Here is a 63,138-nt window from a genome sequence, read left to right on the forward strand (position 1 = left end):
TGAAATGTCCCCAAATCCACAAAAAGATATATGATAATCAATGTGGTGGTCTTTAATATGCCACAAAATGTTGTTTGCCAAAGGCTTGAGGTTTTTTTTTTTAATGACTAACAGCCTTTTTATAACAGAGGGACATTCAGAATGGAAATACTGATAAGCTGGTGTCTCTTGTAATGTTGCTTTTTTTTTCTGACAGTCCACTGCCAAACCTCTGACCCTAAAACTCTTAATCATCCTTGCTTGTCAGTGGTATAATTACAATTCTTATCCCTTCTCCCAACTCTTCAGTTTATTAACAATAGCAGCTCTTAAATGCCACATGTAAGTGAAGGAGCCAGATTAATTTTTCAGCCTTCATTTGGGTGGATGGAGCTCTCATATTCCTCTCCTTTGTCTGTGAACAAGACCGATGAAGGCTTTTAGGAACATAAACAGAGACTGACATCATTTTGTGTTATCGATTTGAAAGATTCAGTTTCAGATGTAGCTTGTGAATGAGTACTGGGGAGATTTCTTCAGAAGAAGGAAAGATGAAGGAAAGAATAGTTGAAACTTTACAGAGATCAGTGTGGAACACATGGATTAGGTGATACCAGAATGAATCCTAAGGATAACAGTCCACATTTGGGGGGGGGGGGGAGGAGCTATTTTTCCCTGTCTTTTCCTCAGCAAGGTTGAAATAGAAATTCAAGTAGAGAAGGATTCTTTAAGAGAAGGATCAAGCTTTTGCCCTTACTCTGAAGTACCATGCAGCTGGTTAAAAGTGTATTAAATGCTTTTATTAATTGTCAATAAAAAGCAAATCATCTCATTGAAATCAAAATGAATTTCAGTTTATATGTTCTCAGTCATTATGGAATCTCAGTGTTGCAGTATTGAGGAAGGCATTATTTTAACCTAAGGTTTTACATTATTTGCTTTTGAGAGACGTGTCAAATGTCAGATGGAGAGTGATTGTGTTACTGGTTTAAGAGAACATTTTATGACCAGCTCTTGTTGTGTGTCTTGATGCAGTAATTTGATTTGCATAGAAAGCTAAAGTCACATTATTTTGCAGGCTTCTTAACCAGATAGCCTTTTAGAAGCCATCACTGACTGAACCTTGGCTTCCCTATTTGCAATGTGAGCATTAAAGGAATGCTTGTTTTTCATATATTTGGATGTATTCTTGAAGGTTTTTTTACATGAAAAACAGAAATGAAAACAGACATAATATCTACAATTTTTTACACTGCAAAGATCTAAGACAAGAGTACATCAGTTAACATAAATTGGAAGGGGAATGAATTTTTTTTCCTCTCATTTTGGCATGTTTTCATTTCTAACTTGCATGTGGACATAGTTCAAATATCAATGGTTACTAACTTGGTTGTATGATAGTTATACAGATCTGTTTCTAGAAAGGGATATGACCTTTATTATCTCTAACACTTCATATGAAGCTGCCTCTGAAGATAACTGGTGTAGAATGTAGCAGCCAGATTGCTTGGAAGCCAAACCCAATTTTGTTGGATTACATTGATTTCAAAGCATTTGTTGCCAGTAGGCTCCTAGACCCAGTTCAGAATGCCTGGTTGCTACCCTTGTTTTTATATGATGTACCTATACATTTAATTACTTTTCCTAAGGACTTTTCATTTGTTTCAACTAAATTTCATTATTTTATTTTCAGCCTATTTCTTAATTATTAAGATAATTTTGAATGGTTTTTCTACCTCCTATTGTTTGTGTCATCTTTAAATTTGAGCACATATTCCATCCATCTTGTCACCCAAGCAATTAACCTACTGAAGTGTAGAAGGCTCAGGATTGAATCTTGGAGTGTCACTTTTGCTTTCTCCACTTTGACAGAGTATTTGAGCATTTTAGTTGTGACTTTTGAGCCATCCAGCCCATTCCGGAATGTCATGAAGCACTTTGCCAAACATTTGGTTGAAATGAAAATATATTATGACTATAATATTCCTGTAGTTTATTAAGAAAGTTACTGAATCAGAAAACTAGATTATCTTAGATTGGTAAGGTTTGTTCTTGAAAAATATGATTTTAGGGATTTGAACTCCACAGGGATTCAAACAGGTTATTCCCCTGATGAAATTCAATGCAATTGCTTCATTTTGTTATATAACTTTATGGTAGAACACAAATCTTACTAGAAAAGACTGATTGAAAATAGGAATTGAATGCTCTTTATTCGTGTCTTAGTACTTTGCTGTCTTTATTGTGCAATTGGTACACTGATCTTTTTCTCTTCCTTTTAAAGAAATGACTTAAAAAAAAACTTTGTTCTTCTTAACATCCTTTACCCAACTTAGATGATTTTAAACTTTAGTCTTTCTGATACCATATTTGCAATTCTAAGCTAACAATATGTGTTCCTCACTGGTGACTTGTTCAGTGGTAAGAGAGCCGTTTTATTTCATTGTCAAAACATCACAAACGTTTGTGCAATATCACTAGCTTTTTTGCTAACTGTTTTCTCTCTTGCTGGAATAACAATTTTAGTGCCTCTTATTTTGGGAAGCATCTCACTTCCCATCTTTGGTTCATTTTCTTATTTCTTTTGCTATAGGAAATTATGTAACATTAAACATCTGATTTTACATATTAAAATCCACTTTTATGAATTCCCAAATGTGCCTGCACTTTGCTGGTGTGTGTGTGTGTGTGTGTGTGTGTGTAAAGAACTCCTGAATTATGTAGTCACTTTCCTCCAAGGTTTTTGATACGCCCTCTTTCCTGATTAAGTCTTCCCTATTATTTAAGTCCAGTCCAGAATAGCTAATTCTTTTGTACCTTTCTTCAACTTCTGAATGTGAATATTGCCTCCCTGAATAAGAAATTTGTGAGCAGGATATGTCAGGAATGTCCTGAAGTGAATACAGAGCCCACAGTTGGAATTATTCAGGTATTCCATTTTTAAGTTTTGATACCTGTTTGCATTTTGGAAACATCACTTGCAATTTCTATTAGTTGGGTGATCAGTAATAGAACCTATCACAATATTGTTTATTTTAATGAAAATGATTTAAACAATATTACAACATTCGTTCTTAGGTTTCTGAACAGGTATGTGTATTTTTAAACACATTGTAGAACTCCTCCCTTCTTATTGCTTATTTTCCTTTAAAACAAACAGTATTGTTCAGTTGCTGTATTGTAATCATGGGAGGCTTATTCTACCTAATTTCAGTTTTCTTACTCTTTTATTAAATGTATATGCTGCCTTTCTTTAGTGGCCCAAAGCAGCTTAAAGCAGCCCATTGCTTCATTCTCAATTTTTTTGTTTTTATGATAGTAATCCTATGAGATAAGTTAGGCTGAGACACACTGAATTATATTTGTGAAGTCGTATTTCCCTTCCTATATTAAGAGTTCAAACTCACTTTATTTTCTGTATGAAGAACATATAATGCATTAGACTTCTGATCTAAAATTGCATTTTGGATTTTCTGATATGGATATGCTGAAGTATTCATTTCTGCTGAGTTATCATCAGGACCTGATTCAATGTGTCAGCTGATGATCAAAGCAAAGAAATTACTAGTGAAAATTAATTCTGAAAGATGGGCGTCTGACACACATAATTAACATAATTTATATGCACATGGAAAAGCCAAGCTGCAGTTAATGTATGCCTTTTACTCACTGCATGATAATATTAACATACAATATTCAGACGCCTTATTATTTCTAATAGGAAGTATCTTGTACTAGTTCTCTAAAACAGTAACTGGATGTTGCAAGTTAGTGAGAGGATTTAGGGAAAATAGGGATGATATTTATTTTGCTGGCTGGCCTAAAGTCACTTTTAAAAAATTCTTGCATGTTTACGTTTCTTTACTACTGTAACCAGAATTAAAATTAGAAATAATAAAAATTCTCCAACAGCTTTATATAATGGCCATCTCTTGTTTAACCAACACAAGTAATCACATTTTCAATGAAAGAGGATGTTTCTTTGATTCAGGATAGTAATTGTAGGAAGCTGGCAAGTTAATATTCTCCAAATATATGGGCAAATCTGTTGCCTTATTTGTATGGATGTCTCTTATTAAGCATACCATTTTCTTAGTGTAGAGCAATGTATTTTATGGATGGTTCTTCTGCAACATGCAAGAATTCTCCATCTTCTATATTTATGTGTGGAAACACAAGATTCCAGTTTCTGTACCTTTGCCTCTCATACCAAATTACATGAACCAATTAAATGACAAATCATCCTGTCCTCTAACTGTAGCTAACATATAAAAACTGGAGTTGCCAATTCAGAGGCACATCCTATCCTAATTACCAACTCCGAATATGGGGGCACAAGGATGCAGCTGAGCATGAATCAGTTGGACAGCTGGAATTTTGGAAACGTGTGTGGAGGAGATTGCTAGCAGCAGAGCTTTTTTTCTCATAGAACGCCCAGAATGGAGTTCCGGAACCTTTTTTGGATGGAACCTTGTAGGGTAGGCAAGGCGGGTTGTATGATGTGTGTGAGTTCCGGCACTTTTTTTTTTTAAAGAAAAAAAGCACTGGCTAGCAGTCATACTAATGTTTTCATTGAGAATGGTAAATTGGGTAGTTGCATAGCTCTATGCATGGAATAGCCTAAATAAATAAGACAGAAGCCAAATAATTTAACAATTGTTTTACAGTTATCTTGCTGAAATGTTTTAATCACATTGCAGCACTTTCTCTATAAGGTTAGAAATGAAGAAAGCATAAAAAAAACTGTAGCAACTTTGCTCAAATTTGATAATCTCCAGATCCATTGATCAAAGTGGGAATTCTAGTCCAACTTATTCTGTGGAATGCCAATTTAGAAAGAAGTGGGTTGTGTTAAAAATGTAAAGTGGCAAGTTGCTGCAGCCTTCCCTTTCTTTGTTAAAGTAATCATGAGGAGTTTAAGCAGAGTACGTGGGTGAAAACAAAGAGGAACCGAGATTGTCAACCATTTTAATTTCCAGTGCAAAATAAAAAGAGAGGAATGCATTGTAGGCGTAATTTATTTTTCTTTGAGCATTGTAGTGACCACTGGAGTAACATGGAAGTATCAGAATTTGCCAGTTAAGATGAATGATGTTAAATATCAATGGTGAAATAATTCAATATGATACAATTTTTTTTTCAAATACCTGTCAGAGTCACCAGCTATGCTTGTTAGAACACCAACCTCAAAGTGTTCCCACATTTTACACTAGAAGCCAATGTGATATTATTTAGGAAGCTATTTGAAGGAGGCAAGTTTCAGTTCACAATGTATCTCTGCACTTTTTCCTCCCAGACGAGCCCATCTCCGCCTGTGTCTAGAACGCTTAAAAGTTCTGATACCATTAGGACCTGACTGCACCAGACACACAACCCTTGGATTGCTTAACAAAGCCAAAGCACACATTAAGGTAAGAGGAGCATCAGTTTCCATTTATAATAATATTTCAGTTACCCCACTAGCCATAATTGCAGGTAAGATTATCATCTTCCTCAGAGAGTTCACATCGTGACGTTGGTATAATACCTTTAAAAGCATGTCCCAGCATTTTTGTGGCACTATTTTTCTCAGTAAATTTGCAGAATTTGTTTGCTCCCTAAGGACGTCTGGTATAGAAATTATAGAAATCTGAAGTCTGGTGTAGAAATCATTGACCTAACGTTCAGCATATAATTGCTTAAATACCATCTTTTAAAAACGTCACAAATCATTTAAAACTCCTGAATACCACAGTTCTACAAAATACAATTAAGAAATGTTAAGAGAAATTTATATTGTATCATTGGTACTATCAATTGTCATTGGGCTTCATCTAACAAAGTGTTTTCTGTGAAGTTCAATATTGCTTGTTGAGATAGTATAGATAGACTCTTGGGTGTACCTGTGTTTGAATACCCAAATAGTATGGCACATCTATCAAGATAATTTCCAAGTTAAATGAAGTTTTATTTCTCTGTTTCCATCCTAAACTGTATTCAGGCATCTGACAAATACATACTAGGATATGAAGTGTTATGTTTATCATTGATGTTATTCATGACTTTATAATCATAGATTATTTTTTATATTTTTAAATACAAAAGATATGATGGCAATAGCATTATTCAGAAACTATTAATCCCAGATATGTTATATATACCAGTACCATTGTGAAACAATAATAAAAGCAAAATGCTAAGTATGTGGCTGAAATCATATAAAACATACTATGCAAGAGTTATATCGTGCCTTAAACGATTTCCTGAAAATATTATTGACTACCAACCATGTTTAACCATCTTTCTTCAACCTACTAATGTTACTGTCCACAGTCTAATTAGAGGGCATGAACTTAGGAAAGGCCATGCTGAAGAAAGAGTGTTCCAGATTTTAGGTTATACTTACTAGTGAAGCATCAAGTGAGATAATCTAAACCACATGGAGCAGCAACCAGAGTCAGTTATTGAGAACAGACCATTTTCTGCACAGCTCTATGTGCCACTGAGCAGACCACATACATCAGGAAGAAAATATTAATGACCTAGAGCAATCAGCAAGTGTTAATTATTCAAATCTACATGTTCTCTTTGCATTCTATTTACAATATATGGGAACTGCATTTGGAAAATAAATACAGGACTTAATAACAAAAAAAAAAGAAATTTATTTAAAAAGAGCACTGCAGGTGCCCTGGTTACAGTCTTTCTGACCCTTCCCTGATGTGTGGTGTTGTTTTTTTTTAAGAGTAGTGCCAGGCTCACAGGGATCAGGATGTGCTTAAACACTGGAACAGCTCAAGCTTAGCAGGGAGGGAAACCCTGCTTACTTAAATGAATGGCATTAGCCTGAGATGACTTGGAGTTATGCAACTTGCTGGCCATCAAGAAACCCTGTGTATTGGCCTGGTAAGATTTCCCAGCTGTGATGAAAGGAGTCTGCAGTAGATTACATAAATGACTGGTCAAATGAGGAACTGCTTCAAAGAAATAGCTGATAAATTAAGTAGTGAAGGTATATACGCTTCTTTACTTGTGATGCTTTTTCCTATTAAATTATCTGAATGGAGACTGGGCAGTGATGGAAAGAACTACCCATGCTCTACCTGATCCTCTTCTTTTCATTACTGTAAGATTGGACTGAGAAGCAAACTGATTATTTTTGTAGGGTTGACACTACTTTTCCTTACTTGCAAGGATGTCATTTAAGGGCACATATCTGACACATAATTACACAGCAGCACATATGTGATATATCATTCATACTCTTCATCGCTGATCCTCCACCTTTGCCAAAAACATATTTCCAATTTTCTCTGAAGTCATAAACACCACCAAATTACCTTCTGACAAAGCTCTCAAAATAAGATCTGAAGAGAATATTAGTAAATAAAATGGGGAAAGTGCAGGGGAAATCCAGACAATGAAAAACAATCTTTTATCATGGCAGAAACTTGAAGAAGCCGACAGGAGAAGCCAGCATCAGCTTGAGAATCTGGAAAGAGAGCAAAGGTTCCTAAAGCGACGATTGGAGCAGTTGCAAAGCCCTCAGGACATCGAGCGAATACGAATGGACAGCACTGGATCAACCATGTCCTCAGATCGCTCTGATTCAGAGCGAGGTCAGTATTTGATCCCTCCATATGTTGGTTAAAGACACAAAATGTTCACTTCTCTTTGCTCCGTACAATTTCTTTGCCTCAACCGATGGGTAATCATAATTTAATTCAGATTGCAAGATGAATGAGGCACGACTTGAGTGAGTCTTGTTTGGAAGCCAATGTCATTTAGGAGTCCTTAATATCCCTATTAAATTTAGCAGATCTTAAAAATTGTTTAATTTTGGTCTCTATCTAAAATATATTTGATGTTTTTTGCCCATTTGGGTTGAATTCATGCAAGTATCAGCAACTTCCAGGTCTACAAGATACCTACTTAAAATAATTTAGTCTTATGTACAGTACTTCATAAGTACAAAGACTCTTTCTGTTATCTGTTTAAAAATGTATATGGTAAATCTGCAACTATCTGACCAAGTAGTTACACTCTGGAACATTATTACTTGGTTAATTGTCATTTGTACTCATTCCCTCTGTTTAATCCTCCAAATTTGCAAAGATATAAATTCAACTTTCTTGAGAGTTAAAAACAGCACTAATGATATTCTAGCAGAGCTTTCAAATTAATATGTAGTAGAAACATATTTGGATACTGTTTATTTTCTCGTGATACTATCATGATTTTTTGACAGGAAAGGCATCAATGCTAAGACAAGATTATTTGCACATCATCCAGAAACAGCTTTCACTAGAATGATGAGACTGATATAAATACAATTATCTTTAGCTCTACTTAGGCATTCGAATGAAAAAGTGCTAATGATAAACATTGCATCCATCAGAAGTTATTCAAATCAATGGCATATCCTCAAGATGTTCATGCAAATAGGCAAATGTCTATAGGAAAAAAACCTTTATATGTGGCTACTGAATTCTGCACTGGCTAAAAAAATGGTAGTACAGGACTCTGGTCTACATGAAACAAACTAGTCATAATTCTATAGGCAAAGATTTTCCCCTACTATGAATATGCCGAGAGGATTAACTTTAGGGTGAAGAGAACTTATTTTGAAGTTTTACATGTGTAGAGGGTTTTTCCTTTCTTTTTCTGAATAGGGCTAGAGACTTCTCTTAGCTTAACAATTATACATTGGGATTCTTGCTTTATGAAATTAAGATAATAAAGTACCTTGTTCTAATTACTTTGAGCAGCTGATAAACTGATACTTGGGCCTTTAGCCATTCTTCTCTCTTGGCCTAAAATACATAGATCCAGAATATTTTTGAGAGACCGAGACAACACTGCAACAACAGAGGCTAAAGCTTTACTAGAATAGAAAACTCAGTTAATCAAGAGAATTTAGGCAACACTACCCTTCTTGTTTCACAAACAATCCCAATGATCCATGCTACCCTTCTATGATCTTCTGTTATTTTGCATTACTTCTTCAAATTCTTAATGTGAAACTTTAAAACTTCAAATATGCAAAGAAGTTTTATTCTATGAACAGCACATCTATCTTGGTGTACAATACTGCTCCTTAATGTAGACTGAGAAATCTGTTTGGGGTGAGTGGATAAGAGAAAAGTCTATTCATGTATAGAATATTGAATTAGTACCTATCAGTTTAATCCAAGGCACTGTAACCAGATATAAATATTAAATTAGCAATCAAACGATAGTTGGCTAGTAATACAAATTTGTAAAAAATGAGTGCTGTCCAATTTCTTGTAATTCTTTCAAAATTCTTATCAATATCACAGAGCACTTTTCTCTCTTTTGCTCATCGTTTTTGCAAAGATCTCATCATACAACTTTACAATAACTCCTGAGGATGTGGCTGGAATGAACCTAGATTCTTCAGGCAGGGATGGTCTTAAATAAACTTACTTTGATACTAACTTGAGATTCTTTTTTTCCCCCCAGAAGAAATTGAAGTGGATGTGGAAAGCACAGAGTTCTCCCATGGAGACGTGGATGATATCAGCACAACCAGTACAAGTGACATTGATGATCACAGCAGCTTGCAGAGCATTGGGAGCGATGAGGGTTACTCCAGCGCTAGTGTCAAGCTCTCCTTCACTTCCTAGAGCCTGGTGCTAGAGCAGAGCAACTGGTTTCTTTGGGGCAACTGAGTTTCATATGGCAGAGCTCTTAAGATACAGTATTTTTCTTACCCAACCCACCCTTCAACAGCTAAGCTTGGACAGACACAACTTTAGAATAGCTCCATGGGTCCATGGAAGAGTGGGAACCTAGCAGGGGAACCAATTAATCTTTATTTGACCATAATCCAAAATTTTTGACAGTGCTAAACTTCAGTTAATTTCAAATCCAGGACACCATTCCAGTTACATATAGCTGGATTGAGATTTTCCCATCAGCAATGGATACCTATATTGAAAGATGGATTGGATGGGAAACTTGGCTGTTCAGGTGCTTGCATTTTAATTTGTCACACTTGTGGTTTTTTTCCTTCCCATGTTCAAAATTAACAAACTTGTTATAAGACCCTTGTGGTGCTAATAATAAATAATATAAAGTATGTCCAATATCTATGATAATCTAACATATCTGGGATGGCTGTATGTTGGTCCCAAATGATGGGATAAAGTAGCCACGGTGATATAGTTCATTGGATGAACCATTTCCAATGCATTTGCACAATACTTTGAAGTTATTTTTTTAAGCTCCTTTTTAAAATTCTTTAAATTCCATCAATGAATTTAATTTTTTATTTTTTTTCTTTAATATAACTAAGCAGTTAAATAGATTTCCTGTAGCCTCACCAGCAAAAGTTAGTCCAGTCAAGCATCTTTTATTAACTGGATATCTCCAGCCATCTTTGATCATTATTATCTGAGAAATGTAATAATAGCAAGATGCTCTGCTTATACCTTATGAGAGGTGCTGCAAATCTGAAAGCACTTCCCATTCAGCTCAATGTTTCAGCTGGACATGGTTTCAAGGCAAGAAACTTGGGCTGTATGATTTTTACCACTAGATTATTGAGTTGTAGCAGGCCACCACAGGTGCAACCGTGCTCTGGATTCAATGGCTGAGCTAGAATGATTCTTCTGATACAGAAGGTGAGAGAGAGACCAGCCTGTAAAACAAGTGATGATGTGCAGAAAAGACACAAGTCTCCATTCTGAGTCACAGTTACCTATTTTTTTCTTTTGCAAATTATTTTGATAAACATTTGTAAATGTTTGGATGAGATAACCTATACGTGACAATGTATTTCTAGATCTAGGCATGATCCTGCAAATCTCTTTTATAATTAACACCAATTGAAAGGGACTTGTTTTTCTGCTGCCATGAGCAAGATGAACAGGGACTCTTCTTGGTTTTATGGCTCTACCTTTTGGATTCCCTTTGCAGACTTTGGCACCTGGATTTCTAATATAATCTTGGGTCCATAGCTAAGAAGCATCTCGACTTAACAATCTGCTAGGTTGATTCCAATTTCTCCTGAGCAGAAACTGTTGTTGTTTTGCAGTTAAAGAATAAGATTGTATCCAATGTTTTTATCATTGTTTTTATTTTGAACTTTCTAACCTGCACTTTGAGGTCTCTTCTTCTCTTTAAGCTTTTTAACCACAGAGATACTTATTACTGTTCCTTTATCAAGTTTAAACTTTATTCTTTATTTTGAGACTTCATTTATGACACTTATTTGAGGATTTTGTTTGGGGGGTGGTGGTAGTAATTTGCCTGTTCCCCCAATTACTAAGGGAAAAACATGAAAAGTAAAAAAATGCTTTATAAACTCATAACTTATTGCTGATTATAATTACTGGTTGTTAATTTCAGTCCTGTAGATCTTTTAATTTTATTGTTTAGATAGGACTGGGTGACAAAAATAAAACAAAATAACCTCATTTAGCAGTACAGTGGAATTGTGTTTAAATGTTAGCATATGTTTCTGCTTAATAGTAGCACTTTAATACCATTAAACATTTCTGTATCTGAAATACATTTGTTCTGCCATGTTGGTCACTCATGAGACTCATGTTGTTTGTGCCTGGAAAAAACAACCCTCCATTGGCCATGTGATTAGATACCCCCAATGACTTCTCCTGTAGATCTTGTCTCAGTACTGTTATGTTGTGTGATTTAACCCCAATGTGTTAGGCATTTGCCCCAGAGCTATTATTATATTGTATAACCTACCACTTTAGGACCTGTGTCATGTATTAGAGACATCATGCTGCCAGGTTTTATAGTGTGTTCATAGCTGGGGTTTTAATTCTTATGTTCATTAAAATCTGGTTGCAGTTACACATCTCTCTCTCCTATGGAATTAAAACTAAGTAACACCAGTTTATATGGTAACCTCTCCCTCTAGTGGCTGAAATAGGAATGGTTAGTTTTAGTCAATGAGAGTAAAAATTTCAGTAAGAACTTTTTATAATTCTGAGGCCTATTAATATGGCTAGTGTCTTAGTGCAATTTGGTGGGATTGCAAGCATGAACACTGAAAACTCAAATGAGCTGTCGATCCTAATCTATTATTTCTTATCCCAGCAAAATAAACTTGTTTCTGTGAATTCAGATGCAGAAACTTACTTAAAAGAGTGTATTTTCTCTAAGCAAAAAGGCCTGACTTCAAATTTTAATGCTGTCTTCACCAGCCCACTGGCTCTTAGTGTGTTAGAACTAGAAAGGTAAGGCTAGTTCTAATACACTATCAATACAGGAGACAGGCAAGAACCTGATTGGAGAAACCTGATATAGTGGCTTGCATGAGAAAATAATTTCAAGAAGAAAGGCTGAAGAAACAGCCTTGACTTAAGTCTGGAAAGTTTGCCTCAAAAGAATGCACAGCTTCTAGCTTAAATTAGGATCATGTAAAAATGATTCTGCACCAATTCCCAATAAAGTATGTTTAGTCCTAATTCAAAACCATGTAATCATTCACCTTATGTCATAATCTTCTTTGGTGTATTTGACTTGGTAAATAAGAAACTATAATCAGGATAGACATCTCTGGAGATAATACTCTTTCTGTTTTACCAAGTGGAAAAAAAGCGTTACATCATTTATTGAGTAGGGTGTACTGCAGCCAGCCTGTCATAATCTATTGAGAGGACATACTATATAATTTTCATAAATGTGAAACCATGTCCTTCATTACCCTTTTGCATTTTGGGATGTTATACTTGTTCCTTATCTTCAATTCACAACCTCATATTTTTTTTCCACCATACAAAAATTGGATTCTGGTTTGGAATATAAGCCTATGCAAGTTTACTTAGAGGTAAATCCCGCTATGTTCCATGGGACTTACTCCCATTTGTATCTGCATCAAATTAAGCCTTAGATTCAGACATGAGGTTGTATACACTTTTGCATTTAAAATGCAGGGTAATTTTTTTATATAATGGGAGTGGTTGTATCGGCATCCAAGCAGGGCAGTCTGAGGCAAAACCTATTTTTCTGCTTTGGAAAATCTCTTCTGAAGGTGGCATTAGCTTTGGAGAAAAAAAAATGCCACCAGTTCAAGATCATCTATGCATCTTGATGTTAGCCACCTCAAAAGGCTAAATAGAAATGCTATTCTCTTACATGTTATTCGCTTTTATAATAAGCAGTTCAGACAGCCATCCTAGTATGATCTGAAAAAGTCACATTCACTGATACATCATTCCAGATCTGTGCCCTTATCTTCTACTTGGCAATACTGTGTGTATGAGAAGAATGATTCTGTATTTTAATGAAAAAAAAGATGCATGAGGGCATTTATACTTGTTACATTAAAAAAAAACAGGATTCCTATAAAGTTATTAAATTTTCACTTATGGCAAGTAAAATTGTTGTCCTTATGGCTTATACTGCTTCAGGCTGAGATGTTTTGTATTTCCTAGCTCTACTAAGTGAAAATTTCCAAGACTGAAACAGAATTTATATACATTTTACTTAAATATGTATATTGGATGTTTTTATGGATTATTTAGAGAGGTGTCCGCTGTATCTAAATTTACATCATTTGTGTCTATTTATGTGAATGGTATAATTTGCAGTAAAACTTCAATTATATTAGATAAATTATAGATTCCAAATGAAAAAAATTGTCTGTTACTTCAAAAATGAGTCAAAGGAAGGGCTTACTATGTAATGAAGGCTATTGGCTACTTTTTCCTCCGTGGTATCTTGGATCAAACTAGCGGCTAAATTTAACTTTTAAAAAAGTTTTGAATGCTAAATTCTAGCATATTGTAACTTGTTTTACCAACTAGTTTAATTATTTAAAAGTCCTGATTTTTAGAAGCCTGAAACCTGTCCTGGTTACTTTATTTTTTTCTCTTTAGTCTCCTTGTACAGAAGAGCTGGAATTCAGTTAGATCCATATACCAATTTGGTTGGGCATATACCAAAAAAGAAGAAATAGGGCTGTATACTTATGTGAAATAAAAGCCGACAAGTAAGGAAGTAAAAGCTTCAGAAAGCAGAAACATTTGGTATATGTTAATCAGGTCAAGACATTTTACCGGGTTTCCCAGAAAAGATAAGACCCGATCTTATTTATTTATTTATTTGCCTCCAAAAGAGACACCAGGTCTTATTTTCAGGGGGTGTCTTTTCCACTCACTGACAGCCCCGCCCAGCCGGTCCACTTCTGCGGCCGAAGGAGCAGCTTCATTCCTGCAGCTCAGAATGGAGCTCGGGACTGCATTTTGTAGTCAGGCCTTTCTGGGAAGCCTGTGATTCAATCCATAGCTCGGTTCTCGGTTGCAGAGGCCTGACTGCAAAATGGCTGCAGAAGATGCTGAAGAAGTGGAGGAGAGCCCTGGCTGCCAGGTTAGTGGGTGTGGTGCATGTGAGGCAGCTCCACACCCCCACCCCAGCTTGATTTTTAGGTGTGTGCCTCACCCTAAAACTAGGGCTTATTTTGGGGGTAGAGCTTACATTAGGCCCACCCCCCAAAACCAAGCTAGGGCTTATTTTCAGGGTAGATCTTACTTTCGGGGAAGCACAGTAGGAATGTATTAAACAGACAACTGGAAGCAATAATTAAGTCACTTTCATTCAGACATATCCATTCTGTTTGTCTATCTCACTCTGTACAGGTAGTTTTTACATTATGACTTTTTAATGACCAAGCAAAGTTATGCTGGCATTGAAAAAAGTGACATACACCTGGTCCTCACTTACCACTGCAGTGTTCATGTGATCAAAATTTGGGCACTTGGCAACCAGCACGGATGTACAACAGCTACACCATCCTTTCCAGGGGGTTCCAGCAAGCAAAATAAAAAAGGAAGACATATTTGCTTAATAACCAGTTCTGTTCCCAATTGGGATCTTAAGTGAGGACTACCTATTCTACATCAGTTGGTAAATGTAATATCCCTGGTATCCAAATTATGAAAAAATAATTTGGAAGTTTATTTCCTTGTGTACACTAGTTGACATTTCCTTACCAAAAAAAAAGGAATACTGAAAAATTTATCAGCATTACCGGCTTTTTTTTCTTTGCAGATGTTTTACTATGAATCTTGAATTATTTGTACTATTTAGCTGGTCAAATCAGAAAACATATAATGTTTGGCATGTGCTAAAAGTTTTTTTTAAGGGGTTCTAAAGATCCCTTAAAAGTTGGGAACATCTTTTCAAAAATAGCAAAGACACAAATACAGTATACTGAAGTAGTCCTAGATAATACCAGTTGGAAGTACCTCACTTTATTATGTAAATGCTTCCTTGTGCCTCAGATATTGGTATCATCTTTGGTATTCTTCCCTATCCTGCAGTAACATGTAGTACAAATACAGTGTTTTGTTTTGAAATGTACTTCTAGGAATGTAACACTGCAAACAGTAACTCTTGTCTGCAAAAGAAGCAGGAGTTTGTATCTCAGGGCCAGTTCTCATTAGCACTGGACAAAGTAACTAAAAATACACTGATCAATTTTTCAAGATATGAGCCAATGGTTCTGCTTTTAGAAGCTTTCAAAAATAATAATTACCATTCTGTGCTATGCCAAAGGTTGAATTTATTAACAACTGAAGAAATAATCTAGCAGGATTTTAATGGTTATTGCTATGAGTCTATATGGCATTCACTGATCAGCTCACTCAATCTGTACTTTATTTAGGGTATCTATAAATGTTGAAACAATAAGGCAAATAAAGACCAACAGGGAAGACCCTATGACTACAAATAACTTGGAACATCCTTAGCTCTAACCATTGTATTTATACTTTATTTCTAGCAGCAAAAGAAACTTAAAAGACCAAATACAATGATCCCTAAAAAATGTAATCATAGAACAAAATTATTAAACCCCCTTGAAGGAGCTTCAATTAGGCTACTTCCTAATAGAATTTAAGTACACATAGCAAACAAGTCAGGAAGATGAAAGCCAATTCACTAATCCAATACTACCAATTTCAGCTAATTTATTAAGGGAGAGTATACAAAGCTGCAATTGGTCATAATGAGGGGGATATGTGCAGACATTTTTTCTTCATAGTAACTTGCTGGCTGTTTTAAATTGCTTATTAAGCTCCATTTGGAGTACATTTCAAGTGAATGCAAGCTAGCATCTTGTATAAAATGTTTACCTATTACAGTAAATATGTAATTCAAATAAATAGCAAGATAGTTATTTTTACAGACAAAACTACTCTGGCAGTGCTGACAGTGCTTTTATTGAAATTAGTTGGTGCAGAATACTGCACTTACTGGGTGACATGTTACTTGCATTAAATTGCTTTTTAAAATCACAATTGCTAGAAATTACTTTCCATGTATTCTTTTCCTCAACCACACCATGTAGATCTTGGATTTGTAAAGATTATTCTTACTAAACTGAAGTATGTAAACGCTGCTTGTGATGTTCAAATCTACTCATAGCAAAGGATATAATTCTAGTTTGATATCTTAGTTGAAAAACCCCAACATATTTTCTTGATTCCTAGCCAAAAAAAAAAAAAAGCTTTTACTGTTTTGCTACTTAAAAGAAACAAGCTAATGAAATTGCAATGTAATCTTACTAGCATTTAAGTGTGCGGCTCTGAATGACGGAAAGTAAATACAATTCAGGATCTTAAATCTAATGCACTCATTTTATCTTCTATCATGTTAGCCAGTATCTAATGCAAAAATTAGGGTTGTGCCACTATAATGTTACTCAGATATTTATCGGGAGAGAAAAAAAATCAGGATTTTTTTTTCCCATTTTTAATAAATTATGGAATTCTTTTGCAATCTTTAAAAGGGGAAATCACATGGTGCTATGATTCTACATAGTACTATGATATTGCACTAGTCTAAGAATGCAATTCCAATCCTAAACAAATGTATCCTGAATGAATACTGTACATTTTGACTACATATGAACTTCAGTGCAAGCTCACTTTTAAGGTGTCTTCTGTCACCTTTTCAATTCCTTTGAATTCGCCTGAACTATGGCAGTTATATTTTGATTCTGTAGCCAACTGGTACTTTTTGAGGATTTGAAAGCTACAAAACATCCCAATAAATCTCTAATACGCAGATTGACCAGTATAAAACAATACCGAAATGCTGATTGCATCTCTCTTATCTGTAATGGTGCAGGGATGGTGCTGACAACATTGTTGCATTTTCATCATTGTAAACATAATTCTTTTGTTTGTGGCCATCTATTTTAACTTGTTTAAATATATAAATAAATTTTATGACATTTTATTTCAAGTAAGTTTGTTATTTTTCTACTTTCTGGTATCACTTATATTAACAGAAGTTCCCAAAACACAATCAACATCTTAACCCCAAACACTCACATGCTTTGAGAATTACAACCCAGCATTTCACATGGGTGCAGCAGCATCTATGCTGGACACTCCTGGCCATGTTGGGCTGCATGCTCAACCCCTATAAAATAGATTAATTACAAGTTTTTTTTCCAGTATTCTCATGATGAATCACAAGTTGTTTTTTAAATGGTTTACAAGATGTAACAATTTTATACAGTGAGGAGAAAAATTATTTGATCCCCTGATTTTGTATGTTTGCCCACTGACAAAGAAATGATCAGTCTATGATGTTAATGGTAGGTTTAACAGTGAGAGACAGAATAACAAAAAAATACAGAAAAACGCATTTCAAAAAAGTTATAAATTGACTTGCATTTTAATGAGTGAAATAAGTATTTGATCCCCTATCAATCAGCAAGGTTTCTGGATCCCAGGTATCTTTTATACAGGTAACAAGCTTAGATTAGGAGCACTCTTTTAAAGGGAGTGCTCCTAATTTCAGCTTGTTACCCGTATAAAAGACACCTGTCCACAGAAGCAATCAATCAGATTCCAAACTCTCCACTATGGCCAAGACCAAAGAGCTGACAAGGATGTCAGGGACAAGATTGTAGACCTACACAAGGCTGGAATGGGCTACAAGACTATTGCCAAGCAGCTTGGTGAGAAAGTGACAACAGTTGGTGCGATTATTCGCAAATGGAAGAAACACAAAATAACTGTCAATCTCCCTCAGTCTGGGGTTCTGTGAAAGATCTCACCTCGGGGAGTTTCAATGATCATGAGAATGGTGAGGAATTAGCCCAGAACTACATGGGAGGATCTTGTCAATGATCTCAAGGCAGCTGGGACCATAGTCATCAAGAAAACAGTTGATAATAAACAATACTATGAAGGACTGAAGTTTGCCAATGAACATCTGAAAGATTCAGAGAACTGGGTGAAAGTGTTGTAGTCAGATGAGACCAAAATCGAGCTCTTTGGCATCAACTCAACTCGCCGTGTTTGGAGGAAGAGGAATGCTGCCTATGACCCCAAGAACACCATCCCCACCGTCAAACATGGAGGTGGAGACATTATGCTTTGCGGGTGTTTTTTTGCTAAGGGAACAGGACAACTTCACCACATCAAAGGGACGATGGACAGGGTCATGTACCATTAAATCTTGGGTGAGAACCTCCTTCCCTCAGCCAGGGCATTGAAAATGGATCGTGGATGGGTATTCCAGCATGTCAATGACCCAAAACACACGGCCAAGGCAACAAAGGAATGGCTCAAAAAGCACATTAAGGTCCTATAATGGCCTAGACAGTCTCTAGACCTTAATCCCATAGAAAATCTGTGGAAGGAGCTGAAGGTTCGAGCTGCCAAACATCAGCCTTGAAACCTTAATGACTTGAAGAGGATCTGCAAAGAGTAAGACAAAATTCCTCCTAAGATATGTGCAAATCTGGTGGCCAACTACAAGAAACGTCTGACCTCTGTGATTGCCAACAAGGGTTTTGCCACCGAGTACGAAGTCATGTTTTGTGAAGGGGTCAAATACTTATTTCACTCATTAAAATGCAAATCAATTTATAACTTTTTTGAAATGAGTTTTTCTGGATATTTTTTTTTTTGTTATTCTGTCTCTCACTGTTAAAATAAACCTACCATTAAAATCATAAACTGATCATTTCTTTTGTCAGTGGGCAAACATACCAAATCAGCAGGGGATTAAATACTTTTTTCCCTCACTGTAAAGAAGCAATAGTTCAAAGACCTATCTGGACATAAGCGTTAACTACAGATTCAGATCCTAAGCTCCTTTAGTGAATTCAGTTTGTATTTGTTCTTTACCCACAATTCTAGCTTTATGTATTTCAAAAACTATTTTTCCCAAATAAAGAAGCTATTTATCCATAAAATATTGTAACACAAAGTTTGCAACTATGTTGTTCAGTTAGTACCCAAATGCTCAAAATAGAGTCATATTAAGTCCAGGATATATCATACCTTTATAAGAACATTTTCCTCATAAATGGTAAAACAAGCACATTTCTATCTGGATTACCCCTTTCCCCTACTCTTTAGTAATGGTATATCAACTTATATCAAATCATTTTAACAAGGTTTTGGGGACATAGCAAACAAATTTTAAACACTTTATTTTAATAAAAGTTACATACAAAACTGAGATCAACACAGTAATAAAAATTACTTTGCCTTTTTGTTGACGGGAAGAATCTATAGGTGGATTATAATCTACTAATTATGGATTTAAATGCTGATAAAGTGGCAGACTTTCACTAATGTGTGTATCAACAAGTATTGATGTTACCTGATTTTAATTCAGAAAACAAATTACAAAAGGGAACTACAATGTAACAGACATAAGCAATGGCATTCAGATTAATGAGCAAGAATTACTTCTGAATTATTTAGTAGGAGTAATAACTAAATTCACTCTTGTTCATTAACACCATATTTTACAAAAATATTTATTTACACTGTATACAGGGCTATACATTAACTTTTTCTCTCAAACACATTTGCAAGATTAAAAGATGCCATTGCTACCCTATACACAGCGAAGGGAAGCAATTTCATCCAGAAGATACAAGAATGCCAGAACATTTACACGTGGTTTTCCAAATAAAATCAAGAACGTTCAGCTAAAGTAATACAGTTGAATTGTGGCATTATTGGAAGAGAACACCATCTATACTGAAATATAGCTGGATCAACTGTAAAACTGAGTAAGCACTAAATGACTTTTTGCAGTAGGTTTGTTAAATAACTGCATCATAATAAGCCATTACATTTTCAGTGAAAATAACTACTTCCAAGTGTATAATTCATATCTCCCAGTTTTAAAGTGCTAGTCCATCCTTGAAAATTACTGAGAAAAACTTATGGAGATCATAGCTACATTCTTATTAACTTTAACTTCTATAAACACACTTTCCAGGTTGCCAGTGTTAAGCATGTTTTTTTCTGAAAAGATTCTCTGCCTTTTTCCAGACTTACAAAATTTGGTATTTAGAAACACAGCATAAATCAGCCAGTTCCTAATATTTTTTCACTCCACAGAGAAAACTCACTCTCATTCATGAGTTTTTAACTATAACAAAATGTTTTGCATGGTTCTAAGCTATTCCATACTCAATATTAAGATCTCATATGTAGTTAGGGTGGAGGAGTCTCCAAGTTCTTGCACCGGGTTTGGAGTGACTTGAGACATTATGATACATTTTGATACTTTCTAAGTCTAACATGTCTGAATCCATCTATCTTTAACTAGCTAAAGCAATGGATATAGAATCATACAGCACTAATGAAAGGATGTGAGATTTGGGACCAATTCCTCATCTTGAGGAAAGTCATTGTTAAGCATGAAATCTGTCTAGTTATCTTTACCAAGATTGTAGGTCTAGGTTTCTGCTCTTTCAGATGAAAAACACTTCCTATCAGCACATTCCAGTCTATATTCAATCAGAGTAAAATCCCAATAAATATCTCAATTGAATTATTTCTGAACAAATAAAGAACACCTAATAATGCTCTTGTAGGAAGGTAATACGACTGTTAGATATCAAAAAGAGCAAAAATATGGGATAATTATTTTATTACATCCTTGTTTGCTTGGTAGTATTTTCAGTATGTGGCTGAATAAAGACACTATATCAGACTGAAGGCTTCAAAATATTGCAAAGGGCATTTCTTCAACATTCAAAGTTGTGCATATCTATACAAAATTTTAGAACAATAACGGGGTCATCTGAATATTTGTAATAATTAAGGCTTGTACCAGCAAAAGCCAAGTGATGGCAACACCATTTTCATTACGCACCAATTGTTTACTGTTAGAAAAATATAACAATAAAAAGATAAATGTAAAGCCCTGCAAATATGACAATTTCCCCCTTAATTACTGGGGCATCAAATGTCTAACATTATACTTCGATGTATCTTGGTACTGTGTCATAGGTTTGTCTGCAATTCCACAGGTCCCAACTCCAACCTTCCCTGTAACACTCTCAGGAGAAGCAAAAATACTCCGCTTTACCTGTGGAACAAATTAAAAAAACAATTTTAATTACTTTGAAAATGCAACAAATAATAATTTACTATATCAATAATGCAGTTTATCAGCGATTAAACATTCTGAATCATATAAATTTTATCTATTTGGCTTATTTCTATACAAAGAGATTGATTAAATTATACTTCACTGGGCCATACAAAACTGAACAATCTGAGATACACAAAACATCATTAAGATTTACAACAGCAGCATAAAAGCTTGTTGTACAAACTAGCTTGTGCAAAACATTTCAAATTCAAAATGTTCTGAGAACAGATTGCTTTATTTTGGAAATACTCTGTACTCAAATAACAAGGTTCAAATTCAAACTATAGAGCTATTCTGAGTACCAAATGACTCTGGGATGATCAATATACCTATTTTAGTCTAGAACTACTAGAATTCAAAATATTGCCCTAAAGCTTTATACCGTGCATGCTTAACTTTTCTATTAGTTTATCTTGTAAAATTGCAAACTGTTAAAAAGGTGAAAAATACTATTATGAAATCCCTCATATTTTTTCTGGAAAGATTTTCAGGAAATGGTTTGCCATTCCTTTCTTATAAGGATGAGACAGAATGGCTGGCCCAAAGTCATCTAGTTGGCCCTTTGTGCCTGAGCACTAGGAGTCACGGTCTCCTGGTTTCCAGCCTAGTGGCTTAACCATCCCAGCAAACTAGTTGTCATATCTCAATAGCTCCAATACACTAATATGCATGTCATACGCACCTGGCCTTTTTTATTTTTTGAATATGCTCTATTGTTGAACTGCTGCCATTTGACTTTCTGATCTTCTCGTTCCTGCTCTAGTTCTTTGATACGCTGGGCCTTTTTCAAAGCTTTCTTCTTTTTATATTCTCGCTGTTGAGCAATCATTTCTTTTCTAGAAAGTAAAATGTCACTGAAGGTTACTTGTGTAGTTCATAACCTAGTTACCTAGACTAATTTGTTATAAATTCACTTTTATTCTCAGAACATGTAGACAAAAAGCAAGGATACACTGATTAAGAGAGTCTCACCTTGTACTAGGTGAATGTAAAGATAAACTCTCAGTACAATGGGCTTCAGCTGTCCTCGCCTATTTCATTCTCCAGCTGCTGAGTGCTGTCATTCCTTCTGTAAAGCAATCTGTGCACTGCAAGTTTCAATAAAGCACAGCAATCCCACTTTCATACACTACGAACAAAGCTCTTTTAGAAGTCAGCTGAAACTAGCTAGCTTGCTTCTTGCGAACGGAACTCTAGAATTAACTCAAAAGTTGTTCCAAGATAAAAGTTTTCACAAATTTTGTATAGAAAATACTTAATGTTGATCGAGCATTACAGAATTAATTTTATTCATCAAATTCATATTAAAAAAATTCAGTCATAGAGCAAACACAAGTATTACAGATAACAGTTTAATATGTTATACTTCAACCTTTCCAAACCTGGAATAAATTCCATTATCCTCAGGCAGAATCAGATTACGGAAGGCTGACTTAAAACAGTCAACATAATCCCGTGGTGCTGCATAGTCACAGTACCAGTTCAGCACTAGGATTAATGAAGTCATTTTCAATAGACCAATGGACTTTCAGTTAGGTAGCAAATTTCATATCTTAAATATGTAGTAGGAAATCAGCAACTGAGGAACTGGACTCCAAATTTCAGATGTCTTTATTGCTACAAAATACCTTTAAGTATTTTGGTATAAACAATGAGGTAGGTATAGATTTTGTCATAAATACAATGAAAACCTATAGAATGGCAGCCAAAAACCTCAGAAGGAATGAGACTGTCTGCTTTTGTCCTAAAACCAAAGTCCATTTTTTTTCGTCAGATCTATGGTAATTACTAGACATGTGAAATGAATACAATAAGTAACTCAAGGCTGAATGGACATTCATAAAAGACCCTGCTTAACTCAGACCAAAGCAGAAGATGCCTGTTTGGATTTAGCAAAGATTTAATGCAAAATGTATACCATTCCCTGATTAACAGAAAAAAAATTACGAATGGCTGAAACTTCTTTACATCTCTACAGAATGGCATGTGATTTGTTCAGTTACATATATTCACTGAAAAAATGAAAACTAACAAATTTTAGAGAAACAGGTAGAAAAGTTATTATAAGTAGGTTCCTTAAATTCTGATTTATTTTATTTTAGAAAAATGATTATAATAATAGCAGCTATATGATTAAATTTTGTCAACTTCTATTTATGTTAGGGTATTTGATAAAAAAGAAATCTTTACCAAAGGAAGGCAGTGGCAGTAATGGTGGTGACAATAAGGCTTTTTTCTTCCCAATTCATAACCATATTCTTGACAAAGCCAATGGATTCCTATCATTTCCACTTCACTCTCTCTCTTTCCCTTCCTTATATATTACAAAGACATGGAACCAATACAGCCCTTTTTGCAGTTCTACGAACAAATAATTCACAAACTTCCCCTTTCACGTGAAGGCGATCCATGGGGATTCTTCTTTGCCTAATGCAGTCATAAATTCAGCCCAAATTATCCTGCTTAATTATTCAAGACTCAGCAGAGTCTTCTACATATATAGCCTGAGCACCTACATTGGTTTGGATTTTTTTTTAAAAAAAAAATGTGTCTTCAACAGAACATTCTTATCTATATGTAATCTCTGAATGAGAAAACCCATCAACAATTTTTCAATTACAGAACTTTTTTTAGATTGATACCACACATTAAACAATAGAAACAATTTCCACCACTTACTTGGACATAGGCTTGTTGCCATTATCTTCCTTTGTTTTTCTTCCCTCTTCCACAGGCTTCAAATTGAGTAGAGGCGTGACTTCAGCATTACCATATCCTGCGAACGTGACTGCAGCTGTACCATTCTCTTCATCTATCTCTTCAATTTCAGCTTCATAACACCTGTAAAGATATCATGGCTGTAAGCATGTGAGTAAAGGTTTAAGACTCAACCCTGCAAAACTTAAACATGCAATGATTACATTTCAATATATTTCTGCTTAACAGTGGGTTGGAATTGACAATGAAATTCTGAGACTATTTTATGGCATTCATTTACATTTACTTTCTCAGCATGAGTAACTCATGTTGATCTATAGCCACTTACTTAAAAGTAAACTCTATTGAATTAAATAAGATTTACTTCTGAGCAGATATGTATATGATTGCACTGTTAAACTCTAAATTAACAACTACCCCAATGACATAGCTTCTTAAAAATAAACACAGAATGACCAATATTCAAAGAGCATATTTAAGAAAATATGAAAAATATTGTAATCTATTAAAGTGGCAATAATTTAGATTACAAAGGTGATTATCCAGTTTTTTCAGTCACATCAGCTAAGACTCAAAATAATCTAATATAATCATAAATTAAAATATGTATATATTCTATGAATGCACAATTCACACTCTGAACTACATACTGATTCCCTAATTTATTTGTATCCTATATTATTTGATAAATAACTCAAGGTGGCAAATATTCCTTCCTCTTCACAATAGCTCTGTGATGTGAATTGAACTGAGTTAGTGACTGGCCCAAAATCACCCGGACAGTTATCATGCCTTAGACAGCCTCCTGGGTTTCTAGTCTGGTGCCTTAACCACTAGATTAAACTGGCTGCAATACCAATTTTGCTGCTCTCAAGAGTACATGAAGATTGTACAGTTTAATTGGTTTTAGTTAAGGTAGCAGAAATTCTCCTGGCCAAAATGGACTCTTTAGCTTCCAAAAATTCAGGTACTCACTTCAGCCCCAGAAAAATCTTGGTTGCTCCCAAGTCATTCTCCTATTTTGAATTCCACAAAGCTAAAGGCACCAATTTTTCTCTACTATTCCACTAAGGTCTAAACAATGTGGTTCAACACACTACAGTGACACTTGACATTCCACTCTCTGCAGCTTTTGGAAACTGCAAATGCTGTCTATGCTTCAGTGGCCATAAGGAAACTCAACAGTGAAACTGTGTTTAGCATCAAGTATCTAAGTAACAAAAATGGAAACCAACATATAATAGAATTTTTATTGAAAGAAAAAAATGGCTTTGGATAGCAAGATGGGTAGCATATATATTTAATAAATAAAATGAATAAAACAACAATTTCCTTCAGATGGAATATTTCCATATGCTACTAAAAAGGCAGCTCATTAACCTTAGTGTTAAGCTCAGGAATCAAAGCTTGTTTATTGCTACTCCTTCCTAAGGTGAGTCTATTATCGTAAAAAGAATACTCTCCAGCTGCAGTATTCCCTTCCCTAATTATTTTGGAGGAAAGAAATACTGCTGTCAGAGATTGGGTTTGACGCTTTCAAGTATGTCTGCTCCCTACAATATAAGTAACCCTCAACTTATGACCACAAATTGAGACCAGAATTTTCCTTGTTAAGCAAGGCAATTGTTAAATGAGTCACACCCAATTTTAAAACTTTTTGACACAGTTAAGCAAATCGCTGTAGTTTTTAAGTGAATCATGTGATTGTTAAGCATGTTAAGCAAATTGGACTTCCGCCACTCACGTTGTTTGTTAGAGGAAAGGGTGCAGGTGGGGGAATCACAGGATCCCGAGATGCTGCAACTCTTGCATGATTCTGGGTTACTGCAAGTGTGATATGTTGGCTGCCATGCACCCAAAGTTTGATTGTGTCTCTACTGGGATGCTACATCAGTTGTAAGCATGAGAATGGATTATAAATCACTGTTTTCAGTGCCATTGTAATTTTGAGTGGTCATAAATGAGTGATTGTAAGTCTAGGACTACCTGTATCAGTTTTGGGAATCGCAGAAGGACTGAGCCCTTATTAATGGCTCCAAAGCAACACCAGCAGAAGACATGTACCTACTTTTCCACCAAGTAACAGTCTTCTATATGAACGTAACAGTAACCAAAGTAATCTGCCATTTCTGAGTCCAATTCTATCACTTTTTAAAAATATGTTTGTTATAAAGAAAGAAAGATTGTGTGACAGATTCTTCTTTTGCTTCTTCCCTTCTGATATGCATTACTCTTTTGTCAGGGCTCCATTTTTTTCTCCAAATAATATTCTTAGCATTTTCCTTTCAATTACTGAGGAAAAGCATTATCATTCCATTTTGATTATTGTATTCCAAATTTTAAAAGTTTATTAGGGATCATACTAATAGAGACTATAGACTAAGCAAAATTGGAATTTACCAATACTATATATTCCCAAACAATGTATTTGTTTAAGATATATATTTATACCTGCACTCCCTTTAACTAGCCACCCTCATCTTGGTACTCTCCATGCTTTGGTGATTATGCTAGTTGGCTGATGACAAAATATAATTTAAAAGATACCAGGACTGACTACCGTAGGTTACAATTTTTTTTGCCAAGGTGGTATTTACCATGATGGCGATGGAGAGAATATAAACCAAAGGGAAATATCTTACCATGAAATTGTATTAATTCATGTAACTGTACAGAAGTTTGTTTTCTACACTTACTGTCCATCTTCACTCCATATTGCCATACATCTGTCTCCAACTTTCCAAGTGTGACTGGGGAGGGTAGACGCAGAACTATCAGAATTTGCAAGAGTTTCTGAAGGTTGTGTTGAAAGGAGGTCTTTAGTTAATTCTATAACTTCCTGGTGGGAGGGGAAAAAAGGAAGACTTTAAACATTCTCTCTCCCCATCCCCACAACTTTTGAAAAGTATTTACCAACTGCAGCATATACAGTAACAGACGGAAAAGCACATGAAAACTTTATTTATAGTACAATATTTCAAAGTCAATCCCTAAAAGGTGCTCCAAAGTCAATGAGATGGCAAATCTAGCACTTCTCTGCAGCCTTAAAGTAGCTGCATCTCTTCACTAGGGAAGTATGGTCGACCTGACAACTGCTGTGTGACTCCCTTAACAACTATCTTTCCTAATCCTAGGAAAAGACTTGCTTATTTTAATGAAATGCACTCATTTCTCTGCAGACTTTTAAGTAACTATAGAATTTAATCTGAAATATCACACAGACTAGCCTTTTCTGAATATCTATTTTCTTGGTAAATATTACACTATATTCATATCATATGTGAACAATTACATATAATATCTCATTCTGTATTCATATCATTATACTTCAGCTAATATAATAGATGCAGAAAGAATTACTGTGGCAGAAAAATATTCTGGGTTGATTTTTTACATTTTTTATTAAAAATAATTACTGGCACAAAACATGTACGTATTCTAGGAAACCGCAAAGTACAGTTTTAATATATGCAAAGAATACATCAATAAAATAGGTAAAAGAACTGGAATTTCTGGATTTTGTGCTAAAGCAGGGATAACCAAACTTTTAAATGCAACATTTTGAAAACATTTGTAAATTTTCAAATGAACACAATCTCTACAAGATGAATTATGATACCAACCATGTTATCCAGAGTATTTTGGACTGTATAACTCTGTATAAATCAACTTTTAGTAAACTACAAGGCTAAAAAATGAAAACTTCAAAACATAGGAGTTGCCTAAATTAGTACATCACTATTACGTTAAATATATGTAAGGGTTTATAATTCCCATAACAAAAGTTTTAAAACATAGTTTAAATAGAACATCTGTAAAAATCTATTGTACCTGCATTTTTATCAGATTATCATAATCTACTGAAGATACATAACATAACCTTTCTACAACTAGTGGAGTCCAGCTGTGTTGGGGCTACCTATCTACACCAGTGTTTCTTAAAGTATGGGTTGCAATGCAGAGGCTGTGAATAGCCTACTGCAGTTGGGGTTTTTTTTGTTTTGTTTTTTTAAAAGAAGGAATGACCAGCCTGAAAACCCAAGGTTTCTGTGCAAAACTCGGATCTATAACAGGAGTGGGGGAGGTATTTACAAGAATCAATCTAAAGGGAAATGTTAAGGTTGGACTTATCTCACTGTCACTGGGTTGGGAGAGACTATACAAAGAAATGTATAACTTGCCAGGTTTCTGAATATTGAAACATTAATAAAAGCACTGTAACAGAACTGATTTAAGGCAATAAAAACTCTTTCCTCTGTTCCCCAATTTTTGAGAGTTAGATTGTCTGCCTTCAAAAGGAAACCCAACTTTTACCAATTATGAAAAAAAACAAGTCATATTTCTCATCAAAAATAAGGTTTTAAATTTTATTGGGTCCTTCTGCTTATTTCCAATGCAATGGTTTCACTTGAAATTGTTTTATTTGATGTATGGGTTAAACTGTAATGATTAAAAGTGGCATATTTTGCCAAGCCTTAACTCCAATGAAATTATTAGTTTTATTTCAGCAGGGTCATAGAGATTTTAGAGAGTGAAGAATATCACAAGATTTGTGTACCTTTTTCCTAGAAGATAACAATTTGGGGAAGGCTATAGTGCATGAAAAAAGGTCAAATAGCTATTTCTTGAAATATTGACCAAATCTTACCCAATGAAAAAAATAGATTGTGATGCAAAAATGGATACAAGCAGAAAAAATATACACTTCAGAGAAAAATATCTAAATAATTTTGTCTTCACTATTAGTCATCTTTTAAAAATTTTACTCTATTATGACTCTCACCCTGCTGTGTTTTTATGCACGCTGAAGTTGAGCTTTAATTAATTCAAATGTTAGTCACACCTTTGAATTACAAGCTATAAAGCATTTTTTTTAAAAAAAATGTAAAAAACTCACAAAACTTATGTGGTTTCAGAATCTTACCATTTGAATATATTTCCCTCAGTGAACATGTCACACATTAAACAGTCCCTGCTTAACTGATTCCTATAGGATAGTATAACTGAGGATATTTTAACACTCAAGATATTGTGGAAAATGACTCGTTAAAAATAGATCAGAAAGATGGCAAAATGTATTTTCAATATGCTCTTACTTTAGAATGATACCTTATATAATGTATATATACTAAACCAAACTTCAGAATATTTTTATTTATAACCATACTTATGCAACTATAGACTGATGCCTTTAAGCAGATGATAGCCCTAATTCTTCTGAAGCTAATTTAATCCTCAGGAAAAAACTTATTAATATTTACATAATGATTAATTTACTACTTTATACTTAATTAAACCTTAATCTTATTTTGCAGCACATTCTGATTAAGATATTACTAAAATGAACATAAGAACATAAGCAGTTCCTGTTAGTTTGGACCACTGGACCATCTAGTCCAGCAGTTTGTTCTCATAGTGGCTAACCAACTTCACAAAGACGTCCATTAGTCTCCTAGCAGATGGTCTTCAGAAGCAGTCAAACACAATTCTGCAGAACTCTTCACTATATAGGAAACATTCAATTAGCAAATTTATTTCTTCTCAGTTCTCACCTGCAAATCTTTCTTGAGTTTTAATAAATCTTCATTATCTCCATTTCCTGTCAAAGCAGCTTCAACTTGCTGTAACTGAGCTTTATAACTAGCTAATTGTTTTGCCAAGTCTTCTGACATCTACAAAAAGAAAAAGAAGCTATAATATAAATCAAATTAATTGTACGTACAATTTAATGGCCAGATTATTCATTTATTAAGAATTTTATTTCAAGCCTCTTGTTCTTCTGTATTTCAGATTATAAGATAAAATGAAATGTAGATTATCAGGCTGAATACTATAAATCTTCATAGATAGCAAGATGCAAACATGACCCAAGTAATCCTGAAAGAGTAATTTAAATTAATATTATTGTATGGTTATTTATACATTATCTCAGTATGTTGATATCTGAACTACAACTGGACATGATTAAAACATTTTTTTTCTTTTTGGTCTTAAATATACATTTATTTTAGTCTAATCTCAATCTCCATTTTCAAAAATAATCTTTGAAAAGACTGTTAATACTTTTCTAGTCATAAAAATAAGCTTAACATTTTGGGCATATTCTTTGTATTACTTCATCAAGCTATATTAAAAGCAAACCAAACAACTGTAGACATTTTAAGCAACAATATAAAATATCCGTAAAGTTAAGAGGCAACAACAGAAACTGGACAACCAATTAAAGCAATAAAATATAATTGTCTTGAGTAGCTTCTTAAAGTTCAAGAAGACCTATACCTAGTGGATCTTACACTGTACTTTCAAAAATATGTTTCATGTAGACCAACAGAGAAAGTATAAAAAAATATGATCACAAAGAGGAGAAATGAAAACTGCCACACTAAAATTATTTTGAAAAACTACCCAGCAGTCGTATTATCTCACAGCTGAAGTTTATAAAGGCAGTCCCATATAAATTGCATTAATAAAAATATAAGGCCTCTTTACAATCTTTACTATCAATGTTTTGGTTTATGATTTGTTAATGTTATATCAAATTTTAAAAAGGTGCAGATTGTCATTGTTAATATATGACTTGCCCATCTTTCATTTAAACCAAATCAATATAGGCCAATATTAAAAATCCCAATAGAAATAAAATAGTTCTATTAGCACTATATTGATGCTCAAAAGTTTGATATACAAACTTTTCTTTAAAAAATTAAATAACATTTAATAGAAAAAATATAGGTAAAGCAGACATTTGTTTCAGAAGGTATTATAAAAATCCATCTGTAGATTAATTAGACTCAAGTTTCATATAAGGAGTTAGATTTGACAATTTAGTATGCTACAAGAGATTAATAACTCTTTTAATTCTGGTAATAACCACAAAAACAAAACTTAGAATTATCTTTCTGCTACCAATTTGTAGGTCTGTAAAAAGCCTTTTACATACACAAAACATATCCTGCCTAGAAATCAAAACAGTGCTGCTTGGTAGACTACTATTTTTATTATTAATAGAAACTTGCACAAAGGGGAACAATGAAGTACAATATTGAGCAGGATGTACTTTTAATAACACAGGTTACAACATAATATTCTCCAAATGTTTTAAACTACGCTTATCATAATTCCCCAGAAACATGGCCAAAGGTTAAGTGCTATTAAAGATTTACATAGAAATAAAAATAAATAATTTGAAGTAATGGTAAGAAAACAAAAAAATGTGTGAAAAGTAGGTTAAGTAAAGAAAAAAGGAAATATATATAAATAAGTAACTTCCAATATTCTTTGCAGCAGTTATTAACAAATTTTATTTTTCCTACCTCTATAAGGTTACATCGTACTTCCTTTTTTTCCATATACAACCCTTTGAAATCAGGAAATCACCATTTTGAACAAAAAGTCCAAAAGCACTTATTGTCTCACCTCTGATCAAACAGATCAATTTTGCCATTTCTGTTAATTCCATTATCTTGACAATCCATTTCTCCACTCTAGGTATTTCAGTATTTTTCCAACTTTGAGCATAATCTTGCTGCAGTTACCAGGTAAAAAAAAAGTTTCCCATAAGTCTTTTCTAATTGGCTATCCATAAAGTTCTGGTTTCATTTGAATGTTAATCTTTAACATTCCTTGCATGATTATTTGTATTTGTATCCAATATTTTTGCTGTTTCACAACTCCATTGTACATAGTAAAATGACATGTTTTTGTTAGTTGAAAATACCTTTATCACAGTGGTTCTCAACCTGTGGGTCGGGACCCCATTTGGGGTCGATCGACCATTTCACGGGGGTCACCAAGAAAGGCTGTCCGCCATTTTTTTTGTCCGCCATTTTTTTTGTCCGCTATTTTTTTTCCCCTTTTCCGGCGGGTGCCTTACCTCCCTTGGGCTGGGCCAGCTGGTGGTCGGCCTGCTCCGTCTCTGCCGCTTGCCAGCTACGCCTCGGCCGGCACAGGGGGCAGAACCACGCATGCGTGGCGCTCCTGGGCAGGGAAAGTCCTCGACTTACGACCGGTTGGGTAGTCCTCGACTTACGACCGGTTTAGTCCTCGACTTACGACCGGTTTAGTCCTCGACTTACGACCGGTTTAGTCCTTGACTTACGACCGGTTGGGGTCGCGGCATTAAAAAGGTTGAGAACCACTGCTTTATCATAATGACAGGTGTTACAGCACTTATAATTCAAAACCTTTGGAGAAATAAAGCTACCTATCCCAAGTTTAGATAGACACTGGATTGTTTGCTTTCGTTATTAAAAATAGTGAATAGTAATTTGTCAAAGATAAAGTAAGATATCCTAAATGTACAATACTGGAGCTTTTTATTTCCCCACTCTTCCCATGTTAAATTTCTAGCAAGTACTTCAGAAGGAGGAAACTCTTGCATTTTGTGCAATCCACAGAAACCTTACTTCCCAAGCCTAGATGTGGGGAACCTTTGCCTTCTTGATATTGCTGACAAGATAAAAAAGCTGGCATTCCTTCTCTAGGAATGTTTCATTTTCAAGAAAATCTTCTACTAGCATGTAGGTAATAGATGGGATTGAGACACCTGTTTTGAAAAATACTGCCCACTTTGAAGACAATAAAACCCAGTAGCAATTCAAATTCATCAATCTTTTATAAGCAATCCTTTCTTGCAACCCGGAAGCACCTTCTGACACGAATGCAGTAGTAGTCCTTATGTTAATGACAAACAAGGATCAAATACAGAAATAATTAGAAATAAAAAAACAATAAAAACCAAGCTGAAATATTATTTACTGATAAAGAGAGAGCACAGTTAATCGTTATCAGCATCTAAAGTGCTATTACACAAAGTGTAATAGTAATCGTTTAAAAGGATTCATCTGTAGGGAAAAAACAACAACTATACAATTCTTATTTACATGAATTTGGCCTGATAGCGAGCCTACCTGTTATTTTCTGAAACACATCAACCTGCCATTTATCTGCTAGATTACTGCTACTCTTTTCTGGGAAGAGGGCAAAAAAATAATGCACCAGTTCTAAACTTGAATCTTATTCCATAGAAAACAAACGTGACACCCCCACCCCTTGTGTATTAAAGGCCCTTCATTATTTCTCTAGTACAGCCAGTTACACATTTCTGTAACAAAGCAGAAAACCCGGAGCTGTGATAACAAAGACTTCACCGAGAACAGAGTGTAAGAAAGAAGAAAAACAAGCGCAAGGGGGAAAACCAAAAGCATCTTTCGGAGAATTAAGGAAGCCGCGGAGGAACTGCTAATATGGGGGAAGGGATTAAGGCAGTGTTTCTCAACCTTGACAATTTTAAGGCATGTGGACTTCAACTCCCAGAATTCCACAGCCAGCATTGCTGGCTGTGGAATTCTGGGAGTTGAAGTCCACATGCCTTAATATTGTCAAGGTTGAGAAACACTGGATTAAGGACAGAGAAAAGACATCTATTTTCCATCAACCTAAAAACCAAGCCAGGGCCCGAAGCTTCTGACCCTGGATATTATTACTCCTGAGCTAAACTGAGGGCTAGCCGTCACGGAACGGAGACCAACGGGTGGGCCTAGGCAGAAGAGAGAATGCGCCAAGCCCCGAAGGGGGAGAAAAGGAGAAGGGAAGGCCTGCAAACTGGGGAAGAACAAAGACGGCTCCCGCTCTGAGAGAGAAGAGCCGGAGCCAGTCCTCTCCTCACCCCGCTCCCTTTGCGCCAAAACTGGCGAAGCCGAGCGAGAAAAAGGCAGGCCTCTCACCTTGGTTTCGCACGCAGAGGGCTTCGCTCACTCCCGGCAGGCCTCACGAAAAGTGCGCGCGCTGTCTTCCTGCGGCTCCTAGCGACCCCGCACACAAACCGGAGGACGGAAGCGAACGCTCGCGAGAGCAGCGGGCGAAGAAACCGGCGTTCAACGGAGCCTGAGTCACCTGACTCGGCGGAAGTGCAAAGGGGCTCCCCTTCCGCCCCGTCACAATGCATTTCCGGGATTCAGTCGCCATTTGTTGAATCCTTCGGGTGCGGGTGGCGAACGCACAAAGAAACAACTAGCGCAGGGGTAGGCAACCTTGGCTCTTTTATGACTCGTGGACTTCAACTCCCAGAAGGCTCAAGAATTCTGGGAGTTGAAGTCCACCAGTCATAAAAGAGCCAAGGTTGCCTACTCCTGATTACTAGCGCGATATGCAAAATAAAAGCACACCGGCATCCATTCTTTGCAGTATTTTTAGATACATTCTAAAAATTGATAAAAAGAAATAGAAAAGTAATGGGAGGCAAAGGGAGACAGGATCGATACATTATTTATTTCTGTTGGTATGTCGCATTTGCGTCCAGTCGGAATATAAATTTAATAAATTATTATCTCGCGTTGATGTGCTGCAAGCTTTGGTGGTTGAATTAAATTGCTGCGAAATTTAATATTGTCAAAGATCAGTCTACCGTTGAAAAAAAACAAAGGGTATTTTAATGTTATTCCTCTAAATGTATTGCATTGATTTGAAATACAGGAGGATTAATCAATACATGAAACAAGAAAAATAGCTTGTAGTGGATTGGATGAGCTTCGAGGGTGGATTGTCGTGGGACACCAGCTTCTTGCAGTGTTTCTCAACCTTGACAATTTTAAGGCATGTGGACTTCAACTCCCAGAATTCCAGCCAGCAATGCTGGCTGTGGAATTCTGGGAGTTGAAGTCCACATGCCTTAAAATTGTCAAGGTTGAGAAACACTGCAGTAGAGCTACCATCCATCTTCCACAGGATGCCTCCTCTGGAATCCTCTCCTAACCCAACTGTGTGACAGAAGTAGGCTCTCACACTATGTACTGCTTTTATTGTAATAAAAAGTCAAAGCTGAAAGGGAAATACCTATTATAGTATTATTTCCTGGTCATTTGATACGGAGGCAGATGACTGAGGAAATCAACTTTCTTCTCTGGAGATACACATAATCAAACTTAATTTTAAATAAAGGAAGTTAAAAGTATAAAAATAAATGCTTAACTTGAACTATTGAAGTGAAAATATTCAGTGCTGATGAATAGGAATTATGGAGCTGTTTAAGGTGAATAGCAGTTTTATTAAAGAAGAAAAATGCAACAAGACAAAGTAATACTCAAAGTAAATTATAGGTCTTGTCTATTCTAGGTAGAATTTCTCCATTTCCATCTGTAAAGAGATAAGAATTTCTCATTATTACTCTCACCATCATCACAAGAAATTAACAAGAACATATGCCGACATTCACATTAAAAATTCAGTTTCCTAACTTTCCTAATTCTCTTTCTCAGGATGATGTCGGTTTTGAAATCTGCTTGAGAGGATGTATATTGGGAATGTCACAGTTTTGCCAAATGGCAAGGAAATTACATTTCCAGAACAGATTCAGAGTGTCTCTAAAATTAACAGGACATAAAAGAATTGAAGTGAGAAACCCTGATCTTACAGAACCATGAATAGAATGTATGCAGAGAAATGAAGATATATATTTAATTACAAGAAAATGAATAAATGGTATCCTTGAATTGAGGTTATTACACATATATGAGGGAGATAAAGCTAAGCTAGTTAATAAAGAATTTATACATTACTCTTAGCCACCAAAGCTTTAATAAGACCATAATGAAACTTTTAGGCAATTTAACAATTGAAAAATAGCATTCAAAGGTATGGTCTAAAGCTATGATTGAAAAAATAATAGGTAGAATTTGAAATATAAGAAAAAATCCTAAATGCTGTAAAAATGTTGAAAAATTGTAAAACTATAGGAAAAAAATGTTAAAATATGAATGTAGTTTAGAGTACCTGTGTGACTTTTTAACTTATGCATGATGACTGTTTCTAATGCTGAATATTGAAGAATGTATTATTCTCTTAGAGAAAATAGCATGAATAGATGCAATAACTGATGTGCACTTGAGAGTGGCAGAATTCTGAGGAAAGAATAGAAGAGTTAATGAGAAAATCTGAGGGTATACTGTTGCTTTATGATGAACGGGATGTACAAACCAGATCTTTGCTCTTCAACATGTCATTGAGAAAAGTATAGATGTGAAAGTTTATTGTATCTTTGATTTAGAGGAAGCATATTATAAAGTGAATAGGTTCGATTATCCTCTTGTATCAAATAGGTTTGGTTACAAGTTGGTGGCTGAATGCATTATAAGTAGTACTTTATGGAAGTAAATAAGTTATGGGTTTTTGTTTGAATACTTTTTGGGATCGCAAAGCACTAGGATAATAAAGAGTTAACTTATCTATGGCAGCAAAATCTTCTAGCTAAATCATTTTTTAGAATTATTTCAGCTACAAATTAAAATGCATTTCATATTGGCTTAGTACCTTAAAATCTACATTAAAAAATAATGCACTTATCTGTAAGGAACCAAAGGCTGTTCTTCTCCAAACATGCAGTATGCATATACTGGCTTTAGCATTAGTTTGTGTGTAGAAATATCAGATCAAAATATTGCTACACAGCTGGGGGAAGAAGCATTTCTGATTTTCTAAAATGAACTGTTTTCATCATAAGCACATTTTCCAAACTACTTTGCAAGCTTGAAGGTACATTGTTTATACTGGATAAAAAGATCAATCGGCTTAGATCAATAGAGTACAATAAGTAATTTGTTTAAAAGCTACTATAATGCTCTCAGGAGCATTTTCAAGCATATAGGTCAGTTATTCCCAATGGTACTTTATATATTGAACAATATTTTGATCTTTTCAGAGCATGCACATGTAAAGAATGTGCTAGATTTAAAAAACAGCCAAGACAAGTAGTAAAAAACATGTTTTATTTATACGGAAAAGCTTCAAGTCAATTTTGTTAACATGTCAGAGATTATATTGCCCATATAGGATAAAAAGTCAGCTGTGAATAGAATAAAATTAGTTACATTTCTTTCTACAGAGCAGTGCAATTAGTTCACATTGCAATAGAAGTATGCAACAAAATCAAAACCATGTGTTTCCCCATAATCAGCATACTGAAGATTAGAGTGCAAAGTTTGTTTTTAGGAGTCTATCAGTTTATAGAATATTCCTTTGGGAAGGAATACTTCACTCATTTAGTAGCAGTTGTATTTTTCAATACTGTGCAGAAAGTCTAAAATGAGTTGAAATATATGGTAAATAAAATATAGTCTATACAGTAAAAAAATACAAATTATACAATGAGCTAACAAAGAATGACATTCAAACAGACTTACAAGACTGACATCTCAAATACACAGAATATTTATTATGTACCACCTAGTTTTCAGCAAAAAATAGTTTGGTTGCTCTACAACTGCACTATGAATCTTGTAGGCTGAAGATGCAGATGTCCAAGTATCTTTAAAAAAACATAATAAATGTCTTTTGCAAAGCATACAGAAAGGATAAATACTCTCGTCACAGTCTTCAGGTTAATTTTTGTAGTTAATTTCCTTGTTCCAGAAACACACTTACATGGGTAAAAATCAAAAAGGGCTTCATGGTACACTGAAAACAGTAAACTGTGCTCCATTTACTTCTAATTTTGAAAAACCCTAAAATTTACAGTACTCTGGTATATAAGAAAATGTCTTCAAAGTTTACATTGCATATTTCTGTGTCCATTCTCTTGCATGTCTGTTATATCTGTCCAAGAAAAAAATGTGAAAATATACAAGCTTATGATTCACAGTTGTGTTATCACATTGCAAATACAATCAACTACAAGATACAAGTGCTTAGAAAAGCCTTCTTTAACTTGGCACCCTTCAGATGTATTGCAACATCCAGAATTTCCATGAAAACAATGATGCTGAGAGATTCTGGGAGCTGCAATTCCAACACACGTTGAAGGCACACAACTGAGAGATATGTCTATTTTTTTTCCAGTAGAAGACTATAACTATTTTAAGCCAGCTTTCTCAGTTGTGTGCCTTCAACGTGTGTTGGAATTGCAGCTCCCAAACAGATATGTCTATTTTTTTTCCAGTAGAAGACTATAACTATTTTAAGCCAGCTTTGTTTGGTACTGTAGAAATTTAAAGAGTACAAGATTGGTTTGTAGCAGTCTATCTGGTCATAGTGGAATAAAAAAGCAAGTATTTTGGAGGAGCCATTTTAACTGGATAGATTTGTAACTGCTGGAATACAAAATGTGTTGTTGATGATTTCCAACCCAGATCCATAATGATTTCTCAAGGGGTTGGAAACCCAGAGGTAAATTGCTGGCTCAGTGAGAAAACATAGCAATATATTTGTACAGCAACTTTTTCTGATAAAGGTGGAGTTTTACAGGCACACATCAGCAAGCATGTGGTACACTTCAAGAAATAAATGAGGCTCACTCCTGTAATAACTGAAGGATGACAATGCTATGAAGTACCGTCATTATGTTGTGCTTTCATGTCTTTTCTCCTCTTCTTATCTTAGGACAGTTAAGGAGATATTTAAAAGTAAACCAGCTAGTTTAGTATGTGAAACATTTTCCAAACTTTGTAAATTGAAGTGTACATACAATTTGCTTACTTACTTTTCTTAGATTAAAAACACATGTAAAATACCCATTGTCTCACCACTCCAAAGCATAATAGACAATAGTTTTAAGACAGAGTATCTATTTTAAATTTATATCAGTTTAAATCTTCGTTCAAAGGTTTTCTTGTTAAACATAAAGACTTTCTCAAGTTGAAGTCAGCTCATGCTGTTTAAATGAACAGAGCTAGGGTTATGAAAAATGTTCCATGCCTGAATTGAAAAGTGCAAAAGGTATTATTGTTGATGCCTGCTAGATGAGAAAGCCAACACATCAATAAGTGCTTCGTGGATTACAGAAAAATGTTTACGTCGAACGTGCTTAGGAGAATGGGAATCTCAGAACATGCTATTGTCCTCATGAGAAACCCATGTACAGGTTAGAAAGCCATGGTTCAAACCAACATGAGAAACATGATATAAGGCTGTATCTTTTCCTCTTCAACTTACATACTTAACATATATTAAGGGAAACTGGACTTGAAAACCATGTGTGCAGTTTTTTTAAAAAAGGTAATGTGATTGGAAAAATAAAGTCTAGTAAAATAACTGAATCATTTCATCAATATCTTTGGGTGCAAAGAGAAAAAAACAGGAAAGAACAAACTAGTGGCTTACAATTTTTGAAATAATATTTATACGTACTTTTCCTTGTCTGACTTGTAGATTTGTGCAATATCTGGTACTAAAGGGTCATCTGGATTAGGGTCACAAAGTAGAGAGCATATGGACAAAAGCACTAGAGGGAAAGTAAAAATAATCAATTATAGTTTTCATGATGTAAGATAATAATTAGGCCTCAAAGTAGCTACTTATTTTCATCTCTTATAATTCAATAGTTCCTGTTTTCCAACATTTGAGGAAATTAGCTCCTCAGATTTACTAACTCCTGCACATTATTATTTGGGTATTCTAACATAATTGTAACTTTGCCCAATTCCAGAGGTGCTTCCTACTCTGAAAGAAATTTGAGGTCTTTATTTTAGTAGTTTAAGGGAAAGCACAATACAATTTCAATACATCCCCGATCTTTACTTTTTAAAGAACTATTGCCAAAATAAGCATGCAATATTCTCCTTTTTATCTCACTCCCCAAAACAAGGCAGCATGAGAATTAAATTCCCATATGTAAATGTGCATAAGTAGATACTGCATTAGGCCATAACATGCTTTAGGGAAACATTTTACTTCTTTTTAATTTAAAAAATGAGTTTATCATGAAACTAAATTTGACAATCCTTTCATTTTTAAAAACAAAACACTAATACAGGAGTTAGTATCTTAAAAAAAGCAATTAATTTAAAAGAGGCTGTTTCTGTATTTCCTTTTTTTGGCTAGAGTGCCACCCTTTCCCAAATATTTTAAAAAGTGCTTAAGCATAGCAGTTTGAGAAGTATAAATGACATTATACTTCTAGTAAGAAATTCCAGTTCCCCTCTCTCCTGAGCTGATTTTTTTAAAGCACATATCTGCCCATTAAGTATTTTTACTACTTACTTTAAGAATGTAAGTTACTTTAATACTTAAAATACTTTAAATCTTTATTTAAAGATTTAAAATAAGTGAGATATCTAAAATGGGTCCAAGGTACTGAAGTTGGGAAAAAAGGTCTACATAGTATATGAGTGGCAACTTGAGATTGGGTTCCATAGGCAAAGGATATTTAAATTGAAGGCAGCCTTGTCTAAATTGTTTCCATGCACTCATTACAAACACAGGGCTCTTATCTGAGAGGCACATCTTCTAAAGCTGTGGTGCAGATTTTAAAAATTGTGGAATTGCTCCATTCAACTAAATTGTATTTCTTTGTAGGTAAAGAATATGGGTAACTTTTTATTCAAAACAATGTGACAGTAACAGAGGAATAAAACAAAATTGTGCAGAATCCTATTATTTTTCATTCTTAAGACTGGAGAACTAAGTCTATGAAACTAGTGCTACATTATTTAATAAAACCTTGAACCACTGCCACCAAAATAACTCCACTGTACCTTATAGAAATTCAGTATTTTGGTTCCTAAGTATGGAATTGACATCATCACTAGAGAATAGTTTAAAAGATGAGTAAAATTAAGATTAAAGAGTAAAATGTTGCTTTTCAGATGGTAAGATATTGTTTAATATGTAGTTCTCAGTTATCCAGAGATACTTATATTTGTAACAAAACAGGGTTTTCCCCAGCTATGTAAACTGTCATAGCTTACGGCAGGGGTCTTCAAACTTGGCCCTTTTATGACTTGTGGACTTCAACTCCCAGAATTCCTCAGCCAGGCACGCTGGCTGAGGAATTCTGGGAGTTGGAAGTCCACAAGTCATAAAAGGGCCAGGTTTGAAGACCCCTGGCTTATGACTTTGTCTCTCAGTTAGATCTTCCTAATGTTTATTCCAACTAATTCCTCAGAACCTAGCACAAATGCCATGGAGCAGTATTCCCCTATCTCCAGTTTCTCCTATTGCTTCTGGCATCAAAGATGATTTGGATATTTCAGAAACTATTTCTTAGTCCCTTTTTATTTGTTTGTGTTTTTTTTTTTTTGCTTAATATGCCTGATACTGAATTTTGCTATAAAAAAAAATCAGGAGTCTGGTAGCATTTTTCCCATCAACAAATTTTATTAAAGGGCACAAATGTTTGTGAGCTGTGTGCAGATTAAAAAGTGCCAATCAAAAAATAAACTATTAAATTCATTTTTTAAATTACTATACATTAACTCTTTCTACAATGAGTTTTGCTGTCTAAATGAAGTTTCACAACTACTATATAATGGCCTTCTGTTCTCCAGACGTTTTTCTAGATGAGTTCTCTCAGCCTATGCATGTTCCCATCCTCTGAAGGCTCTATTCTGACCACTACAGTCACCACTTTGATCATAGTTTAAAATCTCAACCCAAGACAATAGTAATGGTCTTATTACTTAATCCACAGTAACAAATTCAGGCTTGGTTATTTAATTATCTCGCTTAGGGATCCATGCAGAATATAAATCTTATATAATATGTACACAAAGAGTATGTCACTGGTATGCTTCACAAATAGAATTACCTTTAGATACAGTCAGTGCTGGTGACCACTGTGACCTCAGGATATCAAGACAAATACTTCCATTGCTATTTATGTTTGGATGGTATATTTTTGTAGTGAATGCAATCTGCAATGGAAGCATGTAAAATAAAATTCAATTGCTTGTACCACATATACTAGATAACTTCTATTTTATTGTTTCATCTGACATTTTTCAAAGAAAAATACCCTTTATGAATGAGCAGTAAAGAGTAATTCCATGCAAAATCAACAAATAAGACTATTTGTTGGATGGATTTTTAGCAAGTTTGTCAGACATTATATATGCTAAGTAATAACTAATAGCTCAACCTCTCTTTGGAAGGACAGAGCTATCTTCATGCCCAAATCTGATGAAGATCATGTTTTCATAAAACACATATTCATTTTTCCAGACCCTAAGATATCATTAGTGGTGAAATTTATTAATTTAGAACATTTATATAGCCACCCACCTTATTACCAATTCTGGCAGCTCCCAATTATCTCTTAGGAGGTATTGGATCTGGCAAAATGAATGAATATAAGTGTAATGAATTTATTCAAATACACATTTTTACAATGTCTTAAAATTATTATGTTCTCAGCAGAATTCAGTATGTGTATCAATTTGATTTTGAGACAATTTTTAACATTTTTGGATGTCCATATTTTTGTTGCATACTTATTACACTGAAATTCATGGCTGGGCAATAGAAATAGATTCTTCATGCCTGTTTATTGCTGAAAGACTTATTTAGCACTAGGAATATAAATTTATGGCGCTAGTTACTCAATGGACTAAAGACAGTGTTAACTGTAATTTATGAATGAGTTGCTTTTAGATGTAGAATATGTATAGCTGATTATAATGGAATAAGGTAATATTTTATTCATACATTTGTGTAAAATTGTGACATATAGACATCCATAACACAATTGATTCAATTAAAATCAATAGTCATCTTTTGCCTAAAACAAACAATTGAAGCAAAGCACCCCTCTGACACTTCATACTATCCTAATATGTCTATGCAAAAATGTCAAGAAAATCAGTTTCTGTGATGTAGGCATTATATGTTATTTTTTTCTGCTACTTTTGGTAGAGAATGAATTTGATACTTTTACTTCATTCATTAATACAACAGTTATAACCAACTTATTTGAGTAAAATACACTACCACATAAAATGATTGGAGCTTTAAGCCATCATTTGGATCTTTATATAGCTTTTTACTAAAGGCATGTTACAAGAGTAATTTCCAAGTCCTCCATGGCCTTCCCCACCCGGAGATACCTCATGTGCACTTAACGAACCGCGCATTCGCCCATGCATTCAATTAGCGAATGTGTGGGCAAAAGCAGGGAGTGAATTTTTGAGTTACAAATGGAATGGGTAGGCTCCATTACATTCGTAACTCGAAGACTACCTGTATTCCTATTCTAGTTTGCACATTCAGATCCAAAACCAAGATCTAACTTAATCTTAGGTAACAGATTGACCATTAGTTTTTCTCTAAAATGCATACTGGCAAACAAATGTTGAGGGTGGAGAAGCTGATCAAAAGCTAGTAGGATCTGTTTCCTATTCTCTAGGACCTCAGATTTCCATCAACTTGAGTCTGTTGTGAAGACATACATTTAAAATGGATTTTTAAAAAAACACTGGAACGGCTGAAGCCACCATGTCCAATTTAAAATATTGTGAAATAATTTGTCTTTTGTATTCTTCTGTGTTTCTCTCAAAATGCTCTATCTTCTGATCTATTTATTCTATTCTCTTATTTTAATAAAATATCTATGCCCAGCAAAATTTCCCATCAATTAAAATGAACAAATGGCATTTCAAAATTACTGTTTACCTTTGGTGGTTTGAATGGATAGTCTGTTGGAAAATGAACTGTAAGAAAAAAGACTCCTCCTTGATAAGCACTGTCGGGCTGGAAAACAAACAAAATGAAAAAGATAAAGTTTTGTATCTTTTGCATGAAATTCATACTTAGAGTGCAGATTGTAGGTTGCAATCATTTTTTAGCCAATTTTCATCCAAACCTGCAGAAAATCTTGATTATCTTTTTCTTAAAATAATACTTGATTATGACCACTATTTTAATCTTTATACGTTTTAGAGAGAAATAATTCAGACAGCACTCTTAGCTTCATACTGACAGCTAAGCTCTAATTTATCTCAGTAAGAAGGCTGGCGAATAGTGATTTTCTTACAGCTTTAAAGTATATGTTCAGGAAAGTGACTGGTAATTTCTTGCTGGTGGGAAAAATTGCTCTCCCTAATGTGGGGTTAGGTAGGGATAAAAGGAAATTCTGACATTGGCTAGATCAGTGGTGGCGAACCTATGGCACGGGTGCCAGAGGCGGCACTCAGAGCCCTCTTTGTGGGCACGCGCGCCGTCGCCCCAGTCCTAGGCCTTCAGCTGGGTTTTATAAAACCTTTTCGCTTTAGGCCTTCGTCGCCGTGTACAAAAAAAAAAGGTTCAATCAATCAGTCAATTTCAACTTCTTGCGGGAAAAAAAAGATCTTGCAAAGTTGGAATTGATTGATTGAATTTTTTAGTCCCACCCAGTTTGCTGTTACCACCGCAGCCACGCCAACCCAATGGGCCACACCCACCCAATGGGCCACACCCACCCGGCACCCGAGGATGCATAAGTGGGTTTTGGGTTGCAGTTTGGGCACTCGGTCTCTAAAAGGTTCGCCATCACTGGGCTAGATCCACAAATGTAGCCATCTCAGTGCCTGATCTATGGGGTAGGTGGTTTCTGCCTCTTCTGCTTTATTAGAAATTCTGTGGTTGAGCCACAGATTATCTTTTTCTCTTTCCTCTTTGTGCTTACTTGTTCTTGCTTTCTGTTTCTCTCATTTTAAAAACAGGCTGATAGGAGGTTGTTGATAGGACTAGCAGCCAGACTCCCTGCTTCTCCTCCCACCCCTCCCTGTCCTGGTACTATAAGTCATCCACTCTGCTGTTCCTATTCCTACTGCAGAAAAGCAATCAAAAGATGCAGAACCAAAAGCAAAACAACACAGGAGGGATTGCATCATTCCAGATTAATGTAATAGCAGCCATAATAGCTAAATGCAGTATAGGCAAAATGAATATATACAGTACAACATTAGCAGTAAAACAGTATACCAGTAGACAGAATATTTCCTATTATCAATACAACCAAAATGTAAATTTATACTGAATACTGATAAAGTTCTTCTGACTTCACAAAGATCTTGCTAAAAGCAGTATTGTAAGGGCTTTTAACCTTCAAATAGTCAAATGCCAGACATAATTCAAGGAGGAATCTCTTTCAAAAGGTAGAATCTAGAAAAATCCCTAAGATGTGACACAGTAATTTAACATCAGGAAACAACAATCAACCTTGATTGCATGATGGAGCCCGAGTGTGTAACATAAATTATAATAAAGTTATTCAGATAGCAGGATGTAGGATATATGGTCTGTCAGTTAACACGATCTATTTAACCTGGTCACATTCCCAGATTCAGCCAGTATAAAGACTGGCAAAAGAATAATTAAGAATGAATTAAGAATGAATTGAGAGTTCTACAGCCATAGAAAATATATCATTATGGATCTGAACCAGAAGGTGGAGAGCAGAACCATTAAGGTCTGACAACACAGTAAAACAATGAATGTCCCAAAGATGCTTTTTCACCAGACAACTGGGCTTTCTTGTTTTTCTTTGAAGATGTTTTGCTTCTCATCCAAGAAGCTTCTTCAGCTCTGAATGGATGGTGAAGGAACACAGGAGAACAAACCCATCTGGACAAGATTCAGCAATCCATCTGCATTTAAAAGACAGCAAAGTCCATATTTTGGGCAGAGAGGACCACTGGTTTGAAAGAGGGGTCAAAGGGGCCATCTATGTCAAAATTGAACAGCCCTCTCTTAACAGAGGGGGAGGGATATGACATCATCTATCTCCAGTCTATAACAGTACTTTCAACAGTTCCAAGAAGGCTCCCCTCCCATTTGCACTACTCAGGTGACCCTGCAATGTCTCTATAAAAGAATGCAAATGACCAGCTGTCTGCAAGTAGTATAAATCCTTCCATTCTCCACCATCCAGTCAGAGCTGAAGAAACTTCTTGGATGAGAAGTGACCCATCTTCAAAGAAACACAAGAAAGTCCAATTGCCTTGTGAAAAAGCATCTTTGGGACAACTATGACCTGGATGACTGAGAATTTCCATAGACAAAACAATGAATGAATGCTCTAAATCAGGGGTGTCAAACTGCCGGCCCACAAGCTGGATGCGTCATGGCGAAACCATGCCCACCCCATTGCTGGCAATGGAAAAAAAGTTGTGATATGTCGTGACATGTCACCTGATGTTGCGAGTTTGACACCCCTGCTCTAAATATTTAAAGAGCATTTCTAATCAATAAGAATTGCTCATAATCATGAACAGTCATGCATGTAGAAATCAAAATTACAAATAAAAATAAATATATGGTTGAACTAATCTTGTTCTGCTTAGACCCAGGAACAAAGTAGCACGATTCATTATAAATAAAATAGTGGTTGAAAACAATTATGCAATATCATAAGCCTCTAAAATAATAAATTAATGTACACAGCATCCCCTTTTGAATTAGCCTGGCCTAAGAGAATATGATTGGCCCTATGTTATGAAATATCTTCTCCAAGGCTGAAGACATACTTAAATCTGGCTCTCCCCACTTCTAATTCAATACATTATTATACCTTGCTGGTCCTCATTTCCTTCTTCTCTGGAATAAATTCTCTCTGTTCTGTCACCTCTAACCACAAGTAAGGCTGATGAGTATTTCTGTTTAATCAATGTGTGATATTGTAGACTGAAGAGAGTTCATCTCTTTTGTTTACTTTTGTATCTTCTACTCCCATTTCATTTTCACACCTAAGATCTAGATCACCTGTTTAGCTTTCCATGTTTCCTCTTTCTATTTTGGGTTAAGGGGAATTAGAACTAGCTACTTATTTATGGTACCATGTACAATACTAACACATTTATTACACTGTGGGCACAATTATTAGACAAGTGGTATTTTGGAGGATTAATTTTCTTGTTGAACAATTACAGTGCTCTCGGTCAATCCAAAATGTTAATAAACCTCAAACCTGAATATTTAAGAAAGTAAAAGTGAGGTTTTTGCTTTCTTAGGAGAATATGTTTGCACAATTATTGGGCAACTATTAGTGTGCAGAATTATGCAACTAAATGAAAAATTGCCCATCTTGTTTAATTGTATCTGTTAAAGTGAGAATAATAATAAACTCAAAATGTAGAAATAAACATTTCTGACATTTTAAAATAAATCATTGACCAATATAGCCACCCTTCTTTTCAATAACAGTCATAAGCCTTCCAATTCATGGAGTCTGTCAGTTTCTTGATCTGTTGACGATCAATGTTTTGTGCAGCAGCAACCAGAGCTTCCCAGACACTGTTCAGAGAGGTGTACTGTTTTCCTTCACTGTAAATCTCCCGTTTAAGAAGGGCCCAAAAGTTCTCAACAGGGTTTAGGTCAGGTGAGGAAGGGGGCCATTAGTCTTTCATCTTTGAGGCCTTTACGGGCTAGCCACGCAGTGGAGTACTTCAATGCATGCGATGGAGCATTGTCCTGCATAAAAATCATGGTTTTCTTGAAAGATGCAGTCCAATTACCTCATCTTTATTAATATCAGCCTATACCAGTACCCCATCTCCACCTCGCTGGAGTCTGAGTTGAAGTGAAGCTCTGTGCCAGTTACTGATCCAGCCATGGGCCCCATCCATCTGGTCCGTCAAGAGTCACTCTCATCTCATCAGTCCATAAAACCTTTGAAAAATCTGTCTTCAGATATTTCTTGGCCCAATCTTGCTGTTTCAACATGTGTCTTGTTCAGTGGTAGTCGGGTTTCCGCCTTCCTTACCTTGGCCATGTCTCTGAGAACTGAACACCTTGAACTTCTGGGCACGCCAGGTAGGTTGCAGTTCTGGAATATGACAGCACTGGAGGACAACGGGTTCCTGATAGCTTCACGTTCGATTTTTCTCAATTCTTATGACAGTTAATGTGTGTCTTTTTTTCTTAACAAGTTTCTTGCGACCCTGTTGACTATTTGCAACAAAACATTTGATGGTTCTGTTATTACGCCCCAATATCTTAGCAATTTCAAGAGTGCTGCATCCCTCTGAAAGATTTTTTTTTTACAATTTTTGACTTTTCAGAGTCAGTTAAATCTTTTTTTTGGCACATTTTGCCTGAGGAAAAGAACCTGCCTAATAATTATGCACACCTTGATATAGGGTGTTGATCTCCCTAGGCCACACCTTCCCTCATTACACATATCCACTAAGCATTCAAGTTTATACAGCTTGGAGGTGGAAAATAATGCATGAAAATACTATGATCAAAATACTCACTTGCACACTGTGTATTATATAAGTGTTCATGGATCAGAGTCCACTTCATCAAATGTATGTAATAAGTCCTGACAAACACATTCTGTCATTTAATCACCAAATATTGATTTGATTTGGATTTCTTTTCTGTTCATTTACTTTCCATTTTGTTAAGTAGTAAAAATAAACTATTAACACTTCTATTTCTGAAAGCATTCTTAATTTACAGCATTTTACACAACTGCCTAAAACTTTTGTACAGTCAACATATAATTTTGTAATCAGAAACCTATTTAATCAGTGAGAAATGGTTTTCCTTCTATTTAGTTCTTAAAGGTATTTAAGAAGGATTTTATACAAGGTGACTTCTCAAACCTCAGAATATATTACAAGGCACATAGCAACTTCCTACAATATAATGTTAATTTGCATTTTCTTATTTGCCGAGATGGGTCTCAGTAATATATACCAAGCTGCTCCACTCAGCCAAGATCATATCCCAGATGAGATGAGTTTTATTAGAAGCCAACCTAACATTCTGTATGTCCAGGAATGCCTAAGGTTTGATAACCAGTAAGTGATTGGATGGTGAAGGAAGGGGCTGGAGTGCAGGATATATATAACAACTCATTCGTACACTCTATTACTATTACTATTTAGAGCCAACCAAAATTTATTCACTGACTTTATTCACACATCACTCTGTGCTAAACCTAAACAATATACATTTGAATTTAGGTTGAGATACATATGCAGAAATCAATTACATTAAAACGTAGTTTATGATTAATGAAGTAAACAAAAAATGAACTCAGTTATAAAAATTACATACTTACAGGTCCCATAATAGTTGCTTGCCAATGAAACACTGAAAAACACAAAATATTATTTACCTTATTAAATATTTAACTATGCTATATATTATAAATAAATAAAATATTTTGCCATCAACTATAAAGATCTTACAGTCATCTCCAACAGGTCCAGCCGAACAATGTGCAGGTGGGTCACGCTGCAGATCACTTAGCTCCTGTAAGAAACATAAAACATTTGGAAGGTTATAAGCAAACTCAAAATTAATTATTCAAATTTGGATCCAATTTATTGATTTGATCAAAATTTATAACTAAAAAAAATCAAAATGAATTTTAATCAATGTAAAATTCAATAAATGTACAATGGAACTAAGATAATTAGTATTGAGCACTACTGTGAGATAACTGATCTCCATACATTTAATGTATTTTATACATTTTCATTAATACAATCAATGACTCCCACATTATTTCAATTCTAAAGTTGTTAGCCTATGCGGAAAGACATAAATGCAGACTTCCAAACATCCTGATTAAATAAGAGTTAAGGCAAAAGTTGAGCGTGATTTAATCTGAGTAAAACTCTGCAATGAATTAAGTCAAAACCCTGCATGGGCCAAGGAAAGAGCCAGTGATAATTTATACTAGCATGTTTTGAAGTTATTATTTTATTGGCTACTGCACAATTTCATTAACAATGCCAACTAAATTAGAAGTTTGTAAGAGGTAAAGATAACATTCTCAGGTGTACAAAATATATAGGAAAAGCAAGTAAGTCTACAAACTTTAATTCTAACCCAAGTATACAAATATTAATGTATGTTGTACTTCATTTATGTTTTTTAAGTTTATATTGCAATAGAAATGAACTTATATATACTAATAAAGTATATTAAAAGTATTAACATAATAAAGCCCTAATATATAAGAATGTCGTAACTGCATCAGCTCTCCAACTGCCTGAAAATTCAACCTTCCAGGGATGCCAAATGATTGGGCCAAAGGGGTTCTTTTGTGAAAGAATTTTGTAAGCAATTTACTATGACTAAAAAGACTCAATTTTTCATGCCCATTTGCTTCATTTTCAAATGCAAAGCTCAGCTTGTATGTATTTTAAATAAACTCATTTATTCATCCCAAAATTACAGTTGTCAGAAAAGCTACAGCTCCAAATGAGCTGATATTGGTGAAGGATGCAAAAATCAATGAATTATTAACAAGAGCTTCCCAAGTTATATTCATGACAAAAGGTAAAAGAATCAGCTGCTGAGTGAAAATGGCAAAATGCTAACAGGTAACACAGAAAAAGCAGAACCTATTCTTATAGACTTCTATTTGGCAAGTGTAAAGAGCAGGATGAAGGGGCAGGATGAAATGCAGTCATGGAATACCTGCTCACTTGAAGTGAGATGAAATCTCCAGAATCAGATGAACCAGATTTTATAGTATGAAGGAATTTGCTTATTATCAGGTGTGCCATTATGTCTTTGACAACTCTTGGAGAAACGATGAAATTCCAGACAACTGGAGAACAAATGTTATATTTATCTTCAAGAAGGGAGAAAAGGGAATTTGGGAAGATTCCAGACCATATTGTAAAAAAGATGATCCAAACACCCTTAAAAATAAAACTACGATTACCAGTGGTTATCATGGATTGAGTAGATTTGGGGAATGCTATAGACAGAATAGATCTTAATGTAATTGAAGTATTTGACAAAGAACCCAAACTATCCTGTTTAGCAAGATTACCAGTTAAAAGAAGACAATGAATACTGTACATCGCTGGTCCAAGAAATGTATCTGAAGCCTGCTCAATAGTTCTTCTACCTGAATGTGATATCAAGTGGAGTGATGAAATGAAATCAGTCCTGAATCTGGTACTCTTCAGTATTTTTTTTCATGACTTTGATGTGAAGGAAATGCTTCTCAAATTTTCAGGCATAAAATTGGGTAGGTTTATACTGTAGAAAACAGAAATAAAATTCAATATTATCTTGGTAAGTAAGAAAAATAGATTTCTCTAAGTAGTCTACCATTTCTCAAGTATTATGTGCAATTCTCAGCATTAAATAGCAATGATTTAGAGAAACTGGAACAGATACTGGGGGAGGGGAGGACACAGAGTGATCTAGAACAGAGCCCCTCAACCTTTCTGGGTTGGTGGCCGGGAGGGAAAGAAAGGAGCAGGGAAATGTACGCGCGCTCGCATGTGCAAAATGTGTACCGTATGGCAGTGCGCTAGCGCCCGCATGCGCAAGTGGCGCGCACACATTCATGGCAGTGTTGGTGGCGATGCTGGCGCCTGCACACCTGTGCAAACAGGGTGCTAGTGCCTGCGCACATGCGCAAATGGGGCACTAGTACCCGCATGATGCTGGCGGTGGCGCTAGCGCCCGTGCAATAGCAAACAGGGCTGCTAGCACCCGCACAGCAGCGCTAGCACAAGTGGGAAGGATGCATGCACACATGTGTGCACTTGCCAGCCATTCCCGCGGCCTGATGGCCAAGAGGCCACGGACTGGTTGGGGACCCCTGATCTAGAAACTAAGTCCCATGACTAAATATCTGGGGATATTTAGCCTGAAAAGACAAACTTGAAAGAATATATGACTAAACTCTATATAAATACCTAAAATACCCAGAAAGATGTCACAGAAGATGGCTAGGACTTGATCTGACCTCAGGGTGCTCCCAGGGAATAGGAATCAAAATTAATAGATTTAAATTACATTAAGGCCGACCTCAACTGAATATTAGAAAATAATGTGCTTAATGTGCTTCTTCTTGAGCCACTCATTTGTTGCCTTGACCGCGTGTTTTGGGTTATTGTCATGCTGGAATACCCATCCACGACCCATTTTCAATGCCCTGGCTGAGGGAAAGAGGTTCTCACCCAAGACTTGATGGTACATGGCCCCACCCATCGTCCTTTTTGATACGGTGAAGTTGTCCTCTCCCCTTAGCAGAAAAACACCCCCAAAGCATAAGGTTTCCACCTCCATGTTTGACAGTGGGGATGGTGTTCTTGGGATCATAGGCAGCATTCCTCCTCCTCCAAACACGGCGAGTTGAGTTGATGCCAAAGAGCTCGATTTTGGTCTCATCTGACCACATTTTTGCCCAATTCTCCTCTGAATCATTCAGATGTTCATTGGCAAACTTCAGACAGGCCTGTACATGTGCTTTCTTGAGCAGGGGGACCTTGCAGGCACTGCAGGATTTCAGTCCTTCACAGCATAGTGTGTTATCAATTGTTTACTAGGTGACTATGGTCCCCGCTGCCTTGAGATCATTGACAAGATCCTCCTGTATAGTTCTGGGTTGATTTCTCACCATTCTCATAATCATTGAAACTCCACAAGGTGAGATCTTGCATGGAGCCACAGACTGAGGGAGATTGAGAGTTATTTTATGTTTCTTCCATTTGCAAATAATCACACCAACTGTTGTCGCCTTCTCACCAAGCTGCTTGGCGATAGTCTTGTAGCCCATTCCAACCTTGTGTAGGTCTACAATCTTGTCCCTGACATCCTTGGACAGCTCTTTGGTCTTGGGCATGATGGAGAGTTTGGAATCTGATTGATTGCTTCTGTGGACAGGTGTCTTTTATACAGGTAACACGCTGAGATTAGGAGCACTCCCTTTAAGAGAGTGCTCCTAATCTCGGTTCGTTACCTGTATAAAAGACACCTGGGAACAAGAAATCTTGCTGATTGATCAAATACTTATTTCATTCATTAAAATGCAAATCAATTTATAACTTTTTTGAACTGTGTTTTTCTGGATTTTTTTGTTGTTATTCTGTCTCTCACTGTTAAAATAAACATACCATTACAATTATAGATTGATCATTTCTTTGTCAGTGGGCAAACATACAAAATCAGCAGGGGATCAAATAATTCTTTTCCTCCCTGTATAGTAGTATTAAATCCAGCTCTAGGACAATTGTGAGTTTGAGCTATATATTTCAGTTCTAGCCCTTAATTCAACTTCAGATATAGTATACAGTATACATAATGTATCTCTTTTTATAAAATAAAATTTAAATCCAATATAAAACAAAAGAAGCAATGTCTTGGGTGATATACTGTAAAATGCTATAATCTCTCTTTTTAGGCACTAAAGGAAATTTTTATTTTTTAGTACAAACTTTATCAATCTACTTGGCTGTTTTAATACTGTTTATATGTATTGTCAATTTAAGTGAAAATGTTCTAATCTATTTCTTATCTTATTCAACTCGATACTTCCCTCAATACAGTGTAACAGTTCAGTAGGACAGAATTTTTTTTAATTCTTTACACAAATTGTTAAGAACTGTATTTTTAGTAGTTAATTAATTCTTGCCTAAAAGACAACACTAAGTTGGAAAAAAATAATAATAGTGTACTGCTACAAGTAGAAACTTGGTAAGAACCATTCCAACCACCAGAATTAGTGAAGATTATTTTAAACTGGAACATTAAAATTACATGTCCTTAAGTAGAAACCTATGTGAAGCAAAAAGGTAGAGAGGTCAGAAGTCAAAATTATATTCAGAATAGTAATACATTAAAGGCAAACATTAATGCTTTCAAATGCTATTTACAGTGGAGAATCTCACTGGAATTGATGGATTTCACATCTTCATCCACCCATCTGTTCTGGAAGCTCACCCAAATTGGGTGGGTGGGAGTGACTTTGCAGTGGGAAAGCTGATTGTTATTATTTCAAGGGAATAAGCTAACTGAATTCCATAGTCAGAACAATATTAATTTTTGACTGGATCATAAATACTTTACTAAATTCCTAGCTTCATTATCAAGAGGCTATTCATATTTAACCAATTAATCAATAAAGAAGAAAAAAATATTTTCTAGATATTTCCATGATGGCTTACATTATATATCCTATGCATAGTTATTCGTGAAACCATTTTGTGAAATGAAAATAACCTTGAGTTAAAGGTGACTAGGATTATAATTTTAAAAGTTTGAATATCTTTGTTTTATATAAAATAAATGCCTAAAATACTTAAATATGACTATTATAAATCATTTTGCAGTGGACTAACTAAACTAATTTAATTATTTATAACTTAGATGTAAAAAACAGCTGAAAATTAGAAATTATATAATATGCAAAAAAGATAATATTATTGAGGCAGAACTAGAATTATAATCATAGTAAGGACTAATAGCAGTTGTTAAACACAATAAATATTAAATACAATATAGTCATGAATATCTATCTTATTATTATTTTACATAGCCATCCTACTACCCATTTTTGAAAAAGAAAGCATCAATTCCAGAAGGAAAAAAAAATCTTTGGAATTTTTTTCTCTGGTCTTCTTAGAATTTCCAATGTGTTTCTTGGGGAAACTGAGGTGTCCAAAATGTTTTCCACTTCTTTTTCTCCCTGGGGCATCACATCTTTACAGGGTGGCTATTTACAAACTTGATGGTAGTTGGATTACCACATTGTGTTAAGGTAAAACATAGTTTGGATTAGCACAATGTGTAAACCTAGCTATTATGGTTTATGAGTCATGGTTTATGGCTTATTATTATGAACCAGGCATTATGATTATTTAACAAGCCACAATTTAAATTAACCACAGTCAGTGAATCTGATTTTTTTAAAGGACCTTCCATTTCCTCACATTAAAATTGTTATAACCAATTAGTATTCACCAACATTCATTTATTAGTCTTTAAATTACATTAAAATGAATATTCATTCTGATAACTGAATACGAAGCCAAATGTTTGTTGTTCCTCACATAATTCCCCTGACCTTCTAGAAAAACTATTAAGCTTATTTGAAATTAATTTTATTCTGAAAAACTAGCAGCGTATCACTCCTGAAAGGTCATTTCAGCGTGTACTTGTCCAAAGAAACCAATGGCAAAATCTTTCCCAGCACAGTGCCTTTTTAAATCCAAGGGCTCAGGTTTCAGGGAGAAGAGAAAATAACTTATTTATGCAAAGCGCTGATACTACCAGTCCAAAGGAGAATCCACAAGTGTCCAATTTCCAAGTCTCATGAAAGTTGAATATAGCAAAGGCCTATAACAAAGCTATTGAACTGCAGGTAGTGGAAAACCTGTTGATCTCTTTACAATTTTCAATTTCAGATTAAATAAAAGATCTGTAAAATGCTGACTAGCCTAAAATCTTCCTAGAGATCTACTTCATTGAAACACAGCGGATACTCTTAATTATGCAAGAGATTGTATGTGTTATCTTAATTATGCAAGAGATTGTATGTGTTAATGGTTCCTGTCTACGTAAGAAATTAAACTGCTGATGCTAAAATCATTGAGACTACTTGACTGCTTTTAGGTTTGCCTTGTTATTTTGCTTCTGAAATAAATATTACTTTTAATTTCATTATTGTTCTTAAGAATTATTGGTTTTTATGGTGATTTTAAAACTTTTCTTTTCCTTTTGAAAATTTGTTTTGGAATTTTTCTCTGAGAAAGATTGCTATAGAAATAAAATAAATGACTTGCTTGTTTTCCTATCATGACCAAACAGAAATAATAGCAGTTAGTTCTTGATTAAAATGGTAACTGGAAGCAAAATTTCCATTGCTTAGTGATGCAGTTGCTCCCAGCAGCTCTCACTGCCATTATTTACTAAATCCTACTGGTCATTAGGCAAGCATCCACCTCAATCCAAGCTTTCCCAACTTGGTCCGTCTCAGCCCCAAATTGTGGTAAGGAATGGGACTGCCTCTTTTTGAATTCCTACCATCCACCCCAATCTCCTTGTGGCCATTCTATACTCTTAGCAGTGGTAGGCACCCAGCAGCATCAGGATTGAAGCAGAAGCCCTCTGACCTCTAGTTCTACCGGCATCAAGGAGTGCCAGCTCAAGCTCCATGGCCAACCATCATCAGCATCACAATACAAAGCCTCACCAATCTGAGCAATGCTGGCTGTGCTACACCCAGCTGCCACCTTCCTCCCACTGCTGAGAGGTGTGCCTGTCCTGGCCCTATGTCAGGCAACTGCTATCTGCACCATGACTTGGGAGGCTGGTGAAAAGGGCAGAGATTGGGGTGGGGGGAGATAGCAAGAAGTGGTTGATGTAAGTGTTGACCACAGCCATAACATCAGGGATTCCTCAACTTCATTCTTCATTCAATGACTGTTCAAAGTTATAATGAAACTACATGACAGATATAACTGGTCTTTGGAGTGCATCCCAACAACTGGTGGTCACATTATTGTGATCTGAATGCTTAGTAACCCATTCACACTTACATTCATTTGCTAAGCACCCCATGATCACATGATTGCTATTTGTAACCTTCCATGTCAGCATCCCTAGAAAGTGAAAGGGAAGCTGGCAGGGAAGATTGTAATTTGCTGGGGATACGTATCATGCGCTCTCGCCAACCCCTCTGCATTCACACGGGTCACTTGTGCACACTCCCCAATCTATGCTGCATCCTCAAGCCTCCTCCCCAAAGTTGTATGGTGCCTCTCGCACACATCCTCATATTGCCTTCCTAACCTGCATAACACCACTTGCAGACCCCCACACACCCTCCCCAATCTACCCAGCGCCTCCTACCTATCCCCTTATTCTCTCCAACCCATGCTGCCCTTCTCAAACACTCCCATGCACTCTTCTCAACTTTCCCCAATCCACGCACCACTCACTTACACACCCTGATCAATGCTGCACCTCTCTCATACACACATGCACCCTTCCCAATCCATACCATGCCTCTCAAGCACCCCTGTGCACTCTCTTAATCTGCCCTGATCCACATTGTGCCTCTCCTACTATCTGAAATCCTAATTATTTAAATGAAAAACTAAGATTCAACACAGATTCAGAACATACACATGTTCAAACCCAAAACCTAGATATGGAAAAACAAGCTCTTTGAACAGTGCCAGAAAAGAAACTGGAAGTCAATGTAGATCTTTCAATATTTGAGGGGGAATCTCTTTGGGAAGCTGCAGGTTACAGGTCAGGTCCAAGGATTGAACAGCTATAGTGCTGGCAGACTCACAAATAAATTGTTTCTACTTCTATTAAAGAAATAGTTTATTCTACAACCTAAAGTCATTTTCCTCATTTACCTATATTTATTTTGCTTTCTCTTATTGCCTATCACCAGAGTTCCCGTTCACTTTGTCATCTATCAATCTAGCTCTTGTCTCTCAAGCTGGTATCATAAAGATGATTTCAGAAAACTGAAATACATATAGCTATTGGAGATTGGGAGGTTTTTTAAGATATAAGAAAAAAACCTGAATGGATAACTAAAAACGGTATTATACTGTTTAGCGAGGAACTCCAATAGATCCACACCAATTTCAAATGTGCTAGTCATGATAGTCATGATATATACAAAGATAACCTGGCCAAACTGCGGTTAAAATTTCTGATCATCAAGATGACTGACATTTGACCAGCCCTTGACTTCTATCCAAAAAACAGGAAAAAAAAATAGCTTCAGATATGGGTTAAATATCATTTATTGGAAGGGTAATTGGGAAACTGTCTCAGAATTTAATCTCTCTCAGAAACTTCACAAAGTTCTAACCATCTTAATGGAGATTCTTTCATATCAATGAGTGGAAGAAATATTACTACACTTGCAACAACAATAATATACATTTAATTAACATAGCATATAAGGATATTTGTATTTACCAATCATTTAGCTGAAGAAAGTAAATTGCAAGAGTCAAGTGAGATAGTTCAATTCATTCAATAAAGCTGAAATTCCTTACAAATATTTTTATCTGCCTTAAAGACACAACTGTTATTCAATTCTTAAATGTTCCCTGCTTAGTTAACAAAATACTTTTGTATCTATTCTAAGGATAACAAAAACAGAACATTTCTAGTTATCCACTCTATATTTTTAAAATCACTTAATCATCAGATTTAAGAACATAATAAAAAATAGAAGTTTAAACCAATGATCTCATGAAGCTGATTTAAAGTCTGTTTCTGTAAGTTTTTGGATCAATCAGATATTAAGTCAAATCTTTCATCAATATCTATATAGAAAATCTATATATACGTTTAGAAACACAAAGTTAATGCTGAAAGCAGAAAAAAAGGATTGAGTTTTCAAACATCAAATTATTAAGTGCATTTTATGTGTGGAAATAAGTTATTTACCCTGACAAAATGTTTTCTTTCTATAGAACTCCAAATACATCTGGGTTATGGGAAACATTTCCAGAGTGGGCCTTTGACAGTTACTTGCTAACCATTTGGTGGAGTACTTGAAAAATACAGGCAAGTGAGAAAAAAAAACCTTTTTGACATCCACATTTTCAAACAAATATGCCACCAACTAGATGGCCTCAACATATTTATAAATAATATTTTATAATATTAAAATATCCTAGTACCCCAAGAGAAAACTAATAATCTGACTAGGATCTAATTTTATTAAAAAGCAAGTTTATCTCCTATTATTCATTCACAAGTTGCAATATTGCTTATCCTTAATCAGAATATATGACATATATAAACATGTGTAATTCTTAATAAATTTATAATAGAGCTTGTTTAAAGGCACTTAAGATTTCAACCTTGACATAACATTTAACATATTCTAAGCACTCTATTTTTAAAAGTAATTTGATTTAAACATTGCCTTTCTAATTAACTGACTTCTCAAGGAGCTACACAGATCTAGTAAAGTGGAGAATTGTAAGAACGCTTTTATGATTAGCCCAGCATACTATTTCCTATGGTAGTCAACTTGTCTCAAAGCTCTCCCTGTGAATTCCAGAAAGAAAAGATGACAGGGTGATTTTATGAACAGTGTTCTGAGATCCAAATCTTCACCCAAAAATATCTCCCAACAATTAAAGCAATGCCCGTGGTTGGAACAGAGTACACTAGAGTAATTATAATGGTTTTCTGCAATATTTCCTTGCCTATTTTTGCAAATAAAATCTCATTAAATGACACCCATTGCTAACGTCATCAGTAAAAACTTCATTTTCTTTTTTGGTAAGACATTAGTTGCTCTTCCTCATTTTCTCTAATTTAACAACATAAATAACAAATGACAAAATCTGAATCCTCTCACATTTTAAAATTAACACTAATTAAGCAAAGTCTAAGGAGCCAGTTAAAACCAGAAATTTTCCAAGAACTGATACAAGCAAAGACTACTTTAGAAATAAGGCATTCAGAAGCAAATTATTCAGACTAATTCTTCAGTAAGACAGACTGTTGATCCTCACCTTTAAGTGGAATACACATAATTACATCCTTTTATTCCAAACACAATTACACTTACCCTGCTAGGCAGAGAAAACGGCCAAGTAGAAAAAAACCTACCAACTGCTTGCCCATATGTACTTCCAAGAACATCACAAAAGGCTGCAAAAATAATAGCAGAGCAGGAGGCACTCTTATAACACACTTCAACCCAGCTAGGTCTGATATGTATATTTACTAAGATGCAGTAAAAGCTTGTACAGAAATAACTCTTTTTTCTTCTCTTGCCCAGGCAATGTTAAAAGTGTTAGGAAAAATCTACAAATAAAAAAAAAATCTGACAGCAATAGATTAATTTTATATGGTGAACAGTTGCAGCTTTTCAAACCACCCAATAAGGGAAAACATTTCCTACAGCAATTGAACATTAAAAACAACCCTGGTATTAACATTCAATTTCTATGCAAAACATCCTTGAACAATATTGCTTGGGAAAAACCATTCTGGGTCTGGGTGGTTCAACTTTGGCCAGAGGAAAAATACCCCAGCAGAGACTCTTATCGAAGAATGGCTAAACATCTCTAACTTGGCTAGTTTTGTATGGACAAGCTTTCTTCTTCTTCTCTGTTGTGGAAAATTGCACACCCGTGCATCATTTCCTCCCCTTATTTTGACAATTCCACTAAGTCGGGAGGAAATATAAGGGTGCCTATCGAAAAGGAGAACGAAGCATTTTTTTCCGTGGGGGGGGCGGGGGAGAAGAATGCCTATCATTTGCCAAATTATCCATAGAGAGCTTCTGCGAGAACCTGCTTCCCAAAGAGGGGAAAAAAAGAAGGGGGTGAGTCATTATTTTCGATCCCCTTCGCCCTCAAGTCCTTTCGGGTAGGCCTGGGTCCCGGTGTCCTCGCACTCAGAGACGCCTCTTTCCCGAAACGCAAAGCGGTTTCCCCTCCGTCTTCTCTGGCTTAACTGCCTCTCTCTTTCTGTCTCTGTCCTTTCCCACCCCCTCGCCACAGGCCCGGGAAGCTCAAGTTCACCCGGTTCCCAACCGACGAGGGGGCTGCCTGGCCCGGCCCATTCGGGCGCGCTCACCTTCTGTATCCGCTTCAGCGCCATGGGCAGCGGGAAATGCGGGCGGACCGGTGTGGGGAAGCTGCGAGGAGGAGGAGGAGGAGGAGAGCGTCGGCTGCTCCAGGAAGGGGGAGGGCGGGCGCTCGCGGGGCGTGTTAAGGCCGAAGCCGAGGTGCCGCTCCGCTCCTAATCGACGGATCTTTTGTTTCCGCTCCTACTCATAGACCGCACGCGCCACCCACCAACCTCCTGCTGCCCGAGATGCATTCTGGGACGTGTAGTTCCAGCAGGACGGGCGATGCAGCATGCTCTGGAGTTGCATTCGGGGTCGTCGGATAGTCCTCCGCTCGGAAGCGCTGGTTGTTGCCAGGGGTCGAGTGGATTCCAATTATGAACTCGCTGCAGTAATCTGGGAGTAATCTGGGGAGACGTTAAACAGTTTATTTAAAAAAAAAATATTTTTTTTTGCAAAATAACAATACAAATATATATATAAAAAATAAAGAGAACAGTGAAAAATAGGAAAGAAATGGAAGGAAAACAGAAAAAATAAAGAAAAAAAAGACATTTTTAACATTTTAACATTTTTCTATTTAGGGAATCAAGGGTTTTTTATTTCTGCAAATTTCAGCATTCTTTCCAGTCAAATGATATTTCTTCTCTTGGAATTGGGCGTTACTTTTTTGGTCACAATTAGGTGATTCTCTCAACTACCCTTCAGACTTTTCAGTTTATTTCTGCTACTGTGCGTGGGTCACCTGAACCAAGATAGAAGGGGGAGGTTGAGCTTTTTTTTAGTTTCCAAACTAAAGTGCAATATTAAAATCAGTTGGGGCTAAAACTTCTGCATTCATTTATGTCACATAGGTGAGTAAGCAGCTTCTAGCCACAGAGCCACAGTTATTGTTCTGGAAAACCTCTCTGATCATGATTGACAGGATTATATTCCACCATTTTAAACTGAAAAACATAAAAACTATGTATAGACCTTTGTTCAACCCTAAGAAGAACTGGATTTGGTCTTGGAAAAAGGAAAAAAATGGGGCATTATATTGTGGGAAGTCAGAGCCCCAGAGAAGGAAATATTAAAAGGGCAGAAAAATATATTTTTCCTCAAAAGGATTTTTAAAAGCAGAAGCCAAGTCTGCCCTCAAATCTCTCTATCCCAAACAGGAGCCAGCTCTATGCAAATGTAAACCATCAGAAAGGCCCCAGCTAAGAGATCCAAGAAGACAAAGAGACCTAAAATCTGCATGCCCCACCTGACAGGACATGATAGGATTAACTCACAAAGGCCAGAGAGGCACACCTAAACTCAGGTCAGAATACATGACACAGGAAATAGCCTCAAAGTTCATGCCACAGGAACAGGAAACTTCCAAACAAAAGGCTAGAGAGGGTATAAAAACCTACTGCCCATGTGCTCAGGTCTTTCTTTCCACTGGTCTTTCCTGCAAGAACCATCTTTCTGCCTCTTCAATAAACTGTAACCTTCTTCCCAAAGCAGTTGCCATGTTGCTTATTTATTCCCAGCTTGGATGAACCAGGATGAAGACTTTTCTTTCTACAATATGTACTTAGTTGTATTCTCCAGTCTTATGTGGGAAGTCAGCCCCACAGAAGGAAATATTAAAAAGGGCAGAAAAATATATTTCCTCAAAAGGATTTTAAAAAGCAGAAACCAACCCTGCCCCCAAGTCATTTTAAACATACCACGTGGTTGCATAGAGAGAGAGAAAGAAAGAGAGAGAGAGAGAGAGTCACTATTTCTATTTTCCCTTTAAGTACCTTTATTTAGCCAAATTGGTTTCCCAGCAAAGCCCTAGCAAAGCCCATTCTTCACAAATTTGTCTTGCTCACCCCACACCTCGAGCAAATCTCCAATAAGTGTCCTAATTTCAACCCTCGAACTACAGCTACCCATGTTCCCCTTCCGATGTGGGGTCCAATCTGGCTCAGTCGGGTTTCTCCTAGCAGCACTTCCCAGCCACTCTTAGCGACAACAACCCTGCCACCCCGCCTGTCAGTTTTTGGGCACTAAAAAATTGCCCAGGAAGACTCCGGTTCCCTACACGGAGTAAGGGCCCTTCCAGTTTAGGGAACTCCCTGCTGTCACTTTGCGGACCTCAAAAATAAATTGTCCAAGGAGGACCTGCCACACAGGTACCCGGCCTCCGTTTACACCCCGCCTGCAGTTTTCAGACTTAGGAGATGTCTGGGAGGACCTGTGCTTTGTGCACTAGTACGGGCCCCTCCTACAGATGGGCTTTGCTTACAGGGCCTTACCAGCTGGTTGCCCAAATCCAATTCTCTCGTTCACTCATTCCATTCCATTTTCACACAGCCTCTCCCTTTTCCCTAACAAAAGGTCCTACACTCTGGCCAAACCCCCATGCTTTCCAGGGTCTGCTACTTGAACAGATCCTTTCTGCGGCTAGGAAAGACCAGAAGGAGCAGAATCCAACTGTGACTGGGGGGAAAAAAGGGTCTTCTCACTCACACACACAGAAATACACACACTTATCTCACTCCCCTGGGTTTTAAAGTTAAAATTTAGAGGTACTCATCTTCACCTTCTTTCCAAAGCAGCCCTTGAGCTCAAACCCAAAATTCCCTTTACTACCTTGGCTCCACATGGGCAGGGCCTGGGAAACCCATCTACAGACACAAAGGGTCTGCTGCTGGCAAGATGGGCCTTACCATTCTCAGTCCATTGGAGAGGTTAGCTTGGAGTCATTTCATTCATTTCATTTCATTTATTCGATTTGTATCCCGCCCTTCTCCCGAGGGACTCAGGGCGGCTCACAACATTTTAAAACAGAAACATGCCCACAATCCCCGCTGAATAAAACCAATTAAAACCCAAATATTTTAAAGTTGTGATATTTAAAATTTTCTAAAAATGAACCCGATTTAAAATCCTCCCTAGGCCAGGCCCGCTTGCTGGAAAAGCCATGTCTTGAGGGCGCGGCGGAAAGTAAGGAGATCCGGGATCACCCGGATCTGGGGGGGTAGTTCGTTCCAGAGGGCGGGGGCACCCAC

At 35.9% G+C, this 63,138-nt stretch overlaps 3 protein-coding genes across 8 annotated transcripts in view; 1 reads left to right on the forward strand and 2 right to left on the reverse strand.

Moving 5' to 3' along the window:
- The window catches only part of MXI1 (MAX interactor 1, dimerization protein), a 59,865-nt gene extending 49,815 nt beyond the window's left edge, over positions 1-10,050 (forward strand). For 2 of the 3 annotated variants that reach the window (XM_015818835.1, XM_015818831.1), the window contains exons 4-6: positions 5,276-5,390; positions 7,406-7,577; positions 9,442-10,050. In XM_015818835.1, the coding sequence (XP_015674321.1) occupies positions 5,276-5,390; positions 7,406-7,577; positions 9,442-9,605 (451 nt within the window). In that variant the 3' untranslated portion in view covers positions 9,606-10,050. The remainder of the gene's footprint in view (positions 1-5,275; positions 5,391-7,405; positions 7,578-9,441) is intronic. The other variant, XM_015818832.1, reaches the window with a different exon arrangement.
- Positions 10,051-21,083: 11,033 nt separating this feature from the next.
- SMNDC1 (survival motor neuron domain containing 1) lies at positions 21,084-33,943 on the reverse strand. 2 transcript variants are annotated; one of them, XM_015818837.1, is made up of 7 exons: positions 33,819-33,943; positions 31,510-31,618; positions 29,646-29,765; positions 26,790-26,932; positions 24,055-24,216; positions 22,058-22,211; positions 21,084-21,309 (listed from the first exon to the last, which is right to left on the reverse strand). In XM_015818837.1, exons 3-7 carry the CDS (start codon positions 29,763-29,765, stop codon positions 21,172-21,174), a joined length of 717 nt encoding a protein of 238 aa, XP_015674323.1. In that variant the 5' UTR covers positions 31,510-31,618; positions 33,819-33,943; the 3' UTR covers positions 21,084-21,171. The 2 variants fall into 2 exon arrangements, with proteins under 2 accessions (XP_015674323.1, XP_015674322.1); XM_015818836.1 differs by lacking the exon at positions 31,510-31,618.
- Positions 33,944-36,835: 2,892 nt separating this feature from the next.
- UBE2D1 (ubiquitin conjugating enzyme E2 D1) lies at positions 36,836-60,192 on the reverse strand. 3 transcript variants are annotated; one of them, XM_015818839.2, is made up of 8 exons: positions 60,118-60,192; positions 50,654-50,787; positions 48,975-49,038; positions 48,845-48,876; positions 43,468-43,545; positions 41,609-41,714; positions 39,211-39,304; positions 36,836-37,680 (listed from the first exon to the last, which is right to left on the reverse strand). In XM_015818839.2, exons 4-8 carry the CDS (start codon positions 48,851-48,853, stop codon positions 37,635-37,637), a joined length of 333 nt encoding a protein of 110 aa, XP_015674325.1. In that variant the 5' UTR covers positions 48,854-48,876; positions 48,975-49,038; positions 50,654-50,787; positions 60,118-60,192; the 3' UTR covers positions 36,836-37,634. The 3 variants fall into 3 exon arrangements, with proteins under 3 accessions (XP_015674325.1, XP_015674326.1, XP_015674324.1); XM_015818840.2 differs by having other exon boundaries at positions 50,576-50,787; XM_015818838.2 differs by lacking the exon at positions 50,654-50,787.
- Between the last annotated feature and the right edge of the window lie 2,946 nt (positions 60,193-63,138).

This window comes from Protobothrops mucrosquamatus, unplaced genomic scaffold, assembly GCF_001527695.2.
Source record: "Protobothrops mucrosquamatus isolate PMUCROS unplaced genomic scaffold, P.Mucros_1.0 scaffold803, whole genome shotgun sequence".
Classification (NCBI taxonomy): domain Eukaryota; kingdom Metazoa; phylum Chordata; class Lepidosauria; order Squamata; family Viperidae; genus Protobothrops; species Protobothrops mucrosquamatus.

What these genes read in the sequence shown, in the direction of transcription:
- SMNDC1 (XM_015818836.1), bottom strand. Translation starts at nt 29,765, where the DNA reads ATGTCAGAAGACTTGGCAAAACAATTAGCTAGTTATAAAGCTCAGTTA. An exon ending in AACTCAAGAAAGATTTGCAG is followed by an intron (nt 26,933 to 29,645) that starts GTGAGAACTGAG and finishes CCCTCCCACCAG; the next exon opens with GAAGTTATAGAATTAACTAA. An exon ending in ATATGGAGTGAAGATGGACA is followed by an intron (nt 24,217 to 26,789) that starts GTAAGTGTAGAA and finishes ATATCTTTACAG; the next exon opens with GTGTTATGAAGCTGAAATTG.
- UBE2D1 (XM_015818838.2), bottom strand. Translation starts at nt 60,141, where the DNA reads ATGGCGCTGAAGCGGATACAGAAG. An exon ending in CGCTGAAGCGGATACAGAAG is followed by an intron (nt 49,039 to 60,117) that starts GTGAGCGCGCCC and finishes TGTTTCTTACAG; the next exon opens with GAGCTAAGTGATCTGCAGCG. An exon ending in TGGACCTGTTGGAGATGACT is followed by an intron (nt 48,877 to 48,974) that starts GTAAGATCTTTA and finishes TGTGTTTTTCAG; the next exon opens with TGTTTCATTGGCAAGCAACT.